The 72,089-nt window shown below is 31.6% G+C and overlaps 4 protein-coding genes and 1 long non-coding RNA gene across 7 annotated transcripts in view; 2 read left to right on the forward strand and 3 right to left on the reverse strand.

Moving 5' to 3' along the window:
• Nucleotides 1–5,157, reverse strand: part of LOC111718403 (uncharacterized) — a 15,044-nt gene extending 9,887 nt beyond the window's left edge. Inside the window, exon 1 of the mRNA XM_023493984.1 lies at nt 5,094–5,157. Coding sequence (XP_023349752.1) covers nt 5,094–5,149 — 56 coding nt within the window. The 5' untranslated portion in view covers nt 5,150–5,157. The remainder of the gene's footprint in view (nt 1–5,093) is intronic.
• A 13,764-nt stretch (nt 5,158–18,921) lies between these two features.
• LOC111718414 (protein henna) lies at nt 18,922–35,930 on the forward strand. The gene is made up of 14 exons (XM_023493995.1): nt 18,922–18,972; nt 19,198–19,317; nt 19,961–20,035; nt 23,946–24,035; nt 24,548–24,600; nt 25,648–26,427; nt 27,578–27,665; nt 28,469–28,581; nt 30,444–30,582; nt 31,339–31,395; nt 32,354–32,462; nt 32,767–32,887; nt 35,335–35,392; nt 35,479–35,930. The coding sequence occupies exons 1-14, from the start codon at nt 18,949–18,951 to the stop codon at nt 35,575–35,577; spliced, it is 1,926 nt and encodes a 641-aa protein (XP_023349763.1). The 5' UTR covers nt 18,922–18,948; the 3' UTR covers nt 35,578–35,930.
• Nucleotides 35,931–36,757: 827 nt separating this feature from the next.
• LOC111718452 (uncharacterized) lies at nt 36,758–50,165 on the reverse strand. 2 transcript variants are annotated; one of them, XM_023494055.1, is made up of 13 exons: nt 50,035–50,164; nt 49,124–49,204; nt 48,439–48,521; nt 45,028–45,096; nt 43,823–43,865; nt 42,853–42,934; nt 42,480–42,598; nt 41,633–41,758; nt 41,189–41,270; nt 40,170–40,237; nt 38,487–38,569; nt 37,480–37,519; nt 36,758–36,917 (listed from the first exon to the last, which is right to left on the reverse strand). In XM_023494055.1, exons 1-13 carry the CDS (start codon nt 50,131–50,133, stop codon nt 36,858–36,860), a joined length of 1,035 nt encoding a protein of 344 aa, XP_023349823.1. In that variant the 5' UTR covers nt 50,134–50,164; the 3' UTR covers nt 36,758–36,857. The 2 variants fall into 2 exon arrangements, with proteins under 2 accessions (XP_023349823.1, XP_023349830.1); XM_023494062.1 differs by lacking the exons at nt 36,758–36,917; nt 37,480–37,519 and adding an exon at nt 37,537–37,620 and having other exon boundaries at nt 50,035–50,165.
• Nucleotides 50,166–57,953: 7,788 nt separating this feature from the next.
• The window catches only part of LOC111694807 (potassium voltage-gated channel subfamily B member 2), a 23,896-nt gene continuing 9,760 nt past the window's right edge, over nt 57,954–72,089 (forward strand). For both annotated transcript variants that reach the window (XM_023463838.1, XM_023463846.1), the window contains exons 1-12: nt 57,954–58,132; nt 58,774–58,922; nt 59,744–59,849; nt 60,141–60,236; nt 62,150–62,244; nt 64,197–64,286; nt 65,550–65,634; nt 66,857–66,944; nt 67,533–67,587; nt 69,321–69,424; nt 70,354–70,450; nt 71,675–71,785. In XM_023463838.1, coding sequence (XP_023319606.1) covers nt 58,028–58,132; nt 58,774–58,922; nt 59,744–59,849; nt 60,141–60,236; nt 62,150–62,244; nt 64,197–64,286; nt 65,550–65,634; nt 66,857–66,944; nt 67,533–67,587; nt 69,321–69,424; nt 70,354–70,450; nt 71,675–71,785 — 1,181 coding nt within the window. In that variant the 5' untranslated portion in view covers nt 57,954–58,027. The remainder of the gene's footprint in view (nt 58,133–58,773; nt 58,923–59,743; nt 59,850–60,140; nt 60,237–62,149; nt 62,245–64,196; nt 64,287–65,549; nt 65,635–66,856; nt 66,945–67,532; nt 67,588–69,320; nt 69,425–70,353; nt 70,451–71,674; nt 71,786–72,089) is intronic.
• LOC111694823 (uncharacterized) lies at nt 70,464–71,656 on the reverse strand. The gene is made up of 3 exons (XR_002763721.1): nt 71,615–71,656; nt 71,347–71,386; nt 70,464–70,715 (listed from the first exon to the last, which is right to left on the reverse strand). It is a non-coding gene; the product is annotated as an uncharacterized LOC111694823 (long non-coding RNA).

Consider the following 72,089-nt stretch of genomic DNA (forward strand, 5'->3'; position numbering starts at 1 on the left):
TTAATATTCTTTGCTTGTCTGCAGGGGTGTCTGTCCGTTTGTATCCAATATAACTTCAAAACGGCTAGACCGATCGGGCCCAAATTTTGTGTAGGACTTCACATGTCCCAAGGGAAATTTTATAGATTATCAAAATTTTAAAGAAATCGCCTTTAAGAAAATTCTATTTTGGTCTTATGTTGAAAATCTACGGAATTTATTCTATAAAATAAGATTGTTAATATTTATCAATGTATTCTTACTGTTTGGATAAAAAATTAAATCACCACATAGAACCAAATTCGATTTAAAAGAATTATCGTCTCCGACAGTTTCAGATACTTAATAACAGCTAACCAGGCTTGTTAATAAGGAGTATATTCAAAGCTGCCAGTAGCAAAATCTGGATCCAGCTAGGGAAAAAACCTCCATTCTCCAGGTTAATGTAGCGTTAAAAGATGAATGCAGGCCTTCAATGTTGATTGTAGTTTTTTTCTTATCCATTTGTGTGCAGGGGTATACCCTCCATATACATTCCTGGCTAAGGTTTCTCTAGTTTGCCATATTTTTCTTACCCCTTTACGTATATATATGTCGTAGACCTTAGCTATTTCAAACTGTAAAATATGTAGGATCAAATAATCTAAGTTTGAAATATCAAAGGTTTGAACCATCAGGTTGCAAAATGTAGGGATAGAAAATTTGATTTAGTGACAAAGACTCAACTCCTTTAAGTTACTTTAATTTCGAAGATACAAACATGTTTCGATGTTAACTGCAATAAATTAATAAATTAATGAACAACATCACTTATTGCCTGTGTTGATTAGGGCACCATGTTAAATCATTGTTTTTGAAATGGAAAATATATTTTTTCCATTTATAGATTGTTATTTTTCCAGAATAAAAATTTTAAGTGTTCTCAAGACTAAAAACAATTTTTAAAGACTATATTGCTACGCGTTTTATAAAAACATAAATTTTGAATACTTGAGTATTTCTTTATTCTCTAAAATGAAAACAAACAAAGGACTTTATTGTCTGATAAATAAAAAGTGTTTGAAATTTTGAGGTTTTCCATTTGATAGAACCATCTTAACAATATTGATTACAATATAGGAGTTGCAGCATGTTTCAATATCTAGCTATTTTGTGAAATCTCTATACTGCAATATTGTTTACAATATAGGAGTTGCAGCATGCTTTAATATTTAAATATATTTTCAATAAATGTGGAACTAACATCTACATAGGTTTGGTCCATCACCATCACCGAATTTTAAATTTAGCTTTTTTGTTGAATCTCTACACTGCAATATTGTTTAATGTTTACAATATAGGAGTTGCAACATGTTTTAATATCTAGCTATTTTGTTGAATCTCTTCACTGCAATATTGTTTACAATATAGGAGTTGCAGCATGTTTTAAAGTTAGCTCAGTTTTTGTCCAACTTTCTTGATTTTAATCAAACCTGTCTCAAGCTCTAATCCAATAGTTTCTTATTATGTTAGTAGACCAACACAGCATAAAAACTTTGGACCATGGATTGCAGCGAAAAGGAAAAATCGTTTCGCGAAAATTTCGCATTTTTCGCATTTTTTTTGCTCGCAAAAAATGCGAAAGTTTTCTTTTTTTCGTGAAATTTTGCTTTAATTTTCGCGAAATAGAAAATGCAAAAAATAACGAGAAAATTTTGAAAAACGGAAATTATGGGAAAAACACGAAAATTTTGCGAAAAAATACGGAAAGATAGGAAATCTTTGCTAACTCAAGAAATGGAGAGATATAATTTTAACAAAATAACTGCGGAGCATGTAAAGATAAGATATGGCCATGGGCTAACACAAGGTTCTAAAACTGAAGAATTCTTCTGACGAAAAAACCAAATTGTGTTTTTTTATTTCTGGTTCAAAATGCGGTAATTTTACCATGTCTTATATACTGGAGAATATGTTTACAGATATTCGAATACAGTAACCCCCCCGCGCCCAGGGGAGCCCCTCAGATTAAAGTCACCTTTGACATCGACGCGAACGGCATCCTAAACGTTTCTGCATGCGACAAATTCGACTGGGAAGCAGAGTAAGATCACTATCACGAACGACAAGGGTAGGCTGAGCAAGGAGGAGACATATTTTTAATTAAATATATATTTTTTACACATCAAAATCTTTTTTTAAAGAGATTTTTTGTCCCTTGGACATCGATCGGGCCTATGGGCTTCTTAGGACTGAGAAAAATAGAGTGTAGGAATTTTTCTGAAATACTGGAATGAGGCCTGGGGCTCTGGGTGACATACAGAGAGGAACACATCACACTACATGCTCCCTATCGTTTGTAAGCCCCCAGGTACCTATAGCTAGCAACCATGGACTCTCCCTGCTTGTCCACCATTCCTCTCTTCATCATCATTCACTTGGATCAATCCATATAAAGCTTCTTTCTTGTTGAGCAGAAAGGACGCACCCTTTCGCTGCGAGAGTTGTTGACAGCCGCCCCTCTGTCCTCCTACATCCGTCAGGTCGTCATAAATGCTTAACCAGATGTCGGCTTCACTCTTCAGATGTATTTGAAACCACAGGTTTGTGTGGAGTACAGGAATCGTACCCGTGAATACCAGTCTGGACACCAATCCAGTTACTGGCTGTGGACATGTGTGCTTAACTAATTTAACGAGAATTGGTGTCACACACTCTCCACCCCACCCCACTAAAACTTCAAAGTCATACATAAACATATTCATTGGTTCTGCTGCAAGTACTTAGATTTTAAAAGGATTTAGCTGAGGAATGTACAGGGTGTCCCAAAAAACATGGGAATTCAGTGACGAATTCGATATCGTCTTTTCAAATAATTCTTTGATTTAGTATAGTGATACCTACTGAGAAAGCTGTAATCTGTAAGAGTTTCGTCTGCTATGTTTACATTTTGTTTGTTTATATTTTGACTGCATACGGTTGTACTTAGTAAAACAAGAAAATTACAGTATGCAAACAGAGTAAACTTGTCCGTATTCACTGTTCATCTTGCGGAGACATTATAGACACATCTTTACAGTCTTTTACCCTTTTCATTAAATAAACTCTAGCAGACATGATAATATTATGGCTTTTGAAATTAGGTATTACAATGCTAATTCATAACAAAGACGATATCGAATTCGTCACTGAATTCCCATGTTTTTTGGGACACCCTGTATATAATTTTCCAATATTGCATGGGGAGCTCGTGAAATATTTTACAAAATAATTTATCAACTCATAGAAATCTGGAACTTTGAAATTGCAATTGTAGGAGAATTAAATCCCGGAAAATTCTTGATACTGTATTGAAATATAAAGGTCATATCACCTTTTAAGTAAAAGATTTTGTATTGATGCTAACTACGGTAGTCAACTGGACAATGTGTAATTTAAAGTCGACTTTTGTAGAAATTATTTTTTTTAGACTAGATGTGTAAATAAATATGTCGAATGAACGCTGCTTAGGTTTTAATTTCAAGTCGTCTTCGTTCCTGCAAGGGGAAAGGATTAACTTCAGATTTTGTTATACTATTCTTGTTAAAAGATTTAGCTTACCATGGTTGAATTTGATAATTAAATGTGAAGAATTTGGTACATGAAGACTAATTTAATATTCTAATTTGCTTAAAAATGAGATAATTGGAATTCATTCTTATTCTGCTGGGGGAGGGAGTTAGGGGGGGGGGGTGGTTGTGTTATGAGAATGCAGAAATTTAACATTTATATATACATAAAATGTTCTTTGCCCGGTTTAATAAATTCTCAGTTGAGCGGCTTGATTGTTATATAGAAAACTCCATGCAAAGCTTGCTGCCATCTCTAACAGATTTTAAAACAATATTCATCACTAAGGATCAAAAGAGAACATTGTAAAAACAGCTCTCGAAGCTATCTCTGCTGCAGTAGTTTTACATATATTTAATGTACTAATGTTTTAGTATAATAACTGTTGTGACTTATCATAAATGCAGTACGTAAAGAAGCAACTCTCTAAGTATATTTTAAAATAGACTACTAAATTCTCTTTTTGAAAATTACATTACAATGTGATATAAACCGAATTGCTATTCATGTAAAACAAATTAGATATGTTTTAATATGCTTTGATATTTGTTGTGTACATGTCAGAAAATTACTTTAAAGTCTAGTTATTCTAATCAATGTATAAATTATTTTGCATATGATAAAATCGCACCCTGATCTCTAATAGTTCTCCTTAAATCTATTTAATTGAAATGTGTTGTTATCATTATTGAAATTAGGTGGAAAAAATAATTAAAACAGCCAAGAGCTGTTTTCCACCTAATTGCTTTATATTTGTACTGTTAATATAATCATCAATTTGTAATTGTAAACTCGTTCTGTACACAGATACATGTATTTTAGCAATAAACGTTATCTATCTATCTCTATCTTTCCAAATATATGATATAATTGATTGATTTGAAGAATAAAAAGGCAGGATATATATGATAGTAATCAGATATATGTTTTACGTTGTATATTTGCTGGGAAAGATTAAATAATCTTCTTAAAAGATTTGATCAACAATTTTAAATTGAATATTGAAAGTAATCTTTGACTCTTTGAGTGATTTCAAGTTATCAAACTGATTACAGTATAAAATGATAAAATTATTTGAGTTCTAAATGATTTACAGCAGGTAGAATGAAATACTAAGTATCCTTTATTTTATTTCTAGACAGAGTTTTTTAAAATATTCCAAGGTGGGCTTATCTAGTCGGGTTCGCAGTGTTTCGCTACTTATCAAAGGAATTGAGTATTTTCCAGTACAGGTTGCAATGATGTCGGGATTAGAAAATTTGAGTTTATGGCAAAGACTCAATTCCTTTTGTCTCATATACTTATACTTTCTGTTATTATTTTGCATAATAAGTTAAAGTTAAGATCGAATCTAAGTTATATATTTTTATACATTTTATAGATATATTTTTCATTTTTTTAATTTATTTTTCATTTTTTTCATCCCCTTAAAATCTCAAATATATGAACTACAAATGGCCAAAAGTATCATTTATATAATTTCATGAATTCTGTTTTATATTCTAGATTGAGAGTTTTATACTTACTTAGTTTCAACCAGCTGTATTGTACTGATGCTGTCTGTCTCGTTAAGTCCAAACATATCAGCTTCTGAAAAACAGGAAAACCAGGTTCCTTCTCTTAATAATATTTTTTTTGTTATTCAAGAAAGAAATTGAGTCTTTGCCACAAACTCAAATTTTCTAATCGCTAAATCTATGGAACATGATGTTGTAGACTTTTGATATTTCAAACTAGGATAATTTGATGTAACAGAATGTATAGTTTGAAATATCTAAGGTCTACAACATTGGTTTCCAAAAATAAAGAAATTAGAAAACCAGAGTTTGTGTCAAAGACTCAATTCCTTTATGAAAAAAGTAAATAAGAATCAGAAATCAGTTTATTTATACAAAGTGATATCAGTAAAATCATTACTTCAATAAAGGAACTGAGTTTTTGCCACAAACTCTGACTTTCTAACCCCTCTATATTTGCAACCCGATGTCGTAAACGTTTGATATTTCAAACTATGATTTCTGTTACATCAAATTGTCTAAGTTTGAAATATCAATGGTTTATACCATCAGGTTGCAAAGAAGTAAGGTTTAGAGAAAATGCGTTTGTGGCAAAAACTCAATTCCTTTGTTGGCTCGTTCAGTAAAAAATTGTTTCTTTTTAGAAAAATAAGAATTGTTTTTCAAAAGTTTGTCTAAAAAAAAAACGTTCGACATAAAAAAACCTTCTTATTTTTAAAAGGTCTTTTGAAAAAATAGCTTGTTAAGTAAAAAACTAGCTTTTTTCACATTCGTTTCAACAAACGATTTAGAAATTGTGAGATGGGTCTGTGTATACTGCACAATTGCTGTGTTTCCGTGGACTATTAACTTTATAGTTCTAGAGTCTATCAGTCGTCTTTATTTTCCATAGTTTAACAAGTCTATACCATTAGTCATTACTTAGTCATCAGAAATATCTATGTAATTCCCTTTTTAAATCCAACAATATTAAATTTGTTTAATATTTCCCAAGAACCATATTAGGTCCCACAAGTTTGGGCCCTATCGGTGTTTCATATCTGACAAACAAGCCATCCAACCGAAAACCGGTATACGCGATTTTATCAATAGAATTAATTAAGATGACTTTCGATTTCAATTTAAATTCTTATCAAGCTGTTAAAAAAATTTTCTTCATTGTATTGATATAATCGCCTACCACCGTATTCACACAATTTATAGATACTAGCTGAAGGGCCCGGCGTTGCCCGTGGAAAACAAAAATTAAAAAAAAAATTAAAATTTTTTTTAGCCTAAAACACCCCGGCCAACCCTGAATGTCCAAAAAATTTCAACCCAATCGATTCAGCCGTTTGGCCGGCTATAGCAACATTTGTATATACAAATGTCTTGTTTTATTACATGGATATTTTTCTCTTTTTCTCTTTTCTATAGTACACATGTTCATTTCTTAATTATATTTCATGATTTGATTAAGTTATTCTAGGATAGACAGCTCAATAAATAATATTGCCGACAGAAAGGAAAAAAACAAAGTGAAATATTCAGACATAGCTGGACATTTTTTGTTTTATATCCAGCTGAGCCTAGGAATTAACCAGCTCAACTAGATATTCAGTAAAGAGCTCCCGGGCCTTAAATAGGGTTAAATTAATTCGGTGAAACTAGACGAAAAGAAGTAATCAAGTTGAACGATATAAAAGAGAAAGATGCGGTGATTTCTCTACCAAAATAAATTGTAACTTTGGTTCTTCTGCTTTGATTGGAGGAGTAAAATACCTAGCACACGGTGTCAAAAATACCTAGCACTCGGTGTCACAAATACCTTGCACATATTGTCACAAACACCGAGCATATGGGGTCACAAATACCTAGCACATGGTGTCACAAATACCTAGCACATGGTGTCACAAATACCTAGCACATGGGGTCACAAATACCTAGCACATGGTGTCACAAACCTCACATGGTGTCACAAATACCTAGCAAATAGTTTCATAAATACCTGGCACATGGTGTCACAAATACCTAGCACATGGTGTCACAAATACCTAGCACATGGGGTCACAAATACCTAGCACATGGTGTCACAAATACCTAGCACATGGTGTCACAAATACCTGGCACATGGGGTCACAAATACCTAGCACATGGTGTCACAAATACCTAGCACATGGTGTCAAAAATACCTAGCACTCGGTGTCACAAATACCTAGCACATGGTGTCACAAATACCTAGCCCATGGTGTTACAAATACCTTGCACATGGTGTCACAAATACCTTGCACATATTGTCACAAATACCGAGCACATGGGGTCACAAATATCTAGCACATGGTGTCACAAATAACTTGCACATATTGTCACAAATACCTAGCACATGGTGTCACAAATACCTGAGCACATGGTGTCACAAATACCTAGCACATGGTGTCACAAATACCTAGCACATGGTGTCACAAAAACCTTCCACATATTGTCACAAATACCTAGCACATGGTGTCAAAAATACCTAGCACATGGTGTCACAAATACCTAGCACATGGTGTTACAAATACCTAGCACATGGTGTCACAAAAACCTAGAAAATGGTGTCACAAGGAACATGAGAATTAAAAAACGGCTTTGAGATTGTCTTTGTTAAGAAATAGTATTGAAATATCAAATTTCAAAGTCTTAACAAAATTGCGTCCGCTTGAGTACATTTTATGTAAATAATTAAAGTCTAAGACTCTGAGTTGTGTTTTTATGACGTGTCTGTAAAATTTTGGCAAGATTGCCAAACATAGAACCTTTTTAATTTTCCTGTTTTCCTAAAAAAAACATGGTTTTAATTAGTGTTTTTTATTTTATTTAGTATAAACTGATCCCGGAACACTGGCGGAAAGCCGGAATGATATCGGAGAGGAACCCACTCTACGGCTAAATCATAACGGTAAAAATAGATTTTCACGGAATCTTACTGAGCTTGGCGGAACTTACTCTAATTTGTCGAATACTATATTTAATTTATATAGAGGGTGAATGTTGTGAACACGGATCACATAGGACTACAAAGGTTTAACCTAAACAAAAATTAAAGACCGTACAGTATACTTTTTAGCGAAGGGTGGTACATATTGTCTAAATTATAACCACGATAAAATTTTCAAACGCCATTGGTTATTTTTTGTCAAATTTTTCCAACTATAAAAATTTGTATTATTCCCTTAAACGATTTTTTTAAAGTCTAATTCTCTAATTCAGGAGTCGAGCTTCATTTACTCCAAAATATAAAAGGAATTCCGCAAAATTAAGTCCGCTATGTTTTTTCAAAGTTCCTATTTATCCAATGTGAACTTTTTTTAAAAACACCTTTATATAAATACTTTTCTCAATACGTCTCTAAGTAAAGATTCTATGTTTTAAAAATTGACATCCTTTGAGTTCAATGTAAGAACTACCGAAGATTTTAAATAAACTAATAGGTCGTTTTATTAATTCAGTACGAGCAGAACTGACACGCCTTCCGATTTCGCGGTTAACGGAGACAATTTCACTGCAACAAGCAGAGGAACCATGATCTCACAAGATACGATGAACAAGAAGAGACTGAAATCTTGTCTCTTTCCACTATCCTAGTTTATAAAGCCTCGATATTAACAAGGAGCCGTCAATGTTCCTTGTCATTAAAGATGTCAATTATGCTGCTCTTTATTTTATACAAAATTATGTAGCCTCAATATTAGCAAAGAACGGTCAATGTATCTCGTCATGAAGCTAACTTCAATTTTCTATATTATAAAAAAAGAAAACTCGCTCCCCAGCATATTTATGTATTTGTGGCATTTTATAACAAGAGATAACACAGATTATTTTTCATATCTCTAAATCATTATGCCCTTTTATTAAACCTAGATTTTGTAGCCTCATTTTTAACGAGGAACGGTCTAGGTTTCTTGTTATGATGCTAAAATCAATCTTCCCTGATAGAAAAATACTTCTCAAATATAATAATCTTTTCTTTTATCCAAAACTACGTAGCCTCAATATTAACGAGGAACGGTCAATGTTCCTCGTTATGAAGATAACAATAATTTTCTTTAATATAAAAATAGAAACTCGCTCCCGTGTATGTTGATGTGAAAGCATCCAGGATGTTAATTGTAGCATTTTCCAATAAGAGATAACACACACTGTGTTTTTAATATCTCCCAGTCTTATTTCACAAAAGTATGCTATCCTCTAATATATAATGTAGTTTTTCCTCTTGTACTGCTGCTCTCTCAATACTTGAATATAAATTTACCAGCAATCCAGACTTGAAAAAACGAAAAAAATGTATCTGTAAAATTTTAGATTTTGACCTTATCAATTTGTATTTGTATGTACACGATAATATCGCAAAAAAGTTTTGTGTTAAATCCATATTAACAATCTTGTAAACTATAATAACCTCGATACATAAATAAATATCTAGATCTGAAAAAAATTTCTTGTTTTCAGTAAAATTCAATAAAAAATATCCACTTAACTCTAGCATACGAAATAGTCCACGGATTTTAGCTTTTTTTAAAGCTATAACATAACCATACTAGATCAAAAATTATTTACAAAGACGATCTCTAAATTGTCACTCAAATCCCATGTTTATTGAGACACCTTGTACTAGATCAACAATGATTGTTTAGCTTTGATTAGAACTTCAACTAGTCTATAAACATTCCCCCCCTCCATGCAACACTTTCAAAGTGATCCTGATCAATAATCAGTTGGAAACTATATTAGAGGGAAGTGTACTGGAATCTGTACAATCAACTGTTGCATGCTCTGAACAAGTACAAGGATTTATCGGTCTTATGTATTCGGTCTACACAATAACTCTTTCCAGCCCCTCTATATGTGAACCCATTTGCAGTGGACCTGGCACATTTTATGCAAAAAGTATGTTTTGGCTGGGGGTTTAACTTCCATTTCCCCCCCTCCTATACGCTTCTCATTGTAGAATATAAAAAAAAAAAATTTAGAACATGTGATTAAGCATTGACAAAAAATGGATCAAATGACAAATGATATGTGATACATATACACCAACCATTATGTGCATCAACATCAACATTAACAACATAAGCACTTATTTTTATTTATTAACATAATACAAAATTTGTTAAGTTTAAGGAAGTAAAACTTAGTTCTTGTCTAAAATCAAAGTCCAAGGCGTTTCGACGCTTTAAACACAGCCCAGTCCTTAAAATAGATGCAACTTTTCATATTTGTATGGATTTCTGTAGTCCGTAGTTTGTTTATGTGGGATATACTAAGAACTACTGCCCGCCAGAGTTTATCTGTTCTTCAGCTCTCGGGTCTTCAACCTCCGAATACGGAGCCCGCGATAAATAAAATTTGAGAAAAGACTCAGGTCTAAGATGTTATTCAGACTAATTTAAGACTCTAGCTTTAGGATTTATGTTACAACTATTTTTCCACATAATTGGGTTTATTTAACCCAAGCTGGGAACTTTTGAATGGTGGATGTCGGGATTAAGGCTTGATCCACTCTTTTTCTTAATCTCGAGATTAAATAATGCGTGTTCTCCACTTGTTATTTATCTCCAGATTAATTAACCGATCGGGATTAAGGATATCCCATTCTAAAGTTTAATATTGTTTTTGGAGGATTTTTATGGTTGGAATTGGTGGATTTGAAGGATTTTATTAGAATAAAACTTAACTAATTCTCCTCTAAAACCAACCATGAGGTCGGTTTTATTATTTTTATTGGGCCTAACTACTTACGCTGAGTCTAAGAGCTGGCAGCTGTCAATCACGTGACACAAGCTGTCATCAGCTGATTTATAAGTTGGATTAGAATTGAGCCTTAAACCTGGGTCTAAGGAATTAAGACTCGAGCCGAAGCTTTTAAATCGCGGGCCTGGGAAACTTACCAAATCCGCTGAAAACAATTTAAAACGCATTTGTTATTTTTTTATTACAAACAGTGAAATCATTCATTTTAAAAAATATAGCTTGATATATATTTAAAGGAACAATTGAGAATAATAAGGAAAAAATTCTGATTTTTGTTAAAATAAATGAAGAGAATTATTACTCGTCGCAACTACTTTTCAAATTTGATGTCGTAGACCTGTGATATTTCAAGCTTTGAATTTTTTGAATTAGCGAATATCATTATTTTACAAAAAAAATGTACCATTCAAATATGAAGCAGCGAAATTCAGACTCTAGCATTTCTTCCAATTTGTAAATTGGCTTCGAACTTTATTTTACAAATATTAAAGTTTTTCTATTTTCAAAGAATTTTTATAAAAGAACAAATAATAATATTTCTTTGTTATACTCCACGAATCCATTTCTTTTAGAAATAAAAAATGAAACCATAGATTTTTTTAACCGTATAACTGATATTTTCCAGAAACTATTTGACATTTGTGTAGAAAAATGACATTACAATCCTTCACATTAAAACCACGTGCAACTAACTAGATGTAAGTTTGACCTGAATGAATGATTAAATGGACTGTATGCCGTATTTAAGCATTATCCTTTAAACTTTTGACTGATCAAAGATGACTGACTTTTCCCTATTTATGACATGCCTCTCCCCCCTTTCGGGGGTTGCAAGAAGACTTGCCCCTACGCCTGTATAATGTATATATCATATGCTCTTCAAGTAAATGGTCAACTTTTAGTGAAAAAAATTTATATTTTAAACTAATTTGTATGTTAAAACTTATTGTTTTACCTACTCTACTGATTAAAACTATTGCCCAGATTCCCAGGGGCTAGCTGGTACCGAGGTTCAGTTGAAATTACGCTTACAGTCCCTTTAAAGCTCAATTAACATATGATCTTTCAACCAAAAGCCATTGAAAAAAGGTGAAATTAAAATTACAAAACTGTGTATAGGGTTCGAAAGTGAAGGCTCATTGACATTACAATTCCACCTATAAATACAGAAAAATTGATAAAACAAAAAATAATCCTCTAACAATAATATTCATGGAACAATGACAATATATTTTGTATATTTGTATATTTGTATCAGGTTAATAAACACCGGTTATTAAGCCTCTAGGCTATACCATACTTTTACAACTCTGGTTAATAAGTAAACACGATGGGGGGGGGAGTGTAAAGGGTAGAGGGGGGATAATTGGGGAGGGGTAAGGGGAAAGGGGGAAATATGTGTAGACGAAGGTGGGGGGGGGGGGTTTGGGGGGGGGATAGGGAGGGAAAAGAAGAATTTATGAAGTATGTCAGAATGGGGTTAAGTGTAATGGGGGAGAGGGGGTAGGAGAGGGAAGGAAGGATTGAGAGGGAAAGAAGGATAGGGAGGATTGAGAGGGAAGGACGGGGGAAACAGGGGAAATTTAGGGTTAAAAAAGTACATAAAGTACAGTATTATATGAGTTTTTTACAAATAAGGCTTGTCTATGATATAGACAAAATGAAAACATACATTATTTTTAATTAATAAATAAGCATTTTATAATGATCAACTACATATAAATTATAAAAATTCGAATCCCTGGTGTTAAGATATTTTAGAGGCTTGGTAAGTAGTTAAACAAGATCTGAAACCTAAAATAACTTTGAATTAAGTTTATCAAGAGTTCTTTAATAAATCAAAACATACAAAACGACTTTGTAGTTTCTATGATATGAAAGTTTAATTTATTAATCATGAAACGATCTGAATATGTTCTGTAGTTTTTAAAAGTTTAATTAGTTTATCGTGAAACAGACTGAATATGTTCTGTAGTTGATGAAAGATTAATTAGGTTATCGTGAAACGGACTGAATATATTCCGGAGTTTAAAAAAGTTTAATTGGCACATATTAGGCTGAATATATCCCAGTTTAGCATGAAACAGACTAAATATATCCTGGTTTAGCGTGAAAGGCTGAATATATCCTAGTTTAGTGTGAAACAGGCTGAATATATCCTAGTTTAGCGTAATAAAACAGGCTGAATATATCCTAGTTTAGCGTGAAACAGGCTGAATATATCCTAGTTTAGCGTAATAAAACAGGCTGAATATATCCTAGTTTAGCGTGAAACAGGCTGAATATATCCTAGTTTAGCGTAATAAAACAGGCTGAATATATCCTAGTTTAGCGTGAAACAGGCTGAATATATCGTAGTTTAGCGTGAAACAGGCTGAATATATCCTGCGGATGGAAGATGAAGAAGATATGAAGAACAACATTATATTCCAGTTTTACCTCATTCCTCATCAGACACTCAGGTCTTCATTAACTATTTATTAACAATTCATTAAATATTCAATTTTTCTATGTTTAAAGAAACTGTAGACGTATTTCAAGGGACCAGTCATTCAAAGATTGTCATTTCTGATTAATCTTTTAACCAAATTTACTGATAATTGTTAGATTCTTGCAATTTACTTCATTTTCTGTTTCTGTTTCATAAATCTACATGTAAAATTACAGAGAACGGCAATTAATAATTATCATCAATCAGCTAGAAAAACTAGAATATCACATTCTTTGATTATTTAAAAAAGCTGTTACGGCGGGGCACTTGAAATTACAAAGACACTCCCAGTAAGTCTTTATATCAGTACAGTGGTACGCGATCAATACAATAAAGACGACTTTTTTATTTAAGTTTTAATTTGTTTACAAGTTTTTTGAATTAAAAGTTTACTAGTAATTAAAGAGAAGCTTATTAAATCTATATCTTTTCTTTGTTTCCATATTTATGTGTATCCATGCTGTTTAAGAGCTCTTGATATAAATAAAATCGAAATCGAAAGTCGTCTTCATTGTATTGATATAATCGCCTACCACTGTATAATAATACAGTAAGAACTACAAAATTGTGATAGAGGAAGACAACTTTTAAATCAATTTAAACCTTTAAAAAGTACGATGAACATAAGACACAGGAATTGTGCAGTGCAAACAGACCTAGTTTACCTAATACGTGTTTAATTAGTACAACACACTAAATTACTGCACATTTTTTATCAAATATTTTTTGTGAAAAAGAAAATTCTAAATATGGATCATTTTTTTGGTGAACTTTACCTGTTGAAACTAAAATTTTTGATGTTTTTTTCTTTGAAATAGAAACAGAAGCAAACATATAAAGCATATGTAAATAGTACATATCCTGTTAAAACGATGAAACAGAGAAGTTTTCTTAAAAAACCTAAAATATTAAAAATTAGAAATTTTATAGAAAGCTTAACGTTCTGTAAGTATGAATTAAATTGGATTTTTTTATTTTTATGAAACTCAGTGCCAGGTTAAAATCTTGGAAGTTGGATTGTAAATATAAATATTATTTATTAATTCAAACATTATTTACATACAGAGTTACCAACCAAGGTTTCGAGTTTAATGACGACCTTTAATCTTTAATTCATAAAATTCATGATTTGAAATCTTTAATTCATAAACTTAATGACTTGAAAAAGAATGCAGCTAATGTAAAGTTGCGGGGAACCAAAATTACAAAAGTTCAGTACAGTCATCTCAGAACTCGAAATTTAAAGGGAGTGTTCGCGAAAAATTAAAGGGGGTTTAGGCTTTCGGCGAAAAATAAGCGCTTTTCATCGCTACTAATCTTACTTCTATCTGTTGAGTCTATAATAAGTAGAAAATTGTTAAAAACGACTCATACTTAAGAACGTAGCGTCCATACAAAACCAGAAAGTTGCAACATTCAACTCGGATTGTAAAAAAAATCAATTTATTCCATTCAAATCATTCGGATATTACAACCAACAATCATCGATAATCTTTCGACGCATTTGCATATAGTTGATATTTCATAGTATTCTTTATTTTTTTGATCTGATAGTTACATATAAAAACATTTATTCCTGTTCCGAGGATTTTTGATAGTGAAGACGACATTTTCATATTTTCCAGGAATGTTCGAAAATCCAGCGTCAGAGAAATATTATTAAAAAAATCAAGTTAAGAATAAATTTATATGTAAAAACATGGAGTTCAAAGGGTTAATTGAGGAGCTTAAAAAATAAAATAAAAATATCTGTAAAGATTCAAACATTTTAAATTGAACAAGAAAAATTGTAGAAAAAGGAATAACAAGAGGAATATAAAGTCTTTGCCACAAACTCTGTTTTTCTTATCCCTTTGAAGTTTTCAAATATTTTTGATCAAATAGTTTAAGTTTGAAATAAAAAAAGTTTAGACAATTAGGTTTCTCTATGAATTTCATTTTCAATTACTGTTTAGTTTGTAGTTTGAGACTAGGAAGAGGAAACAATGGCACACCCAGGAGATAAAGTAAGTTAAATCTTAAATAAATTAATTTTTCACATCTTTCATCATACCTTGATTGCATTGTATCAAGACCATTTTTGTTGCTATCAATTATATAATTACCATGAATCATTTAACGAAATTTTGGAAAACAATTTTTACAACGATTGATAGTTTTTGTTTAAAGTAAAAAAATGTTCACCATAGAACAAAAGGAAACTTGTTTTTACATTATGATAAACTTGCTCAAGTGACCGTTGCCCAAGGAATCTCAAAATCACAAACAAATTTGAAGAATAAAAATTTCGATTATTTTAGCTTATGTCACCCCCTTACTCAAAAAGTGTTTTTTCTTCTGTTTTTCCATTGCTTCTTATAAACCAGAAATGCACAAGTCACTTTCGCAGAAAAATCGCAAATAAAAAAACTTCGATATCTAATCCATACTTGATCAAAGGTATCGTCATCTTTACATGGAGGTCATCTGAAATTAAGCGTACTGTCCCTTTAACAAAACATCTCAGATTCTAAAGTTGATCCAAAAGAAGAAGAGAAATCAAATATATCAAAACACGGACTAAAAAGAATGTTTGTGGTTCTATGAATTCTTTTTCAGTGTTAACAAAAATGAAAAGATCCAATTAAAATAAGTTAGTTTAAAATTATGTTATTTTAATGAACCGTTTCAAGCTGATTCACAATATTTAAAATATTGATTTATATATAGTATTTTAAACTATTTTTCAGTTTAAATATACATTTTAAATGTTTAAATATGTAACAAATGCCTTACTCCAATAGTACTTTGAGTCTGTATCAATCTAGGAACAACTCTCTACGTAATCTCAAGTATGTATCAATCCAGATACAACTCTGTTTGTATTTTTAAGTATGTATCAATCCAGATACAACTCTCTCTGTATTCTCAAGTATGTATCAATCCAGATACAACTCTCTCTGTATTCTCAATTATGTATCAATCCAGATACAACTCTCTCTGTATTCTTAAGTATGTATCAATCCAGATACAACTCTCTTTGTATTCTCAAGTATGTATCAATCCAGATACAACCCTCTGTATTCTCAAGTAAATATCAATCCAGATACAACTCTCTCTGTATTCTTAAGTATGTATGAATCCAGATACAACTCTCTCTGTATTCTTAAGTATGTATGAATCCAGATACAACTCTCTCTGTATTCTTAAGTGGGTATCAATCCAGATACAACTCGCTCTCGTACTCTATGCTCTCTACTGAGAACTAACTCTGACCGTATTCAAACAGAGTTCATATTCAACTAACTATATTTTAGGTTTAATGATACAGGTAAATATGTATTCGACGGATAGGTCTATTCAGTAATTAACAAGCATAGCTATATATATATAAGACATGTTAATCAGGGTTATTACTATATATTCAGGTAGGTTCAGGTTTCCATGATATGGGGGTTAAAACCATACTTATATGGAGGGGAGGGGGTAAGAGAGGGAAGGAAGGATACATATATAAATATATATTTATATATACATATGTAGATTATGACACCCTGTAGCAAATTTTACAGAACCTTCCTAATAATTAACTGGTCACTCTGTTTGTTGCCGCAGGAAACTCCAATTCTTCAAAATGAAACTGTATAATTTAGAATTGTTAAACTAACCAGTTTTTCTTCAAACATTTTATAGGTTTAGAACAGTTTTTGTTTCTGTTTTGCCTTGAATGAGGGGAGGAAGGCCAACCATAACAATTTATGATCCAAGCCACATTCTCCTCATATTCTCGTCCGAGCCACCTCGAAATCCTCGTCCTTCCAATATTTTTTAAGTGTTTAATTCTCACAGATAAAATTTTTTTTTTTAAGAATCGGGCCACGTTATGGCAAAAATGAAATATTTATAATTTTCATAAAGCGAAAAAAAATGTATCAATTGAGTGAAAGTTTTCAAGTTTAATGTGGCTCGGACGAGAAATTGTTGTGGCTGGCTATCCTCCCCTCCTTAAATAATATAAACAGGAAGAAAATATTATTATTATTATTACTCTCGATTATTAATGAGCCTGTTTAGGATTTATGACTAGATGATCCAAATACAAAGTTTTAAATGACATATTTCTTATTACGTTTTAAAAGACATATTATTTAATGCTTAAATTTCCTATCACAGATTTATAATTCAGATGTCTTCCTCCATGAAAAGAATGAACGTTCCCTTTGCACCCTTGTTTAACCTTTGGTAAAGGTTAGCTGAAGTAGATTTGGAATAGATTACATATTTTCTTGGTATTTAATTGCAGCTCTAGACTCTGATGAAATATCTAGCTTATCTTGCAATTTCTAAAGTTAAAATTTTATTTTACCAATATCTCTTTATTATTTTATTTTTTGCCAATATTTGTTTTATATTTTTTATATATGCCCCAAATACTTGTGTCACGCGCACCCATACTGCAGACTGCGCTTTGCGGTCACATTTTGTTTTAAATATATACACCTCAGCCCTCAGTCTGTCAATCATATCAGTCCCTCAAACATTATCTTTATATTTAAGCTTTTTGCTCATATAATATTATATATAAATAGGGTGTCTCTGAAAAAAGGTGCACTTAAGCTTTGCTTACGAATGAACATTTTTTATCTAATATTCCGTTCTAAACGGTCAGAATTAGGCCTTAATATTAAAAAATGTGCTTTGTCCCATTATATTCGGTTTTTTTACTTAGTGTTTCTGTTACGTAAAAATGCCCATAAACTGGGGGGGGGGGGTCGTCGTTAAAACTTTTTGCTTTAAAAAGTAATTTTAACTTTGAAAAAAGTCCATTTTGCTAAGATTTTCAAAAAAATCCTCAATTTTATCATTTGAAAATCTTTGGAAAAAGACCTACGACCCTTCCGCCCCCCCCCTGGGCAAATATATAAATGTATAGCTGGCCAAACGTCTGGACCAAAATGGCTGAATTATTGGTCAGGTGGTGACATGACAAACGATATTTGTTTCAATTCCACGGGTAACGCCTGGCCCTTTCAGCATGATTTATTACCAAGCGCCGGTAAAAGGGAGGAATAACTTTAAACTATGACATAATCCTTGGCAACGCCGAGCATTCAACATAGTGAAATCCATCATGTTTTCAAAAACCAATTAATTTGTTAGATGAGCTATTAAAAAAAAAACTTTTTTGAATCCTGTTTGACAGCCAATAAGTTTTATTTTCTCTGATTTTTATTAAAGTTTGTTCCCAAGATGTAAACTTTTTTCGTTTCGACGGGACGTGATGCATGTGTTTAATAATAAATGTTGGAAAGGAGTTTCATTTCAATTTTTTTCCTAAAATCTGTCCTTAGATAAAAAATTACTCTTCTCAGAATGAATGTTATTTTCCGGATGAAGGTATTGAGTCTTTGACCCCAATATCAAATATGCTCTTCCATATGTCTTTGCAACCTGATAGTGTAAGGTTTACAAATTTCAAAATTAGATTATTTTAGCTAACAGAAATCTTAGTTTGAAATATCTAAGGTCTACGACATTGGGTTGTAAAGATAGAGGACTTAAAAAATCAGAGTTTGTGTCAGATAATCAATTTCTGCACTTGTTAATGAATTGAGTTTCAGAAAGATGGCTGAAGCAGCTTATATTCAGGTTTATAAATTATTTGCATGACGAGGTTAACTTAGATTCTCAAACTTGACCTTAATTAAAGGAAATAAAAACAATTCTAACTATCTCTCTATCAATATATCTATCTATCTATCTATCTATCTATCTATTTATCTCTCTATCTATATATCTATCTATTTATCTATCTATCTATTTATATATCTATCTAAGTATCTATATATCTTTCTATATATCTTTCTATCCTAGGCTACCCTGATGTCAGGCAGGTTCCTGAAGGTTGGTGAGAAGCTGGAGAACAGCGTGTCCATCATCTTCTCTCTAGAGGAGGAGGTTGGGGCTCTGGCTAAGACTCTCAAGATATTTAAGGTAAATCCCGCTTCTCCCTTTCACTTACTATCCCTTCTCCCTTCCACTTACTATCCCTTCTCCCTTCCACTTACTATCCCTTCTCCCTTTCACCTACTATCCCTTCTCCCTTCCACTTACTATCCCTTCTCCCTTTCACTTACTATCCCTTCTCCCTTCCACTTACTATCCCTTCTCCCTTTCACTTACTATCCCTTCTCCCTTCTACTTACTATCCCTTCTCCCTTTCACTTACTATCCCTTCCAAAATATTCCTCTTTCCACTACTCTCCATTCCCCCTAAAATACTACCTTCTCCCCCTTTCACTATCCTAACCATAATACCTTCGCCCTACCCATTAACCTTCTATACCTAAACACCCCCTATTCCCCTTCCCTCATCTCTCAACTAAGAAAACATCCACTCACCCTACTCTCCATCCCAAACAAAATACCTCTTTATCCCCCCCTCCCCCCTTCTTTTTTAAGGTTAATTACACTAATTACTCCTGTGAAATAAAAGTATTTTTTTAAAATGTTTGTTATTACAAATATTATTAGATATAATCAAGAAAATTTTCAAAATATTGTTTCATTTAACTAAGTTCTTCAATGATAAATCTATCTCTTGCTGCAAAAAGTGCACAATCTCTTTATCTTTTAGAAGCATGCAGTGAACTTGGTTCATATTGAGAGCCGGTCATCTGTTCGTCTACCTGGATACGAGTTCATGGTTGAGGTAAATATAGTTCTGTACAAGGAATGGTTCACTGCATTTTAAAGAGAAATTAAATGGTTAAATTAAGTGTAAAAAACAAAAACAAAATATTTTATAAAAAAACACAAAAGTAGAGTTTGAAAAAAATTACTGTTTAAATATTTGACGGATTTATGTGATTTCAATCTATATAAGTCGTTGTATTAAGACATATATGTTTTCTTCTTATCCCTGGAGACTTGCAGAGGCGTAAATCCCACTTTAAATGGTATTTCAACGTTTTATGTTTGTTTGTATTATTAAACTAAACACAAACAAGTCAAAGCCGGATTTATTTCTAAATTACTTACAGGGTGTCCCACGAAACATGACAGTTGATGAAAAGCTTAGAATGTCTTTTTCCATTATTTGTTCAGTTGTTTAATACCTAAGATCAATAAAAAATATTATAATGGAGTCATGTTATATTAAAATTTATTTCAAAGTAAAATATAATTAAGCAATAGATTTGTTTGACTAAAAATAACTATTTATCAAATGACATGTTTCGTGGGACACCCTGTATATTAAAAACAACTGTAGGGTTTGTTCAAGATGAATTTGAACATTAAAAAAAATATCCATTCTTTCAAAAATGTAAAAAGTTGTATGATTGCATCACTGCATGTTATTGCATTAAAGTTCAGTATATGCCAACCCTGTCAATATAAATCTTTCGTTATGTGGAACACAAATTGTACAGAACACAGATAAGAAAAAAAGTTATAATTTTCTTTGTCATTGTACTCTTTAACCCATAATTATTGTACTCTTTAACCCAATGGTTATTGTACTCTTTAACCTAATGGTTTTTGTACTCTTTAAACCAATGGTTATTGTACTCTTTAACCTAATGGTTATCGTAATCTTTAACCTAATGTTTATCGTACTCTTTAACCCAATGGTTATCGTACACTTTAACCCATTATTATCTAACCTTTAACACAATGGTTAATGTACTTAAAACATGGTTATCGTACTCTTTAGTCCGTACTAAAACTGTCACATTTTTATGCCGTTTCTGTTATCTATGCTACAAGGTTTCTGTAATCTATGCTACATGGTTTCTGTAATCTATGCTACAAGGTTTCTGTAATATTACACGGTTTCTGTAATCTATGCTACAAGGTTTCTTTAATCTATGCTACATGGTTTCTGTAATCTATGCTACAAGGTTGCTGTAATCTATGCTACAAGGTTTCTTTAATCTATGCTACATGGTTTCTGTATTCTATGCTACAATGTTTCTGTAATATTACACGGTTTCTGTAATCTATGCTACAAGGTTTCTGTAATCTATGCTACAAGGTTTCTGTAATCTATGCTACAAGGTTGCTGTAATCTTTGCTACAAGGTTTCTTCAATCTAAGCTACATGGTTTCTGTAATCTATGCTACAAGGTTTCTGTAATATATGCTACAAGGTTTCTGTAATCTATGCTACAAGGATTTATTGGAGCTTCGTAATTTCTCTTAAACATTATACCTGTAAAATGTTGCTTTTGAAACCGTCTTTTTTGTATTTAATAAAACTGACAATTTAGCGAGTTTTTCTATTAACATTAATTAATCTACCCAAATAATTTAAATCTACATTTTTCCTTGGCACAATTTGTCTTATTATCCAGTTAGAATTTCTTAGTTAAAAATGACAATGCTATGTATCAGCTTTATCTTATTACCATCAATCAAAAATTAAAATTAAAATTAAAATTTTGAATATGTAAATTAGATAAATTTTATTTTAGAATTATATCCTATAAATCTCAGTATTATCTATAAGTAGTATTTCAAAGTAGGTTATGATAGAAATTTTATTCTAACTATGTCCATACCAAAATTGATCATGAGAGATCTAAAGGTTGCATGAGCTTGATGATAATTTTGCTAATTTATTCTTAAAAAAAAAAACATAAAGCTAAATACGGGTGTCCCAATAAACATAAGAATTCAGTGACGAATTCAATATCGTCTTTATGAATAATTCTTTGATTTAATATAGTGATACCTACTGAGAAAGCTGTAATCTGTAAGAGTTTCGTCTGCTATGCTCACATTTTGTTTGTTTATGTTTTGACATCAAACGCAAACAGAGTAAACTTGTCAGTCTTCACAATTCAACTTGCGGAGACATTATAGACACATCTTTTACAGTCTTTTACCCTTTTCCTAAAATAAACTCTAGCAGACATAATAATATTATGGGTTTTGAAATTAGGTATTACAATGCTGATTCATAACAAAGACGAAATCCAATTCGTCACTGAATTCCCATGTTTTTTGGGACACCCTGTATTAAGTGTTTAATATTTCCTAAGTATAAATATCTAGGGTACCAAAAAAGTATAATGAGTTAAAAACTTTCCATAACAGAGCTGAAACTTTGGAATGAGATATCCTTAATCCCCATTACTAAATCTGATAATCCAATGGACACACTTTTGATTTTCTTCTTAATCCTCTCTTATTAGATATCCCTAGCCCTACTGTATGAAAGTTACTTTTGATCACAATTACAGATACGATGCTATATCAATTGGACTAATATCCTTTATTGAACAAAAGTCAGCTGTTCACAAACGAGCTTTTAAAGCATTTAAACAAATATAAACTTAATCATGCATGAATATGAACTTATTAAAAACATATTTTATCACTTTTGAAGACTATAGTTATTTTGAACGTTATTCGTAATAAACATTAATCCAAAACTTAAGTTCATTCAATCAATCTTTATAGTTCTATTAATATGATACCATCAACACCAGAAATGCGCAAAAAAACCCGGGTTTTTAAAAATTAAAGAGCGTATATTTATGACACGCTGATTGGATGAATTTTAAACTTCTTTCTTGGATATCGAATGCGTATTAACCTAATCTCGGGTTTAGTATAACAAAGAGATCAAGCATTAAGCTTCAATGATTAATTATTAATTTAAAAAGAAAATAATTCTATATTGCCTGAGATTTTACATTCAATATTCAAAAGTCGTGATATATGATCGAGTATGATGTATTCGAATGATTTAGATAATATGCCTAATCGTTGTAATTTGTGTTCTTTATCTAAGGAAAAATATAATTTTAAGAATTAAAATCCATCCAGCAAACATTTTCATCTATATATATATATCCGTTTAGAAAATCTTGTCATTTAAAAGTAAAAAAAAGAAGAGATTAACGTTAAGCAGTGCAGAATTAGAACTTAAGAGATTAGATACAAGAAACCAGTTTTTTTAAAACTTGAAATAAGAAAAACAAATCATGATGTTATATAAGATTTGAATAAAATTATATTTATTTTTAACTTGTTTTAAGCAATACTTTTATTTAGGAGGAATCATACAAATAAGAAAATATTGTTGTCTTCATGCATTCTTTTTCCTGTAAAATGGAGAAAAGAATTAATTTTCTTTATTTGATTTTTAAACTAACCCTGAGCTGGGAACTCTTATATTTTGGACATCGAGTTCAATGTTTGATCTTGATCTATTGTTAATCTGGAGATTAATTGAATTTTTATTCGACATTCAGTCAGGGGTTTATTAAAGCTTTGATAAGAGGAGGAATGTCTAAAATGAAGATATTAAGCATTAATACTCTTATTAAAAGTGCCCAATGTGAATATGCACATTAAATCCTTTACAACAATATGTTTTAGTTGGAGACTCTTATTCCACAAAATTATAGTAAAGTAAAAAACATTATAGAGATTATTATAGAGATTATTATAGAGAATAGTATAGAGATTATTATAGAGATTGTTAAAGAGATTATTATAGAGATTATTATAGAGATTAGTATAGAGATTATTATTGATATTACTATAGAGATTATTATTGAGATTATTATAGAGATTATTATAGAGATTACAATTTGGATATTTTACAGTTAGATGTTGAGAGTGGAGATATAGAAGGTGCTCTCGAGGAAATAAAAAAGAATGCAACCTATTTCCAGATAATTACAAGGGACTATAAGGTAAAGGGACTATAAGTTAAAGGGACTGTAAGGTAAAGGGACTATAAGGTAAAGGACTATAAGGTAAATGGACTATAAGGTAAATGGACTATAAGGTAAAGGGACTATAAGGTAAATGGACTATAAGGTAAAGGACTATAAAGTAAAGGGACTAGGTAAAGGGACTATAAGGTAAATGAACTATAAGGTAAAGGGACTATAAGGTAAAGGGACTGTAAGGTAAAGGAACTATAAGGTAAAGGGACTATAAGGTAAATGGACTATAAGGTAAAGGGACCATATGGTAAATGGAATATAAGGTATTTCTAAAGGGGGTTATTGTAATATTTGTGTAACGGGGGACTGTGTGGTAGAAAGTTTATGAATAAATAATTTTATTTTAAATTGATAAAATATTGGACTCAGAGAAAATGTATTTTCTGCTGTATTTTGTCGGTTAAAGTAATTTAAAATTATTTGTTGAACAGAAATATAGAATAATACTAATAACTTGAAACTTTAATTATTTTTAGGATAATTCTGATGCTGTTCCCTGGTTTCCAGTTCATATTAAAGATCTAGACAAGTAACATTTTAACATTTTACTCTTATATGACAATGCGATAAACACTAAACAGTTACTCTGCTTGTAAAAAAAATCTTTAAAAAAACACAAAAATCAAAATGGCAAAATTTCTGTCATCATTTAATAGCATTTTATCAGAAGTCAAATCTTTGAGTTGTGATAAGTATTTCCAGCGGAATAAAAAATAGTTGTGTGAAAATTCCGCAATTTTTTTTCCACTGCACATTCTGCATTTTTGCGCATCTCATATGTAGAAAAAATTACGCAAATTTCCGCTTTTTGCGCAGAATTTCGGGATAATGTGTTTTGCTAAAGAATGCAGAATTTCTGCAAAAAAATTGCAAAAATATTGCACGAAAAAATGTGCAAAAAACTGTGCTCAAATAGCAAGGGGAAAATTATGATTTCCGAGGAAAACTGTACGCAGGAAAAGTTACTGATGCTGGATGACAACTATATGTATATAAGCAGAGATTTCCACGCTGGAAGTAAAAAGTTTGCAAATTTTTGATCCAGCTTCAACTCTAGTTTTGCGCGGAATATTTTTTCACAATTTTTTTGCGCGGAGTTGTGACCGTTTGCGCTTGGTTCCGCAAAGTTCATTTCTGGCAAAATTCGGAGTTCCGCTTTAAAGTTTGCGGAATAGGCATGCAAATTTGCGCATTTTGCCCGAAAGTCTGCTTTTGCTAGAAACCCCAACTGATCATTGATCACTCATTGATCAAAAACATAAGCAGACCTCTATGGATTTTAAAAATTTCTCTTCGATATTACCTCACCGTTGTCAACTCTTCAATGATAACTTTAATTAAGGCAAGCACTTTTTCTCAAATTTGCAATTGCCCTCATTATGGATGTCAAAATCAAACTTTTAACAATACTATACCTCTTTTTGATTTTCCGCTATACTTTTTTAGGAACGCTTAATTAAAAAATTAACGTCTTTTTCGGTCGATAACAGAACGTTCTGTTAATTTTCAAATATTTCTGTTCGTTAACGAACAGAAATTTTCAAGTTCCACCAGATTCTGACCTACTTTATTCTAGGTTTGCTAACCAGATTCTGACCTACTTTTCTAGGTTTGCTAACCAGATTCTTACCTACTTTTCTAGGTTTGCTAACCAGATTCTGACCTACTTTTCTAGATTTGCTAACCATATTCTGACCCACTTTTCTAGGTTTACTAACCAGATCCTAACCTACTATTTTAAGCTTTTTAACCAGATTCTGACCTACTTTTCTAGGTTTGCTGACCAGATCCTAACCTACTATTCTAGGTTTGCTAACCAGATTCTGACCTACTTTTCTAGGTTTGCTAACCAGGTTCTGACCTACTTTTCTAGGTTTGCTAACCAGATTCTGACCTACTATTCTAGGCTTTTTAACCAGATTCTGACCTACTATTCTAGGTTTGCTAACCAGATTCTGACCTACTATTCTAGGTTTGCTAACCAGATTCTGACCTACTATTCTAGGTTTGCTAACCAGATTCTCACCTGCTATTCTAGGTTTGCTAACCAGATCCTAACCTACTATTCTAGGTTTGCTAACCAGATTCTGACCTACTTTTCTAGGTTTGCTAACCAGATTCTGACCTACTTTTCTAGGTTTGCTAACCAGATTCTGACCTACTTTTCTAGGTTTGCTAACCAGATTCTTACCTACTATTCTAGGTTTCCTAACCAGATTCTGACCTACTATTCTAGGTTTGCTAACCAGATTCTTACTTACGGATCTGAGCTTGACTCCGACCACCCTGGGTTTACTGACCCTGTATACAGGGCGAGGAGGAAGGAATGCGCTGATATTGCGTTCAACTATAAACAGTAAGATTTTTATAACAATATGGATTTTAAAACATTATTTCCTTACATACGCAAACAAACAAAGTCAAACTAGCTGCGATCGATACCGAATTTTATTCGATATCAACCTATCATAATTATAACCCCTTACATTTTTCGCGAACTACTTTAAAACTATTTTAAAAACGATCTCCAGTCTAAGGCCGGATTTAAAGAATTTGAGCCGCGGCTCAAAAATGGTTTGTTCCACTTGAAATGGTATTCTGTGTTTCAGGCTTGAATTAATTAAAACCAGTTTTTGACGGATTTGAGACGTGGCTTAAATTCATTAAATTCGGACACTGGTGTTAAAAATATGTAATATTAATGTGCACTATAAAATTTAAAATTTGAACAAAATCCCATANAATCTTGCAAGGTTGTTGATATAGAAATTAATGACGACATTAAACTTAAATAAAGACAATTATAAGTTAAATTCAGCCTTGTCTTTCTTCCACAACTTTAGAAATAAGAAAAAACTCAAATGTCAGTTAACCCTAAACTATCACCGTGAAATTTTGTGACTTTTAATGAATAGTAATTTAAAGGATTTTTGTTAAAAAACATTTTTTTTTAATTTATAGGGTAGGGTACAGGGCGGAAAAAAAGTCCCGTCTGTGAAAAAACATTCTAATTTAGCCCATAACTTTTTTTGTGACTAAAGCTACAGATCAAAAACTATATTTTTAAAAAGCCCTTGAAAAATGCATGTAGAAACATGTGTCACACTTTACACCTTGAGACACCTTAGCCTTTATAGGGTTAAATTAGTGAAATGACCTGAATTTTAAAACTTGACATTACAGCGCTCAATTAAAAGACTAAAATTATCTTTTTTGTTAAAAAAATTAAAACTCGAAAATTTTATTTTTTATCCTGCATATTTAAATATTCTAAACAACAATTCCCTATTTTTGGGCCGGCTATCAGTGGAAACCAATATACAGCAGAATAAAATCCGTCCTCATTCATTGTTCCTCGACTTCAATTTTCTATAGGTGGGCTCAGCACCCATGGGGATTTTAAAAAACTGGAAATAAAAAGTTTCACTAATCCAGGGGGGGATGGGGGGCTGAGCCCCAAAAGCCTCCCCCCCCTGAATATGTCTCTGTAAATGTTTATATTTTAGTGGTAATCCTATACCAGATGTGGAGTACACGGAAGAGGAGAAAGCAACATGGAGGACTGTGTACACTAATCTTAAGAAACTGTACAAGGTACAGGGGGTCCCACGAAACATGACAGTTGGTAAATAGTTTTGAATGTCGTCTTCCATACAATGTATCAGATATTTAAGGCTGTTTGCAATTTATTTCGTTTAACAAATCATTTGCTCAAACATATTTTACTTTGAAGTTAATTTTACCATAATATGACTCCTGTAAAGCTTTGGTATTAAACAACTTAAAAAATTATGGAAGAAGACATTCCAAACTATTTACCAACTGTCATGTTTCGTGGGACACCCTGTATATATTGACTAAAGCCTGAAACCTATACTACCGGATATCCGGTTTCATGAATGAGGTTTTGCAGTTTTGAAAATACCAATATATTTATTTCTATAGGACACAATAGGGTAGCCAAGCACTGTGGGTAGTAGAGATTTTTTACAAAGAAAAGAAGTCTATTATAAAAATCGTATATTACAGTTAGGTTTTAGGAGAAATGACGCAAGCAATTATGTAGCCAATTTGAAGTTTGATACAGCACATACGTAGAGGATAAAATAATTTTAAAAAAAAATTCCATAGATTTTTGAGACTTATTTATTTTTTTGAATTTTGTTATACTATTAGACGTTTATAAATATGTGCATCTTGTTCATTGCAAATTTGTTAAACTGTTCTTAATAAGTCTCAAGTATTTTTGCAAGTTTTTGTTCAAATCGATCAGAATTTTCGGAGCACTAATACAACTTGAACTTTGCGTGTTACGAACATAACCACGTGTTTAATATGGTAAATTTAGACGCACGCGTGTTACAAGCATAACCACGCGCTTAATATGATAAATTTAGACGCACGCGTGTTACGAGCATAACCACGTGTTCCCGCTTCTTGAGGAGAACTGTGGCTATGGACCTGACAATATACCTCAGCTGCAACAAATATCAAACTTTCTTCCTTTTGCGTAAATGTAGCATGGCATGCCAAAACAACTATACGCCTGCGTAGCCTATCCCATAAAGCTTATGAGGAGTCTGTGTCTATAGCCTGTGGTTCTAACAACAAAAATCAAATTGATATTGATAGTTATTCAAGACGATTGGGAAAAATTAACAACTATAAAACTCCAATGAACGAACGGAACAAAAAATCAGCAATCCCTAGCCTTAATTTTATGCAAGCACAGTGGACATTGTAGAAAACTAGTCTCTTCAGGGTTGATCAATATTTCAAGTTAGGACGTTGCCGGAGCGACTTTTTGACCTCGTGGCTTCTCTACTAGCATAGATTTAAGGCACAAGCAGCAAATGTATCCGGTTCTTTAATAAGAGAAGTTACAGTTAAAAACATAAAATATTTCAATCGTGAAATTTACTTCAATGTTAGATATACAGGGTGTCCCACCAAACATGACAGTTGGTGAATAGTTTAAAATGTCTTCTTTCACAATTTGTTAAGTTGTTTGATATTAAAGAGAATGATAACAAATATTTCATGGCGTTCATATTATAGTAAAATTTATTTCAAAGTAAAATATATTTGAGTAAAATATTTTTAAATTTAAATTAACTGCAAAAAGTCTTTAATATCTATTACAGTATAATTAAAGAAGACATTCAAAACTATCTGTTATGTTTCGTGGGACACCCTGTATATGCAGAGCTGTGTGTTAATAAGAAAAGTCTGGTTAGCTAAAAGATTTATCAGCAACTAGAGGATTATGAATACCATTAATAACAACATTTTTTATTCCTCCCTTCTCATTTATCTTAATATTAAAGATTTGCGGGATTCACACAATTGCAAATCAGGGACTGTGTAAAGACATAATTTCAAGGAACCCTCCATTGAAAGATGACACGTTCGATTTATAAAGGTACTCTTAAAACACAGACAGCCGTAGTACGTTTGAATTTTCGAGCCGGGTCAACCTTTCCGGTCCCAGTTTGTGCTGTATTGCCCGGACATTGGGTAAATAAAGCAGACACTCAATAGGACTAGCCGGTGCTATACAAGGTTGACGCAGTCAGACATTAGGTTGAATTTACTTTTACAAAAGAGCTGCTTGTAAAGCTTTGTTAAGTAAGTATGTATTTGTGGGTTCTCTAAGTGACAATTAAGCATTTCTAATTTCAGAAACAATGGAAAAATTATTAAAATTAAACATTTTTTGAACTAGAAAATCCACTTTATCTTCTATATTATTATTTGATAAAGGTTTCAAGGGTGAATCGAGAATGCCCAATTTTTTACAAACACAACTCCTTAAATCAGGAAACTTTTCAAATATTTATTTTCTGAATATTCATGAACTTTACAATATGGAGAAATCTAAGGAGTAAACATTTTTTAATCATTTATTTTTTCTAAAAAGCACCTGACATAAAAAGAAGAAAAAAAAAACATTGTAAAAATGTTTAAACCGATTATTCTAATTAGAAGAATTTAAAGAAGGTTAACGGGAAAAGCTTGTTTTTCTATTTTGAATTCGACTTAACTCCACTTTTGCTGTTCGATTTCATATTGATCGGGTTTGGTTTCGGTACAAAAAAAAATTGAAATCGAGGAATGACGATTATAAACATGATACCCGTTCCTAGCCATAAACGGGGAATCAACATCAACAGTTATTTTAGTTAGTTGATACCAAGGTTGTATAATAAGGTTGCTTACTCTCTATGCACTGTAGGTAGGGTAAATGTCGTAGATAACGTCATATAAGGATTTGATTTGTCTATGCTTAGTTAAGAGACGACATTTCCCGTAAATTGGAGTGCTTAGAGAGTAAGCAACCTTGTTAGATAACCTTGGTTGATACATGAACAGTATTTTTAAAGGTGTAACAGGATTTCAACTGCGCCCTGTCGCCGGCCTGCTCTCTTCTAGAGATTTCTTGGCTGGACTTGCTTTCAGGAATTTGAAGAAAAATATTTATTTTTGCATACAGAAATTGAGCCTTAGCCAAACACTCTGATTTTCTAGTTCTTTTATCCTTGCAAACCAATGTCGTAGAACTCACGGATTTAATGCAAGGAAAGTTATTTCAGAGGAGTACGCATCTTTTGTACTGCAGTGTACTGTCACTGGGAGGTAATGTGAACATAAGACGGATGTCTAAGCCTGACATGGGATCCATTCTTTCACATAAATAATCAATGAAATATTCTGGTCATAGGAAACTACTATGTGATTTATCAAAATTATCAAAATTCAATGCTTTTAACCCCCTCCGATACTAAACAAACATTATGAATCTATTCTTGTTTACAAATTCCGCACAGGGAGAACTAGTTTCAATACGTCCGCAGAGTATACACTGCAATTAACTTTCCATGCATTACATTCTTTGTAGAACTAAGATATTCAAACTATGGTTTTAGTTGTCTCAAATAATCTAAAGGAATTGAGCCAATTTTCTATTCCAAATATATTTGCAACCTAATTTATAATAGATATTTCAAACTATAATCTTTGCTATATCAAAAAGCTAAGTTTGAAATATCAAAGGCTTGCACCATCAGGTTGCAAAGATAACGTAATTAGACAATTTGAGTTTGTGCAGGTAAAGACTTAATTCCTAATTATAATTTTACTAATAACTGAAAAAACTTTTTANAGAACTACGAAAACGGAAAAAACTTATTTTTTTTTCGATGGTGTTAAAAAGAAAAATATGAATTATTGAATTTAATTATTGTTTAAAAAATGTTTGTATTTTCAGGAGATAGGATTGGCATCACTCGGAGCCTCTGATGAATACATTGAAAAACTCGCCACCGTAAGATATTATTGCGTTCAATACAGTCGTTGGCTTATATATCAATACAATGAAGACAACTTTCGATTTACATTTTTGATGTCCAGGCCATGCTTTCAAACAGTATGCATGATAAACTTGAAATTTGAGAAGAACATAATTTCAAAACTCAAATTTATAAGTCGTCTTCATTCTATTGATGTAAGCGTCGGTCACTTAAATTTATTTATTATTGGTATTTAAAAAAATCAAATATTAATAAAGTGGATCAGCTATGAAACAAATATTAATAAAGTGGATCAGCTATGAATCAAATAGTAATAAAGTGGATCAGCTATGAAACAAATATTAATAAAGTGGATCAGCTATGAAACAAATATTAATAAAGTGGATCAGCTATGAATCAAATAGTAATAAAGTGGATAAGCTATGAAACAAATATTAATAAAGTGGATCAGCTATGAAACAAATATTAATAAAGTGGATAAGATATGAAACAAATATTAATAAAGTGGATAAGCTATGAAACAAATATTAATAAGCTATGAAACAAATATTAATAAAGTGGATCAGCTATGAAACAAATATTAATAAAGTGGATAAGATATGAAACAAATATTAATAAAGTGGATAAGCTATGAAACAAAAACCAATCTTTTTCTGCATGTTAATTGTAATTATCTAATATGATATTAATCTTTTTTCAAGATCCATTCCAAGCAAACTCCCTCCCCTCCCCCTCAAAATTAGAGTATTGTTTGTCCGATTCACAACGGTACCTGTAAATGAGTATATGAGCAACAAACACTGAGTAAGACATCACCTTTTTTTCTCTCATTTGTCAATTTAATATTTTCTCTCAGTCACATTAATCTGCGAGCAACTTATCCTCTTTTTTTGTCTTTTTTTCTCAAGCACAGATTTGAAGGGTACCGTTGTGAATCTTGCATGACTTGAGGGTTACTTAAGCTTGTTTTAGTGCTACTGGTTTACTGTTGAGTTTGGGATTTGCCGACAGGACGGAGAAATTAAAGCATACGGAGCTGGACTTCTCTCTTCATATGGAGAACTGGAATGGTGTCTCTCCGGTGAGTAGAGATGGACGCGTTCGGCGTTTTTTTCATTTCGTTTGTTCATCATGCATGAACATTTGTGGTAAATGCCCTATTCCATAAACTGCTTTCAGATTCATATCGTCCAGGTACAACTCGCAAAATATCCATAGTAAATAAACTTATCTCATTTATATCTTTGTAACCCGTAAATATACATTCTGTAGTTCATTGACCCTTGTTGCGGTCAACTTATTTACCTGTACCTTTTTATACCTAAATAAAGACAGTTCAAAGCCGCCATTTTGTTTTTACATTTTATGCATTTTCTATTCCACAGGAAAACCGGATCTGAGACCCTTCGAGCCTGCAGTGACAGGGGAGCAGAAATATCCTATAACAGATCACCAACCTGTTTACTACATCACTGAGAGCTTCGAAGATGCCAAGCAGAAAATGATGTAAGTTTATTATAAGATATAGATAGCTAAAGTGCCCGGCGTTGCCCGTGATTTTATAAAATATTCCCGCGTCGGACTCGGAACTAAATAATAAACTGTCGGATATACCATTTATCATATAAAACCCGGGAGTGACAAAAGAATATTTTTTGTATTTGTTACATCTATCTCTTAGTTACTTACATATTACATACTCACAGATTCTGCCATTTTATCACAGCTCTGGATACAATACATTTAGATTTATTATAAATGATTAAAACAATTGTTTAGCATAATTACATTATTATTATGAATTTGTATCTGCACTTTCATCTGTTCTCTACTTGTATCTGTATCTGTATCTGATCTGTATTTGTATCTGTATCTGTATCTGTATCTGTATCTGTATCTGTACCTGTACCTGTACCTGTACCTGTATCTGTATCTGTATTTGTATCTGTATCTGTATCTGTATCTGTATCTGTATCTGTATCTGAATCTGTATCTTTATCTGTATCTGTATCTGTATCTGTATCGTCCAAAACGAAAATAATTATATTCCGTGACATTGGACTCAGTAATCGATATAACTAATATCCATGCCACTATTATCCATTTTATTGGATTTCTATATTTCAAAGAATTAGAAATGTTCCTTTTTACTTCTATTCGTATCGACATTCACATCAAAAAGCAATTTTAAAGTAAAATATTTATTGATTTATTTTATGATCTTTTTTATAAATTGACTAAAGTAAATTTATGTTTTATATATATATATCAAAAGCTAAGGAATCGATTTGTTCCATTATTTTTCAAGGCTGATTTAACTTTGCAGTGTCGCAACAACTTGGCTTTTGGTTTTACTTTTGCTATTTCTTTAATTCTTTAATAAGCTGATTTAGAAAAACCGTTATACAGGGTTACCCACACAGGATGAGACTTTATTGACGACCTGAAACTCCTTAAATATAATGGTATGAATGTTGAAAATGATTCTCGACCTTAAACATTATTTTCTATTGGTAAAATAATGATTTGACAAAAAAATACAAGTTGCGTAGGACCATCTAAGCAAGCAAAAATATGAATTTCGTATACCGTCGTCTCTTAAGTTTCATTATTTGTGGGTAACCCTGCATTATATCCACGTTCTAAACTTCCAACTACGTTCCTGTGATCATTAACGGTATATCCAACTTGTTTTTAGCTAACACGATATCGTTCCTTATAAAAAGTACCCAGTCCCTTTTCTTACTACAATTCAGGGTTGCCCACAAATATAAGACCTCAGAGACGACTGTACGGAATGTATATCGTCTGTTTCCCTATATTTATTATTTCCCGCAAACTTGTTTTTTTTCTTTGGCAAACCATTACAACGCCATTACAAGATTATATGTAGGAAAAAAGACCTAATTTAACTTTGCAATCATCATACTATTGTTGACTTTAAAAGTCACTATAATAAAATAAAAGAGATCTAAATGGATATTTCTAACATTTATTTAATAAAACGAAAGTTTTGAAATATTTGCATTTAAAGCTGAGTTAAAATTGGTTGATTTAGAAATTAACAAAGGAATTAATGATGGATATTAGATGGCGCTTCATGGAAGTGTTGTAGAGCTTCAAGTTGGTGGAGCAGATCTGGGAACTGGGACGACAGGGCTTATCAATGGAACTAAGGCAATGCAACTCGAGATAGCGGAAACTTCGGTCAGAGCCGTGCACAAGTTTCCTAAGTAAGCTTCTCAAGAAGTTAATAGGGAGATCAGAGGTATAAGCACGCCTGCTGTTAGTTCAGGATCTGCATCATCAGCCTGAAGGAGTCATGGGGGGTGATGTAGAGCTTCATGTTGGTGGGGCAGATCAACAGGTGCGTTGCGCTGAGTATCTGCATCATCATCATGAAGGAGCCAGGGTTGAGATGGAGTTGTGAATGTCTTGAGTGTTTATAGCTGACTGAATACCGGGAGGTGTAGAGAGGTGAGGTGCGAAGGTTACATGTGTGGTGTGCTTCATGGAGGAAATGGATCCTGTGTACACACACATCTAGAGTATTAACATCGGCATTTGAGTCGGTGAAATCGTCTTCCTTATATTTCGAATTTATTTTAACAACTATAGGTTTCAGGTCGTCTTTACAGTGTCTTCTTGTGTGGGTAACCCTGAATGAATAAAATCAATATTTATTGAAAAGAATCTTGATCGACCGAACAAAAATATCATTATGTGGGAAAATGATGTTATTTAGAAAATTAAATAATTGAAGTGTCTCAGACTGAACAATAAGATTAAAGATAGGTTTTTGTCAATAGGTTTTTCAGAAAACAAAATAAAACTTCTTACTTTTTACAAATTAGGCTTTTAGGGCCCTTTGCAACCTTTCTCCAGTAACAACTTTATCTTTTTAGATTAGTATATTAATTTCCTTATATCTTTAAGCTCTTCTCTTTATTTAGAAATTTTGCTGCAACAATTCCAAGACCTTTCGGAGTTCGATATGATCCTTATACACAGGTAAAATAAATCTGAAAAATAAGAAGGTCCCTCAGGAAAAATGGAATCACATGACGCTTCATGCTAAATCCTCCATATTGTTTCAGACTATCCAGCTGTTGGACTCCAAGCGGCAGATCCAGAAACTAATCCAGAACATCAATGGAGAAATCAGAACTCTTATTGATGCGTTCGAGAAGTTCTAAACATCAAATAAACTCGGAGAGAAAATATTGCTATCGTAGAAAATTTATGACACTACTTAAATATTTTCAGATTTATCAAGTTGTTCAAAAAAAATCGAGCATTGTTTATTGTTACTTGACCAATTCAATTAATTCACATTGAGTTCTAAATCTAATTGTAAAAATTATGGCTTTTTCGGGCTAAAAATAGGAAAAATAAGTTTTTTCTTTGCTTCTCATTAAAAATCCCTTTATAAACATTTTAAAAATGCTAGCAATAAAGCTGACCATGGGAGACCTGAAATGTGCTATATGCATTCTTTATACGCATAAAGCTATATAACCTACAAATAAAGCCAATTTTTGCTTTTGCATTTATTTTTCTTGGATGTACATTTTCTTCTCAAAAGACGATCAAATTGTGTACAACTACTTTTTCGGGAAATTAAAAATATTACTTGACCTATTTCGTCTACAAAACATTCCTCGCTGCGCTTTGGATGTTTTGTAGACACAATTGGTCTTGGGAACCCTGTAAAGTAGTTGTAAATAATTAAAATGTGTTTCAATTCTTCATCATAATTAATGAAATTTGACAACGATGTATTCTCAATCAAAATTACTTTTCTATACTTTTATTGTAAACTAAGATTTCATATTTTTAATTTTATTAAATCAGAATCATTTATTAATTATTGATGTTAATGTTTGAAATATATTTTTTAATTTTCAATTTTTTTAAGGAACATATTTTCCTCCGAAGAAAATATCCAAACAAAAACATAAATTTTATTTTAATCGGAGAAAGAGAATCGTTGTAAACACCCTATAATGATGGGGTCTGAATCTATTTATAGACTTTGGGGGGGGGGGGCGTCCCACGTCCCCCCTGTAGAGAAAGGCTATAGAGAAAGGCTATAGAGTAAAGGTATAGGGTAAAAAAAGGATGTTTAGAGCCCAATGTTTCAAAGCAAGCTCATTTAAAACAATAGGTAGGGAGGGTTAAAAAATGCCAAAAAAGGGTTAGAAAATTTTTTTAATATTCATTTTACAACGGTTTTTCAAAAATGTAGTTTATAGATCTGTAGCTTTAGTCAAAAAAAAGTTTGGGCTCTTTTTTATCTCAGACTGGGCTTTTCACCCCAACGCTACCTACCCTATGCATTAAAAAAATCCTTAAAATTGCTATTCCGTAAAAGGCAAAAAAACTCGAGGGGTGGAGCGTCAAACGCCCCCCCCCCCAGCCTTTTAGGGTTAATGAAGAATGTTCTTCCAGACATATCCTATTAATTCATCAGCACTTAATCTTCATCCAGACTAATTTTTCCGTTCCCATCGTTTTCTGCAGACATCAACTCATCCTGTAATAAAAATACTTGAGGTTGAAATGACGACCATATTTATTCAAGAAATAAATTTGAATACAAAATATGATACAGTGAGAATTAGAAAACTTCGGAACAAAAACGCGGCTTGAAGACTCAAGTTATGACTTATATAGTTCAATGAACTTGAGACACTGCCGACAGCATAGTTGCGGAGTGTAAACAAACACATTTAATTTAATAAGTGATTTTTTAAGTTACAGGTAAAACTATTTGCTTGTAACAACATCAATAGACTTTAGGATTACTATAATGTCGTCTTCCTATTCCACAATTTTCTGGTTCTTACTGTAGAAACTTAAAAAACTTTGCAGTGTAAGGCTCTTTCTAAGCTTAATGTTTTTATGTACAAAGATCCTGGTGTAGGTTGTCATTAAATGGCTTTTCGGAAAAAAACACTGTGATTACTGAATTCTTAAAACGTAATTGGAACATTTACATATTTATAAACTTTAATCTATTTTTGTAACTTCTTTAAAGATTATGAAATTTTAAAAGTTACGAAACGTTTTCGTTTTATTTAAAAGAAAATTCTGACCTGAAGAGATTTTTGGCGGTAGAATTGAGACCTCCCTTCTCTAGATTTATAAAATAAAGGTATTTTTAGTTTACTTTTTGGTCGCTTTGCTTTGCATCCATCTTCTATTTCAAATTGTGGCTCTATCTGTCATCATCTTCTCTTCATACAATATAAAAGAAAGACAAGGAAGTATGCGGATTTAGTCATATTTTTTCCGCATTTCAAAATTTTACAAAAACCTTTGGACACAAATTTGTGTAATTTTTAGCGTCCATAGACCTTCCCTGTAGTCATGTGAGGTCTCACACAAAATTTGGGCCCAATTGGACGTTAATTGGAAACAAACAAACAAACATGTCTGAGGCTAATAAGTAAAACTTCAACAGTATAAAATGGAATTAATATCGTCTTCGTTCTCATACCACTTTGTTAGGATGTTGTAACCTTATAGTAATATGTATGCTAGCCTTATTCCCTCTACCTTTAGTTTACTTACACGTGATAGACTAGAAAACTTAAAAATTAATTTTAAGTCATATCCAATTTAAAATTTACAAATATCCCCTTTAAGTATGAATACAGGGATAGATCGTTTTCAACGATAGTTTCGTTTTAAAAACGAAGAAGAAAAAACGAACAACGAAACGGTCTTTATTTTTTTTAACTAAAAACTCAGAAGTCGTTTTTAGTTTCGTCGTTTCATCGTTTCATTTACGAAGCTGGGTCATTTTTATTTTTTTACCGTTGACGATCGTTAAAAACGACCCTCAGTTAACGACTGTTAACGATCGCAAAAGACTTTTTCTTGACAAAATATATTTTTGGTCGGAAAACCCTTAAACAACATTAAAAACTTATCTAAAAAAATGGAAATTAATTGTCATAAAACTTCGTTCGTTTCGATCGTTTGTTAAGTAAGACATCGTTTTATATAAAAAAGATCAATTGTTTTTAGATGAAAAAGAATTAATTTATTTTATCGTTTTAAAGCAACTTACATAGCTAAGAATGATTAAAGAAGTTACCTAGTGATGGTTTCCAGTGAAGGATTTGTTATTTCATTTTCTAAATGGTTGTAGAAGGTAGAATTCCCAGCTCTTAGCTCATCCTGATTTCATTTTTTAAAGGGATTGTTAAAAAATAAAGGTTCTGTCCCTCAGTACTAGAGCTAGGCAAAGTTCCGTTAATGAACGGCAAGCTTTTGAAAATTTGAAAATTAACGGAAGATTCTGTTAACAAAAGGCAAAAGCAGTTAATTTTGAAATCGTTAATTAATGGTTTATAAAAAAGAACGAATGGATATGATTCAAAATAAAGGCGTTGATTTTTCGACTTAAAATTGTAAAAATGTATTTCAATGTTTTATTAATTATTTTCAAATTTTCATAACTATTTTTACGTGAAATAATCTTTAACGGCAGACAAGCACCATAAACGATATCTTCCATTAACATCGTTTATAAAATACTATTAACCACTAACTGAACATTCAGTTCTTAGCTAAAGAACGAACGGCCACCAGAATTTTGATTGGCTGTTAAAGAACGGGTTGGAAAAAGTCTAAACGTGTACATCCCTACTCAGTACAGCCTTACAGGACCGTACATCTTAAAACATAGGCTTAGTTCCGCTAAAAAATAAAAAATAGCTTTATTTCTAAAAATATGAAAATTCACTTAATTTCAATGTGAACGAAAATGCAATTTTATAGTAAACTACTATGTTACTTCCCTCAACAAATTTCAGGCCTTTCGGTCCCATACAAACAAATATATATGAGCGAAGAGAGTATTAAATAGATAAAAAAAATATCAATATCTATTTTTTTAAAGTAGTATTCTTTGATCGCCTGTCTGTCTGTTCGCGGATTTAAAACAACATTTTTTCTCGCATTTTCTAAACTTTTACAAAAATAAAAAATGTTAGACAATACTTTTGTAATTTTAAGCATCCATAAACCTTCCCTGGGTTCATGTGAGGTCCCACACAAAATTTGGGCCCGGACAGTTCAGCCGTTTTGACGTTTGTTGGAAACAACTTATAAATTTCAATTTTCACAATTTTAAATCTGCTTATTTGACTAGACACTATTATAAAATAGTAAGGGGGAAAAACTCAAAACCATCATAATACTCAGGTTGCAAAGAATTGCAAAGAATTGCAAAGGCTTGCAAAGAAGTGCAAAGAGTTGCAAAGAATTATAAAGAAGTGCAAAGAGTTGCAAAGAATTATAAAGAATTGCAAAGGATTGCAAAAAATTGCAAAGAATTGCAAAGAATTGCAAAGAATTGCAAATGAAATTCAAAGAATTGCGAAGAAAGTTAGAGTCTTGATGTTTTCCGTTTCAATGTACAGGGTGTCCCAATAAACATGGGAACTAAGAGACGACTTTAAAGTCGTCTTTGATTTCGATAGGTAATAAAATGACAAAATGCGTATTATAATAAGATTGTATGTATTCTGAGCTCTTCAAAATGCGGTCTGTCTTCTTTATGTGTTTAAAATTGACGGAGACATCAAACATTTGAACAATTTAATACTTGGGAATATGGCAGATTTTTCTATAACTTCTTCAAATTTGATAATGCAAAATGATTTACAATATAATTATTTAACGGAGATACTCCTAAAACATAGAACAAAGACCGTATATAAGTCGTCACTTAATCCCATGTTTATCGGGTCACCTTGTATACAAATTGCATAACCTGCGGAGATTCTAAATCATGTTGGAAGGCTCTGTTATGGATAGCAAGCTGTAATTGTGTTTCAGGTACTAAAAGATCATTAAATATCACTTAAGATCATAAAGATCAATAAAGATCGTTAAAGATAATAAAAGTACGTTAAAGATCATTAAAAATCATTAAAGATTATAAAAGCCATTGAAGATAATTAAATATCGGTAAATATCATTAAAGATCAATTAAGATCATTAAAGATCAATTAAGATCATTAAAGATCATTTAAAATCATTAAAAATCATTAAGATCTTTTAAAAACCCTAAAGATCATTAAAAATTATTTAAATTTATGAGAGATCTTTAAAGATCATTAAAAGTAATTAAAAATCATTAAAGATCGCTAAAGATTATTAAAAATCTTTAAAGGTCATTGAAGATCATTAAAGATCAATAAAGATCATTAAAGAATATTGAAGAATATGTACAACCATTAAAGAACATTACAGACCATTAAGATCATTAAATGTCATTAAAGTTCATTATATATCATTAACTATCACTAAAGATCATCAAGGAACATCAGGAAGATCAGTAAAAAACATTAAAGATTATATTGTTTCATTCAAAATTCCATACTGGGACTTGGACCCGGATATTTTTCTACCTGACCCAGTTGTTTGGCTTCCATAATAGGACTGGGACATGGAAATATTCATATCTGATCCAGGTCCTTGGGTTCCATACTGGGGCTGGGACCTGTAGATAGTTTTACCTAATCCAGGTCCTTGGGTTCCATACTGGGGGCTGGAAACCGGAGATAATCATACCTGATCCAGTTCCTTGGGTTCCATACTGGGACTGGGACCTGTAGATAGTTTTACCTGATCCGGTTCCTTGGGTTCCATACTGGGGCTGGGACCTGTAGATAGTTTTACCTGATCGAGTTCCTTGTGTTCCATACTGGGACTGGGACCTGTGGATAGTTTTACCTGATCCAGTTCCTTGGGTTCCATACTGGGGCTGGGACCTGTAGATAGTTTTACCTGATCCAGTTCCTTGGGTTCCATACTGGGGCTGGGACCCGGAGATAGTTTTTACTTCGTCCCGGCTAACTATATTCAATTCCTGGAGATTATGGGACAACGTAATTTTGAGAACGCGGAGACAAATAAAAAGTCATTTTTAAATCAAATCAATATGAACACCAGATTTTGTGCTTACCAAAACTGTCCGTAAGAAAACTTTCGTTCAGTTCGCACAATATATTTATTTTTTCATGTTCATATTTTCCATTTTATAATTTTATGAAAATTCTTTTTTGTGAACATTAAAACAAAATAAACTGAATCAAAAACATGATTGAACGAACTGTCAAAACATTTCCCATGAAAGTTTTTCCAAAATAAAATTTTTCTATTATTTAGTTTCGAGACTTAAACCTATGATTATTTTAATATTATGTTTATTTCCAAATGGCGAAAACCTACCTTCTTCCAATAATAGTTGTATGTTGTTGCTAGAATTATAAAGATTAGGATGACCGCTAGTAAAGCAGAAATTACTTCAGAAGCTACAATCAAGGTCTCCAGTTCTTGGTGTATCATCAAGAACATCTTTAATAACAATTATAGCTATCTCTGTATTGTCAAGTACATCTTTTATAACAATTAAAACTATATCTTTATCATCAAGTACACCTTTAATAACAATAAGAGGTATATCTGTATCACCAAGTACACCTTTAATAACAATTAGAGGTATATCTTCATCATCAAGTACACCTTTAATAACAATAAAAGGTATATCTGTATCATCAAGTAAATCTTTTATAACAAATAGAGCTATGTCTTCATCATCAAGTACAGCTTTAATAACAATTAGAGGTATATCTGTATCACCAAGTACACCTTTAATAACAATTAGAGGTATATCTGTATCACCAAGTACACCTTTAATAACAATTAGAGGTATATCTTCATCATCAAGTACACCTTTAATAACAATAAGAGGTATATCTGTATCATCAAGTACATCTTTTATAACAAATAGAGCTATGTCTTCATCATCAAGTACACCTTNATCGTATATCTGTATCATCAAGTACATCTTTTATAACAAATAGAGCTATGTCTTCATCATCAAGTACACCTTTAATAACAATTAGAGGTATATCTTTATCATCGAGTACACCTTTAATAACAATTATAGAGGTATATCTTAATCATCAAGTTAGACAATTAATAAGAGCTATCTGTTTTAGATGCATCATAAACGTCAAATTTTAATGGCCAGACAGTTTCCTTTGAGACTGTGGAAGCATTTTATTGAAGTTACCTGCTGGGTGTTTGGTTTAGCCTTGCTTGTAATTGATTGTCCTGTACTGTACTGCAGATAGTGAATGTTTATCCCTGACAGTACAGTATTAGATAAGCAGTAGAGACTGTAGTAAACCTCTAAAAAGAAATTTATTTATCAAAGATGTTAAATAAGGTTGCTTACTCTCGATGCGCTCCAATGTTCGCGAAAAGTCGTTTCCTAAGCATAGATAGATAAAATCACCATATGCCATTACTGAGTATAGAGGCGAGAGTGACGTCATATAAATATTTTATCTATCTATGCCATGAGGAGACAACATTTTAGCAAAACTCGAAATTAGTTAAAAAAATTACAACTTTACACAAAAATAAGTTCATGAAGTTCAAACCTGATTCATTGTTTACACCCCTGGATTCATCTTTATTCGTTTCTTCACAGTATACAAGAGGACCTATTTCATCCAAAGAAACCTAACAAAAATTCAAAAAAATTGAGTTTTTGCAATTGACTCAAATTTTCTAATCCCTATATCTTTGGAAAAAGATGGTGTGAACAATTGACATTTCAAACTTTGATTTGTTGATCCAATAGAATTCATAGTTTAAAATATCAAACTGCTGCCACAATGGGTTGACAAGATATAGGGATTAATAAAAATTGAGTTTGTGGCAAAAACTCAGTTCCAACACAGTGAGTCCCGTTATACATGCGTATTTAAAGTAATCTAGTATTTTATCAGAAATGCATGAATATCTTTAATTCAAAATAACATAATTAGAACTACATTTGAAAAATATAGTAGTGCTATTAAGATATCATTGTGCTATAATCTGCTATTAAGTTTAATTTTGTTCCCGGATTTTCTTTAAAATCAATAACAGGGTGTCCCACGAAACATGACAGTTGGTAAATAATTTGGAATGTCTTCTTCCCTAATACTGAAGACTTTTTGCATTTATAGATAGACTTTTGGTATTTTTTTCCTTCAGTAAAATCTTTTACTAAAATAAATTTTACTTTGAAATCAATTCTACTATAATATGACAACCATTAAATATTCTTATAATTCTCTTTGGTATTAAACAACTTAAGGAATTATGGAAGAAGACATTTCAAATTATTTGTCATGTTTCGTGGGACACCCTGTAAGTCAAGCTGGAATTAACTATAAAACTCTGTAAAACAAAATAAAAGTGTTATTTGTAGTTAATATAAAGAAATACTGGTCTGAAAAGTATCTAACTATATTTCAAATGTCGTAAAGTTAGATGGATGAACGTTAAAATATTTTTTAAGCTAACTACTTATTATCTAATCTAAAAAGACTTAATCCGAATTCTTTTACTGTTTATAATTACCTTTGTCGGTTCCAAGCATTGACAATGCACCCCGGATTGAAATCTGAAAAATTCGGAGGTTTTTTAAAGTAAAGTAAATCGTTGCAAAGAAGTAAAATATAAAATTTATAAAATTTTAAAGAATTTCAATATGTTCTAATTCATTTTTGAATTTGAATTTTTTACAAAATTTTTAAACATTGAAATGATTCTGTGGCTGTACATCTGCTTTCTATTCTTCTTTTGTATTTTCTAGTTTATAATGATTTGCACTGACATGCATTTATTTTTTTATTTCTAATATATATTTATAGAAATTAAAATTCGATAATGTTTGATATTAAAAAAAATATTTCTTTTTTAATGGAAAAAAATAGATTACTTATGGTCTTAAACATGAAATACAAATATTGGATTAATTTTTTTATTCTTACAATATCAAAACATTTAAAACTTTATTAAATACAAAATATATAAATCATAGCTCCGTATATCCAATTAGGGATTTCCATTGCATATTAAACAGTAAATCTCTAGTATTTTTTTCCGAGAAACCATGTAGTATGACATATTTTTAGTTTTTTGTTAAAGATAACAATTATGCATTACTGAATTCTAATGTTTTAGAGAGCGATTACAAAAATAAAGATGAATAATTATTTTGAAAATTGTTTTCTTTTGCCAATCTTGTTGATCACTGTTCAATTAAAGATTCGGGTACAACAATAGATTTCACTGATTCAAGGGGGGGGGGGACTGAGCCCCTATAGCCCCCCCCTCTGGTTCAGAATTCAGCAATCTTTCTTCTACAGTAAAGCAAAGGCAATGTTTAAATCATATATTACGTTAATAGGTTGAAAGCAAAGTTTAAATCATATATTATGTTAATAGGTTGAAAGCAAGGTTTAAATCATATATTACGTTAATAGGTTGAAAGCAAAGTTTAAATCATATATTACGTTAATAGGTTGAAAGCAAAGTTTAAATCATATATTATCTGCATACGCCCCTGGACCCTTTAGTTTAAAGCATTGCTTGATCTCCTCTTTTTCTTAATCTCCAGATTAAATAATGCTTGTTTTCCTCTTTTTATTGATCTCCAGATTTTAAACCAATTTACCTAGCTATAGCTACAAGGTTAAACACTTCCGGTTTCCTTTCAAACCAATTTACCTAGCTATAGCTACAAGGTTAAACACTTCCGGTTTCCTTTTAAACCAATTTACCTAGCTATAGCTACAAGGTTAAACACTTCCGGTTTCTCTGCACAGTAATCGGCACAATCCTTCTCCGTACTAAATAACAATATATCTTGTAAAATCATGTTAAAAGTACAATGTACCTAATTTAAGTAGAGCGCTTTACGGTGTGCCCATGCAAGGAGTATGTAATAGAAGGGAGATACAACTGACGCAGCTCGCCCTACCATGTGATTATACATGCTTTGCAGACGGCACTTTATTTGAATAAGAAATATTTGTCTAATGTATAATTACCGCGTATACAATAACCTATTCTGAACATTGCTATTCATGTAAAACTAATTAGATATGTTTTAATATGCTTTGATAACTGTTGTGTACATGTATGAAAATTACTTAAAACTCTAGTTATTCGAATTTATGTATAAACTATTTTGCATATGATAAATTCGCACCCTGATCTCTAATCGTTCTCCTTAAATCTATTTAATTGAAATATTTTTTTATTATTACTAATATTAGGTGGAAAAAATAATCAAACAGCCAAGAGCTATTTTCCACCTAATTGCTTTATACTTGTACTGTTAATATAATTATCAATTTTGTGATTTTAAACTCTATCTGTATACAGATACATTTATTTTAGCAATAAACTTTATCTTATCTTATCTTATCTTATACAAATGGAGTACCGTCTGCAAAGTATGTATGATCATTGATCATATGGTAGGGCGGGCCGCGTCAGTTGTATCTCCCTTCTATTTAATACTCCTTGGGTGTACCCTTTCACTATCTCTTAAAAGTAGGGTTTCCAGCACAAGTTGATGCCCTGTAATTTCCGAGCAATTCCGTCACAATTTCGCACAATTCCGCGCAATACGAAAACACTTGCGCGCAATTCCGATATACATTCTTTTCATTTACTTCCTTGTCTAATGTCTCAAATGTTTCAAAGAACTGCAATCACAAAATTTTCTACTTTGTGATCTTTTTGGATTTAGGCCATGTTTGGGCCGCTATATTTATGTATGTTTACGATTAACCTTTGAATCGAGAATAAAGGGTGACCCAAAAAAACGGGATGAGCGTTTTTCAGCCCTAATATTCTTTATAAATGACTTGAAAAGTGCTGTAGAATAAAGTTTTGTATTTTAGAAGGGAATATATTTATAGCTTTTTGTCGTCTGATCCTTCCATTTCGTGTAAAACTTTGTCGAAGATTCCAAAAGTTGCGGATTTACAACATCAATATGCATTAATATATTTGACTAGCTCGGGAACCAAGCTTTGTTTGTTTAAATGAGTCGACCTACTCAGATTAGAATTTTTAAACCAATTTAAGATGATTCCAATGATTCTCCTGATTTATCCAATCAAAATTTGAGGCAAAACGGTCCAGGAGTTAAATTGGGCAATAAATTCATGTGCAATGTATGTTAGAGGAATAAAAAAAATTGGGTGAAACTCTTAAGTAGGTGAAATTTAGGCGAAACGTGAGTTGGGTGAATAGAAATTTGGGTTAAACGTAGTATTGGATGAAACGTGAATTGGGTGAAACGTTATTGGGTGAAACGTTATTTGGTGAAACGTTATTTGACCTAAAATTGGGTGAAACGGGATTGGGTGATCTGTTACCACACTTTCCAAAACCTCTCAGTTTATGTTTACTGTGAACAACTAATAATTTGTATTCTACTTTTCAAACTTATATAAGAGAAAAAATAAAAATGCTTAGAAATTATATTAATAAATGCATAATGTACCATGTTGGGTTAGGGTTGGGGATGGAAAATAGCCAGATTCTTTGCACAAAAACTTTTGGAAGGTTTCACGACAATATGAACGACAACATTTGAAAACTTTATTTTGCAGAAGTTTGAAAAAAAGTCGAAATCCCTGTAATAAATCTAAATAATTAAAAATTCGACTGAATTTTATTAACATAAGGGCGGCGATATAAAAATAGAAATGGAGAGAAAAGTTTATAACTAGCTTTTCAACTATATATATACTATAGCAGCGTCTCAGAATATAAATACTATAGAATGTTCTGAGAACAGCGTTCATATTAAATTTCAAACTAATTTTAACTTTTTAAATTATGTATTTTTGTAAAATCTCAGCTTTGTTTTTAATAAAAAACGAACCGAAAACATTTAAATTATTTTGTTTAAAAATCTAATACCTTTTCTTACCGAAACAAATATCGATTATTATCGGGCACAAATGGATTAATTATACAATTAGAGATGGGCATCTACTTTACAAGTAGATGGGCATCTACTATACAAGTAGAGATGGGCATCTACTATACAAGTAGAGATGGGCATCTACTATACAAGTAGATGGGCATCTACTATATAAGTAGATGGGCATCTACTACACAAGTAGAGATGGACATCTATTATACAAGTAATGATGGGCATCTACTATTCAAGTAGAGATGGACATCTACCATACAAGTAGAGATGGGCATCTACTATACAATTAGAGATGGGCATCTACTTTACAAGTAGATGGGCATCTACTATACAAGTAGATGGGCATCTACTATGCAAGTAGAGATGGGCATCTACTATACAAGTAGAGATGGGCATCTACTATACAAGTAGATGGGCATCTACTATACAAGTAGATGGGCATCTACTACACAAGTAGAGATGGACATCTATTATACAAGTAGAGATGGGCATCTACTATACAAGTAGAGATGGGCATCTATTATTCAAGTAGAGATTGGCATCTACTATTCAAGTAGAGATGGGCATCTACTATTCAAGTAGAGATGGGCATCTACTAATCATGTAGAGATGGGCATCTACTTTACAAGTAGAGATGGGCATCTACTTTACAAGTAGATGGGCATCTACTACACAAGTAGAGATGGACATCTACTTTACAAGTAGAGATGGGCGGCAACTATACAAGTAGATGGGCATCTACTATTCAAGTATAGATGGGCATCTACTATACAAGTAGATGGACATCTACTATTCAAGTAGAGATGGGCATCCTCTATTCAAGTAGAGATGGGCATCTACTATACAAGTAGAGATGGGCATCTATTATACAAGTAGAGATGGGCATCTACTATACAAGTAGAGATCGATATCTACTATACAAGTAGAGATGGGCATTGAAAAATAACAAAAACAAACTGCATTTAAAATCGTTTGAACCAACTTAAAAAAAAAACATAGTTTTATTTTACTAAACAAACTCCCCTATCTCAACTCTAATTGCAAAATCAAACGGGGGGGGGGGACCCTCCCATCTGTATTTGACAAAAAATAGCCCAGTCGGGAAAGGGTTAGATAAAATCATGTCATTTGCTATATTTATCCACTGATGTCGACAAAGAAATGTTCCCTTTTCCTGTTTTTTTTTTTTTTTACATAAAATCTTCTTTCAATTAAAATAAAAGAATTATATTACTTTTTTGAAGAGTTGAATATCGTGTGATGTGTTGTCAAGTTTTCCAGGAACATGGATGAGATACAGCCAGGAGTTTCAAGAACCTACATTTTACAACATTGATATACAGGGACTACAGGGACTACAGGGACTACAGGGACTACAAGGACTAAAGGGACTACATGGACTACAGGGACTACAGAGGCTACAGGGACTACAGGGACTACAGGGACAACAGGGACTACAGGGACTACAGGGACTACTTGGACTACAGGGACTACAGAGACAAGTTTATCCATGAGGAAGTTATCATCGTTATTCTATCTCTGTAGCTCTGTAGCGCAAATCCACAAATATTTCAGGAGATAATCGTCAAGTAAAAGTATTAATTATTTAGCTAGAAATAAGAGCTTATATTATTCATTCACATACAGGGTACTGTAGTAAATTAGACATGTTAGCTTCGTAATATATTGATAAGAATTTGCGTTTTCGACTAATTTAAAATTAATTAGTTTCCAATTTTTCCTCTGCACCAACAGTTATTAATTTCAAGAAAGCTTTACGAAACAAAATTTTAAAATATTCACATTACAAATATTTTTTTTTATTTAGGATCATGTTTTACTATGTAATTTAGGATTCAGACAGTACCTGAGATTTTGAAGAAAATCAAAGGTTGTCTTCCTTAGGATTTAAAAAGTACCTGAAATTTTGAAGAAAAGCAGAGGTCGTCTTCCTTAAGTTTCGGATCTTCTTTTCTCTCATCTAACAAAGCGACAGATACCTAAACATAATAATCATTTACAGTCGAACTACACTAATATTTTTGCAAAATTTCGTTTTTTGCGATGATGAATTATGAGATATAAAGCCGAATTTCGTGAAAAAATACACAAAAATCTCTTTAAAAATTACTAACTTTTGCGACGATTTCCCTCTTTTGCCGGAAATTCAACTGGAATACAAAAAGCAATGAAATGAAAATTTTCAAGTTGAAAGACGACAATTTATGTATCAATTATTTTTTCGGGGTCATTTAACCATATAGAGGCTAGGGATATGAATCTTTCTAACGCCCCCCCCCCCTAGAAATGGTCTTAGAGAATAGGTATAGGGTTGAAATGCATGTTCATAGCCCAAATATTCAAGGCCAGCTGATTGATAAAAAATGGTAGTATGAAACCCTAGATTTAACCGCTATTCAAGAGGTTTACACGCAGAGCTCTCTACTCTATGAACAGTCATTGGTTTAAAGAGTAAAATTGTAAATCAGGCATTGACTACTTTGTATGGAAGGTCACTTGAAATTACTTGTACAGTCCCTTGAAGATATTATCGTAATGATTTTGATGCATGGGAGTAATTGTTTGTTTATGAAATATAACAAAAACACACAAAATTAAGTTTTTCAGGAGAAAATATTTAAAAACTTCCCAAAATATAGGTTGTGGGATTATTTCCCCCCAATTCTAAAAAAATTTAAAAGATAGAAATCAAAAGAAAAAGGAGAGTTACTTATTTATTGTTTACATTATTTTTGATTTTTTTTTGTGAAATAAGTTTTTATTTGACAAAATGTCATTGTTCCTTTGAATTATGTAAGATTACATTTACCCCATAGTATTGGTGAATAAATGTTTTCTCTGTGTACAAATGTACTGCTTTCCCCCCTGTACATAAAACGAGGAGGAGAAACAAGAACTTGTACATCATTAGGTGGGTTAGATAATACTGCAATTCAACAAGTGTATTGTAGGAAGTATTGATCTCTATATAAAACTATAAAGTATATGATGGGATAAATCAATGACATTATCTGTATGTTTAAGGATATCTACTCGATATAAAGCAATATTTATCTATACTTATTTTGACTCAAAATCTTAACTAAATGAATATTGAAAAAATATGCCGGTTTAAGTAAGTTTTAAATAGATATATGCAATCATCAAGATCAAAAAGTTCTATAAAGAATTTAACTTTATAAGTTTTATAGAAGTTTTTAAAAATATGCAAAAATAATCATTTCTGACACCCCTAGGCTTAGTCCGCCAATATACCTCACCAAAACGTCGTTCAAGTATCTTTCTAAATATCCCAGGGAAAGATTTTACAGGTTCTTTCCTTTTTTTTTTAGACAACTTTTTTTGTTCACAATATAAAGGGTTGGGAATTTTCACACATTTTCGTTGTCAGGAACCCCTGGACCGATTTTTCGTTGTCAGATCATAACTCAGGAACCCCTGGACCGATTTGCTCAAATTTTGATTGGGGAACTCGGGAGACGGACGGGAATGTTGTTAGCATTGATATTTTGTTCTACGTTCAGTGAGCCGATTTTTATTGCGAAAAATTAGTTTCCCGGTAAAAATCTGGTAAACGGAGGTAGTTACTATGAGTAACCTGTGCAATGCTGGGTTACCAAGCTAGTATCAAATGTGCGTGCAGACTCTGACATGCTTTTATTTTCAAAATAGTTACCGGGAGTTTATAAAATTTCGCTTAGATTTGCATCTAATAAAAAACACTAAAATCATTGTATGCTCCAAGGTTGCATTATTTAGATTTTTACCATGAATGAAAAGTAGAAATGTAAGAAATTCAAAAAGACAATTTTTAAAGCTGTTATTTTTTTGAGTGTTGAATATGAACGGTAGGATATTGGATAGGATAAAGAGAGTTTATGATTTAAATATTTGCCAATATTTCTTTAAAACCATGGGAAAACTCTTTTTCATAAATATTATTTTAGCAAAAAAAACATGAATTTACTATGATAATATTGAAATTAAAGTCTTCATGCTTAAAACAAGAAATATTCGTAAGACGACATTTATTCTCGTTGTTGTGTAAAATTATTTTCAATTTTCTATTTATGGCACCTTCAAAAAAACGGAGGGATGAGAGGGAGGGGGGGGGCTTTTTAAAATAAAACTTGATAGTATTTAAAAATATAATAAAAAAGTTTAAACGTATAACTCATAACTTGTAATTCGAAAAAAGCTTAACAATCAAAACTTAAATAAAAAGGTCGTCTTCATAGTATTGATATAATTGCCGAGCAGAGTATGTTACTTCTGATGGGTATTACATTACACACATGTAAGGTTATAACAAACTTACAACCTAAGAAACTGTTAAAAGGGAAGCGTATCAAGGAATAATAATGCTGTTTCAGGCTATAAGAGAACAGGGGTGTGTACTGCTTATAAACCCTTTACTGGCAAACAGGGACCTAGGGACCCCCCTTTCTCAGAAAATATTAGTTGCGCCCATGGTTGAAACATGTACCTTGTTTGTTTGTCTGCAGTCTTAACTCTTAAGTGTTGATGTAAAAATGCTCATCTAAATGAATATACAATTTTTTATCTCTAAAGGTTCTATTAATCATTAATTTCTGGATAGTGGGTGTAATTATGTGATTTCCACATTTTGCTCATTATTCAATAATAATACACTCATAAATCGGCTCCATCATCGACAACCTGCAGCTGTGCACAGTGTACAACATCCTCAATATACATGTAGGGTTGTAAATATACATGTAGGTTGTTAATATTCAGGTAGGGTTGTAAATATACAGGTAGGAAATATACAGGTAGGGTTGTAAATATACATGCAGGGTTGTAAATATACAGGTAGGGTTGCAAATATACAGGTAGGGTTGTAAATATACAGGTAGGGTTGTAAATATACAGGTATGGGTTTACAGGTAGGGTTGTAAATATTCAGGTAGGGTTGTAAATATGGAGGTAGGGCTGTAAATATACAGATAGGGTTGTAAATATACATGCAGGGTTGTAAATATACAGGTAGGGTTGTAAATATACAGGTAGGGTTGTAAATATACAGGTAGGGTTGAAAATATACAGGTATGGGTTTTCAGGTAGGGTTGAAAATATACAGGTTGGGTTGTAAATATGCAGGTAGGGTTGTAAATATACAGGTAGGGTTGTAAATATACGGGTAGGGTTGTGAATATACAGGTAGGGTTGTACATATACAGGTAGGGTTGTAAATATACAGGTAGGGTTGTAAATATGTAGGTAGGGTTGTAAATAAACGGGTAGGGTTGTTAATATACAGGTAGGGTTGTAAATACACAGGTAGGGTTGCAAATATACAGGTAGGGTTGTAAATATACAGGCAGGGTTGTAAATGTACAGGTAGGGTTGTAAATATACAAGTAAGCTTGTAAATATACAGATAGGGTTTTAAATATACAGGTAGGGTTGTAAATATAAAGGTAGGGTTGTAAATATACAGGTAGTGTTGTTAACCCTTCCTGCTGGGGGGGGGGGTCAATTTGACCCCCCCCCTGTAGTTTTTTTTACATCAAAAACGATCGAAAAAACGACAACAAATGATATCATTCGTTTTAAACTTTTAAAAACGAAAAACAAAACAATGATACAATCATAGATAAATAAATAAACATAGATAGCTTATGTACGCAAAATCACCAAGAATTGTACAGTCCGCGAACTCATACTTCTAGGGGTCCAAGTGTACTTCAATGATAAGCGGGGTGGTTTGGTGTTTTAATGGATTTCATAATAGAGTGTAAAATAACACCGGGAATGGAACTATTTGAACAACAATATTTTATTGAGCAATGAAATTGACGAGAACTGAGAAGGACTAAACTAACATAAATTTCTCTCTACAGAACTCATGTACACCACAAGTACTCAATGACATAAGAACATCCAATGTTCACAACCAACCTAGTTAATCTATATAATAGGAATATCTTTAAAACATCTCTTACATTTATATCTTCCAAAATGAAAAATGTCGTGTTATGCGCAATCTATCTTTATCTATGGATACAATCGTATTTTTGACAAACGACTTTTTCGTTTTTAATCTAAAAAAACGATCTTTTTCAAAAACAAAACTTTTTATTAAAAGTCACAAAATTTCACGGTTATTGTGTCAAACATGAGAATGCTGGGACAGAAAAACTAGGGGGAGGGGGGGGTTGTCAAACGACCCCCCCTCCCCAGCCTGTCTAGGGTTATCAAAACGAAACGATCGTTTTTCAAAAAGTAAAAACGGATTATTCCATAATTTACATTTTACAGGTTGTCCCAAAAAACATGATCATTTGTGAATAGTTTTAAATTAATTCTTTCATGATTTGCAGAGTTCTTTGAAACCAAAATGAAACATAAAAAAATATCACACGGCATTCATAACATAGTAAATTAAGTTTAAAGTAAAATAGGATGTTATACAATATGTTAGCCAGTAATGTGTATCTTTCTGTGATACAACTGAAGCAAGTTCTAAGCTTTGCATGATAGATTTCTTTCCCATTGATGTAAAAATGATTTTATCACAGTTCTTTTTATTAAGTTTGTTTTATCTAATTTTGATTTCCATTGCGAATGATTGTTTTGTAAATCTATCTGATCTTAGTAAAATGTTAGTTAATCGAAACAAATGAAATATTTTATTTTATCTATTATGATCATGCACAGAAAGTTCCGGTTTTACAAGAACTATTAAATACAAGAATGAATAATTTATATGTTGAAGGACTCGATGATAACGTAATAACTGAAATGATAAATATGTCATGTAATGAGTGATAAATAATGATCAATTTCGCCTATGTTTGCATTATTTTGCATAAATTTCCTTTAGTAAAACAATATATTATAAATCTTTATAAAATATATTTGTGTAAGAATAAGCCATTCAAAATTATTTACTAACTGTCATGTTTTTGCTATTATTTTATATATAATTAAAGAAACAGTAATTTCAAGAAATATTTTTTGAAACATTTAATTTACAACGATATACAGTTACCGATTTACAACGATTTCAGCTTGGTGAACTGAAAGAGGAGTTTAACCCCTCGTGGGAATACAAGCCATGCACAACGATACCGGTTTTTTACTCGACCAGATGTGAGGACTGGACTGCCATGGAAGATACCTCTCAAGAGAGCTTTCAGGGGTCACAACTCCCCATTTTGCATATGGGGTGCAGTTATGGGTAAATTCCTTAATTCCCCTATGTGGGAAACAGTATAAAATGAAGGAACACAGAGAGAAATCCCCTATACCCTTCTTCCTACAAACCTCTTTATCTCTCTCCTACCTGCTCCACAACTCGATGTTAAAAGAACTATTTGGAAAGGCCTTAAAGTGTAAAAACAAGAAACAAGAAGCAAGAAGAAAAAATATATTGAACAGAAAAAAGTGGAAGATAAGAAGATAAACTAGAAAGAAGAAGAAAACTATAAACAGGAAAAATGAGAAGGGGATTTGACCTTTGCACTATCTTTTTTTTTTCACCGATAGTGATTAAAGACAAATACACAGGATGGCAGACGTCCCATCCCCCCTCTATGTCCTACTCGACATAAAAAACTGGAAAATGTGTAAAACGCCCCCCTCACCCCTCTCCCCCTCCATCAAGAAAATTTTATTGAAAGTGTGTTAGCTAGGAATACAGGAGCTGACACAGTATCATGACTGAAGCAAAATTAAAAACAAACAAGGGGGAGAGTAACCTTGCCACTCTCAATATATAGAATATAGATACGGGGCTCCAAAAAATAGTTCTGCCTCTGCAATTTGGCTAGCTGCGGAAAACATCCAAAAAATTAATTTATTTTTATTTTCAAAATTAGCCCAAGTATGATTGAAGGATGGACAAGGAATGGAAGATCAAGAAGAAAGAATGAAAAACAAGAAATATAGAAGTCTCAAAATGTTTCCATCTTATATCATATTAAAATTTAAATATATTGTAAAATTTAATTAAAATAAATTATTAAAGTTAAAAAACAGTTGCCGAAAAACTGTGGTGTACATTTCTCAAAAAAATTAATTAAATTTATAAAAAATCAATTAAATTTATAAAAAATCAATTAAATATTTGCTTTTCCGTTTGTTAGTTTAATTTCATCCCAAGAAAACGTCAAAACAACTGAACTTACATAATCCCAGGGAAGGTTAATGGCAAGCCAAAATCGAAAACCTTTCCTCATAAAACGATTTTCAGCGATTTATGAAAATAATCAGTTTTAATTGAAAAAGATAAGTTTAATGTTTATCAAAACAAATAATGTAAAACTTTATTGTAAAAACTATTTTTTCTTTAATATTTTGTCATGTGTTTTTATAATGTGGTGTACATGTAACTGCAAGCATAAATTATTCATTAATTAATTGGTTAATGTCAAATCAAATATTAGTGTACGTAGTACGAATATGAAATATGTGATGATAGACTTGTAAATGTACAGTTTGCTGCCAAAAAAGAAACACGATTTTGTACCTTTTAGCACTCTTATTTTAATTTGACACTATCAACTTAAAATTTTCAATATCTTTTTTGGAACTATTATGTTTAAACTATATATATTTAAACTGTATATTTAAAACTAAATATTTGAAAGCCCTTGAAAAATCGATGTAAGTACGTCATAATATATTACTGAAATTATTTAAAAAAAAAAAATTCCGAACTTGTTATTGACATTGACTTTTAAATGAAGTTAGTGGCATATTTTTTCTCTTCAATGAGCTGGCCTTTAAAGATTGGACTATGTATAGTTAAACCCTAAATAAGCCATACATCGAAAGAATTCATCAAATGTTTTTCTGATAAAAGAAAGTAGCAGATATTTAGTTTTTTTTAATAAAATGATTATATGGAGCACTTTTAAACTGTTCCTGCATATTCATGGCTATTTATTCATTTTCGCAAATACTGAGATTTACGTAAATGTAAAAATCCATTAAAAATTGTCAAGACGAAATTGGACAAATTCTTTCGATGTATGGCTCATTCAGGGTTTAACTGTACATGCTTTGCAATCCTATATATTTTACTCTCAGGCCTTTTTCTAAGGAGCCACGTAGGACATGGGACGCTCCCAGGATATAAATATATTAGACCCTCTAGCCTGAACAGGGTTAAAGAGGATGTCCCATTCCCCATGTTACCCTTTAACATTTTATCTGCGTAATCATGTGGAAGGTATTTTCGTTTTATAACTTCCTTCCTTGTTTGTGCTGCATAACATGATCAATTTCCACGTTTCTGGACATGTGAGTGACTGTAAACGGCTATAAACGAGGCTAAGGACAGAAGAATGCATTGGGTTGGTTTAGAATTATGAATTATTTATTTATTTGTGAACAATTTCGTTCTATTTAGTCCGCAGTAGTTGATTAGACAGTCAACCTTAAACAGAATTCAATCCTATTCTAAATCTGATTATTAATCTTTTTTTGAAGTCCCAATTCTTTATTTTAGTTTAAGAAGCATTTTTAACATTGAACAATAAATCCCCACTTTTTAAAACTATTAAACTAAAACTATGATTAAGGAAAGAGTGATCTAACAATTTGTTTGTTTTACAGAAAGATCTTAAAGTACCAAATAAGCATATGAGCAACAAGCGACAATATTTGAAAATTATTTAAAAAATTATTAAATAATCGTTAGTCGCGATTTTAAGATGAAGGTTTTCGCCAAGTTATTGAAAATTCACATTAAAAAGCTTGCTTATGCATATTTATTGCATCTTCATATTTAAACTCATAAATAATTTTTTAGGGAGGGGAGAGGAGGGGGAGAACTTTCCGCAAGCTAATTTATCTCTGATCCTTCATCTGGGGTTGTCTCATCTTGACTCTAATACAATCTTATCCTATCCTAATATAATATCAACTTGATTCTGATACAATCTTATCCTAACCTAATATAATCTCAACTTAATTCTGATACAACCTTATCTTATCATAATATAATATCAACTTAATTCTGATACAATCTTAGCCTAACCTAATATAATATCAACTTGATTCTGATACAACCTTATCCTATCCTAATATAATATCAACTTAATTCTGATACAACCTTCTAATCCTATCTCAATATAATCTTAACTTAATTCTGATACAATCTTATCCCAACCTAATAATATAATATCAACTTAATTCTGATACAATCTTATTCTTTCCTAATATAATCTCAACTTAATTCTGATAAATCTTATCCTATCCTAATATAATATCAACTTAATTCTTATACAATCTTATTCTATCCTAAAATAATCTCAACTTAATTCTGATACAATCTTATCCTATCCTAATATAATATCAACTTAATTCTGATACAATCTTATTCTATCCTAATATAATCTCAACTTAATTCTGATACAACCTTCTTATCCTATCTCAATATAATCTTAACTTAATTCTGATACAATATTATCCCAACCTGATACTATAATATCAACTTAATTCTGATACAATCTTATCCNCAGACCAATACTTTTTGAGTTATGTAAAAAAAAACTATAGGGGGGGTCAAATTGTTCCCCCCCCCCAGCAGGAATAGGGTTAAAAAAAATCCTAACTTTCTTATATTCTAATTTTTCCTAGCAGGAATAAGGTTTGAAATTAATTATATGAGTTACTGATAAAACTATTTGCAGTGTAACACTAACTTGAATGTCGTCTTCCTTATCAAAATCGACTGTAAGTTCAAATTTCAGAAGAAAAAATAAAATTTATAAATTCAAAATAAGATGAAAATGAACCATAGTATGTAAATCTGTGAAAAAAGAATCAATATGAGGGAGAAATTGATGAGAACGGATGAATTCCGAAAACTAAGCGTGGATAAAAAATCCCTTGAATTGTTTATGCTTTTGAAAGAAAACAACCGACTTTTACAGGTATAAACCATGATTTGAATTTCTTTGAAAACACACATTTGATTTTGAGATGAATTTTGTCTTCGTTTGTTTTTGTATGATCCCATCATACAAACGATCAGAGATGGAATTTAAAGAATTTGAGCCGCGGTTTAAATCCGCCAAAACCCGGTTTAAATTAAGCGCCGGTTTAAATCTTGAAACATTTGATGCAATTTTAAGAGGAACCAACCATATTTAAACCGCGGCTTAAATTTAAACCGCCGCTCAAATTCTTTAAATTCGGCCACTGAATAACATTCTAATAGAATACAATCTGTATAAATCTCTCGAAAAAATAATTTTCTTTCATAAAAAAGGGGTACAATCTGTTTTTATTTTAATTTTTAATAATGATTAAAAAGATGTAGAAAAAGATTATTATAATTTTCGCACCAAAAAACAAACAAACAATTTTTACAATCACTACAGAGATGAGGATTTTATATTTAAACTTTGATTTCTAACTAGATTTTTTTTGCGTCAAAGAATAGTTTCCCGCTTCTCTTTGTTTACATATTTATGCACCTCTGCCGTATACAAGCTTGCAAGTTATCAAAATTGAAATATAAAGTTGTCAGTGTTGTATTGATATAAACGCCGACCTATGCGCCTGATATTAGGAAACTGCTGAGAATTTTAACGCTAGCTTGAGAAGTGTTAGTCCCTCTACAGTATCAGTTAGTTCTATAAACAGTCGGCATCATCACCACGTGAAGAAAATAAACAATAACCAGCTCAAACCTCCAATTTACAAGAAGAATAGCTTCAGGTCAGCTTATTAAAGGGGACTGTAAGGGTGATTTCAATTGACCCTCCATGCAAACATGGCCGATTTACAACGGTACCCTTGAAGCTTTAATGTGACAATAAAAGTGTTAATTTCTATGAGTTACTCCATTGCTTGTTAAAAATGTTAAATACGCAAGTCAATTTTGAAGAGAAACCGCAAATAAAAATCAACAGTTTTAAGAAATAAAAACATTGATATACAATTCAAAAGTAATTTTGGCAAAATTCTCATCGATTCAATTTTTGAATCACTGTGTAACAACCAACGAGGTTATAGTATAATCTCTTAATATCCCTGATCAGTAAACTGTCCTAGGTGTACACTCAGGCTAGACAGCGGCCCAGGTAGTTAACTATCATCCCCCTGGTGACAATTGAAATTTCGGGTGTATGATAATTTCCTACCTGTGTGCTCAGTTAGCTGTACTGTACACTTGCAACTGTTTACTAATACTGATATACTATAGGTTAGGTCAGATATAATAAACAAACATGCAGTACGCTCTTGATATAGTTCATGGCCTATACAATTAGTAAAGGATTAGCGTACGTCATCACTCTATACACTATAACCTCGTTGAGTTTAATCCAGGGATTGAGGATAGAAGGGAGATATAACTGACGCGGTTTGCCCTACCATATGATTATACAATTACCGCGTAAACAATAACCTATTCTAAATATTTCATATACAAATAGAGTACCCGTCTGCAAAGCATGTATAATCATATGGTAGGGCGAACCGCGTCAGTTACATTTCCCTTCTATTCCTTACTCCCTGGTTTAATCTAATTATTTTAGTTTACATAAAGAGAAGCTGAATGAAACCTCAGAGAATATTCCAGCCTGGAAAACCTTTTTGAATATTAATTCAGATAAACATGATCCCTGGATCAATCTTATTCTGGTAATCTTCAAATTAATTAAATTGACTTATTTTTTTACCTTTTTTATTTTTTTGGAATTGTTTGTTAATTCTTTAATGACACTTTAAAATCTGCATACTTATTTTCAACAGATGTTAGTCAAAAATTAAAATACCTATCAAAATCAACTTATTTTCACTTCTGAGTGTAAAGCAAGAATGACCTATTACATAGCTGAACTTTTATGAAACAGAAGGTCGTCTTCTAAAGAAATTTTGTGGATTTTCAAAAGCCATTTTTTAATTAAAAAAATATTTTATTTCTTGATTTAGGATCTTTGCGGAGAGGATTACTTTGACAGAGTTAGGTCCTTGGCTAAAAGTAAAGCTGAAACTGCAATTATTAATGTGGGGGGACAACGACATGAGGTATTTATTTTTCAATAAACGACAAAAAAATGATAAAAAATATTCACTTTAATTCATAAAATAAATGGGATTAAAGTTCAAAACTGTTTTTAAGAATTTAAGAAATTTATTTCAATATGCAGGTATTTAAACTTTATCTATATGAGGAAATNACTTTTGTACTTCTCTGTAAGTATGCTATTAAAAGTATTGTCTTTGTATATGACAAGGTTTTATGGTTGATAATAAATTATTCACATTAACACAAATTGTAGCTTTTATACATTGTAAAACAATATGTCTATCAACTGTATAAATGGTCAATATTCTTTCAATTGGAAAAATACAACTTGCCTTGTTTTACCTTCACCAGCCTAAATCTTTATTGAGACCATCTTCAATTCATTTTTTTAGATTTTGGAAGAAAACTGTGGAAGTTTTACAAATAAATTTTAGATTTTTTTGCACAGACTCTTTTAAAGCGAGTATGCGCTGTTTTCTGTATACACACTTACATTTTGAAAATTTTGAAATTATTTTTGAATATTTGAATTTGCTTGATACAAATCTATTATATTTGATACGTTTTTGTAAAGCCCTTCGGCTCTACTTGAAAATCTGCCCAAAAATGGCAAATTTGCAAAAATCCAAATATTTATTGAGAAATCTAGTTATTAAGCAAAACGGTGCAAAAAAATAATTGCACAAATTGCAACAAATTATACATTTTTAAAAAGACCAGCGAATTAAAATCTTCTAAAACATGTTCACAATTTTTAAAAACCAAAATGTGTATTCAAGAAAAACTGAAAATGTGCAAATTCTCTTCAGAGGCGTCTGTTTAAAAATCTGTGCAAGATTTCTTTGAAAAATTGTGCATTCTGGTTGCTTTAGTTATAGGCTTTCCAAAGAGCTAAAAATGTTGAAATCTAGTGACTGGAAGTAGGTCTAAATATCGATTTAGTCTGGTATAATGCATTTAGGCAGTATGCCTGAGGAATTTAAGCCTAAAGTGATGGGCATGTGTTACTTAGAAAAGTCAGAAAATTTGAGCTTCCGAGCTCAAATACTTTTTGAGTTATTGCAAATTATATCAAATTGACCCCCGCCCTTGTTTAAATTGGGTTAATTGGTCAAGGGCTTTTCAAAATTGTTTGATTTGTCATAGTTCTTTGTTTTCGCAAACTCAAATTTGCAAAGAAATTTCTGTGGAGCCCAAGGGCTTTTCAAAAAAGTACATGCCATGAATACGTATCTTAAAGGAACTCACAGGATATTTTTTTGGCAGAGGAAACGTCATTAGAAATATGGTTTTTATTATTGTTTAATATCAATATTTAATATCTCAGCCTTACATTTAACCCTGTAGATGCATAGTTTGTGTTTTTAATATAAAAGAAATTAAAATACGGAAACCGTTAATGTTATCATGTCGTAAACGGTTTGTATTTGAAATGAAAATTTAAAAAGCTAAAAATAATTATGAAGGTCCACTTTACTCGGGCATCATTTCATATTCAAATATGATATAGTCTTAATTTAGAAAACTGGAAAATCATGAATATTTGTTTTTCTCTGTTTATCCTTGATTTGATTAATAGTTTTTTTTTTATTTCTATCAAATTATATTTTGTTAAATTAATTATAATTAAACAGGATATTGATGGTGAACCCAGGGAACAGATTAGGGTTTGTAAATCGACCAAAACCACAGTAAACCACTTCACTATTAATAAATAATAAGAAATTGATAATTGAAAAGTATATTTTTTACTAGGTATTCAGATAAAGGTTAAGCTTAAAGTATTTCTTTTTATAAAAATAAAATCATGTTCAAAAAAGGATTGCCAAAAAAAAATATTGGGGGGGGGGGGGGAATGACGATGTGTGTTTAAGAAAATGCAAACCTTATAATGTACTGTAACTTTTTTTAGGTAACTTATTCTACATTGGCCAAACTTCCTGATACTAGATTAGCAAAACTTCGGAGAGCTAAAACTCAACAAGAACTTAATTCTCTGTGTGATAGGTCTCTTTTAGTTTTACACAATTCTTGCTCTGCGAGTCTGCACCAGGGAGTATGAAATAGAAGGGAGATATAACTGACGTGGATCGCCCTACCATATGATTATACATGCTTTGCAGACGGGTACTCCATTTGTATAAGAAATATTCAGAATAGGCTATTGTATACGCAGTAAATGTACATCAGACAAATATTTCTTATTCAAATAAAGTACCCGTCTGCAAAGCATGTATAATCATATGGTAGGGCGAACCGCGTCAGTTATATCTCCCTTCTATTCTTTAATCCCTGGTCTGCACACTCTAAATTAAGAAATCACTTATTTTGCGGTAAACGTTCTTATAGTGTAAGAACATGGCTTGTTTATTTTGGAAATCCACAGCAAAAAATATGCAAGATTTGTTTGTTATTTTTTATAATATACGAAGAGAAAATACTCACAGATAGAGCATCAATTAATAATTAAAATAGAGGATGGACGCGATGCAACTTAAAACCCCGGTTTTATTAATATATTTATTTATGTTCCATATCAAACAAATTTGGGATAAACGATTTAGCAATTAGCCATTAAATACCATTAACTATACCTTTTCACCTACTTTTTTCACAGTTTCAAAGATTGATAAATCTTGTAAATTTTTGCAGAAGTTTCGCAAACTTTTTAAAAGTCAATAACTTTTCAAGCAAATAACTGGTCCTCATTGAACTTAATTAAATATGTAGAACCACTTGTTTTATTAATTTTGTTCTTTTTAATTATTTAAATGTTTCATTATAATAAACCATATTGTTAGTGTACTCAAATGACTTTTTTCAATTAAACTTAATTTCATTTTAAACGTTTTTTGTTTTATTTGACTTTTTCGAAGGTTTACATTGATAACCAAAAGGCCCATGAAAACCTTCAAAGATATGGCCATAGATAAAGATAGATTGCGCATAAGACGACATTTTTCATCTTGAAAGATATAAATGTACAGCGTTGTTTTAAAGATATTCCTATTTTATAGATTAGGTCGGTTGTGAACATTGGCTGTTCTTATGTCATTGAGTACTTGTGGTGTACATGAGTTCTGTAGAGAGAAATTTAGTCCTTCTCATGTCCTTTTTCAGTTCTCGTCAATATGACATATTGCTCAGTGAAATATTGTTGTTCAAATAGTTCCATTCCCGGAGTTATTTTACATTCTATAAAACACCAAACCACCCCTGCTTATTATTGAAGTACAACTCAGGAATTCTTTAACCGATTTGCCTCAAATTTTGTTTCGGGAACTCGGTAGAACCACGGACATGTTTTTTTCTAAAAGTTCTAATTTGAGTATTTAGGCTTTTTAAGGGAAACAAATCTCCAGATAAAGCTGGGTTCCCACATTAGAATCTATGTATATAAAGTAGTCTGTTTGTCTCTTTGTTTGTTTGTATGTACGATTATAACTCATGAATCCGTTAACGTGCAACTAATTAGCCTTAATTTTGATTGGATAAGTCGTAATAACTAGAAAATGTATCTATAGTTTCGGTTGAAAAATCCAGGCAAGGCTGGGTTCTCGAGCACCCATCTTTGATTTCTACTTTTAATTGTGGCTCTCTCTTTGTACGATATAAAAAATAACAAACAAAAAAAAACGTGGATTTAAAACTATTTTTTCGCGTATTTTCAAAATTTTACAAAAATCAAAAACTTTTAGACACAAATTTGAGCCTGATCGGTTCAGCGAATTTGACGTGTATTGGAAACAAACGGACAGACAAAAAGAAAAACATTAAGACACCCAAGCAAAGTATACATATAGAAGGCTAAAGAAAGAAGACTTTAATTTCGCTTTATACTGGCTATAACTGCAGGTTCAATAAATATTTTCAATTTGTTTACGTTTAAATTAAAGAACAGAAAACCTTCCCAAAATTCATTCAAACAATATTTTGTATTTTATATCTATTCTTTATAGATATGACGGGAACAATGAGTACTTTTTTGACCGAGATCCTCGTAGTGTGGCAGCAATCATCAATTTTTATAGAATAGGAAAACTTCACAGGTGGAGTTTATAGAATAGGAAAACTACACAGGTGGAGTTTATATAATAGGAAAACTACACAGGTGGAGTTTATAGAATAGGAAAACTTCACAGGTGGAGTTAATAGAATAGGAAAACTACACAGGTGGAGTTTATAGAATAGGAAAACTACACAGGTGGAGTTTATAGAATAGGAAAACTACACAGGTGGAGTTTATAGAATAGGAAATAGAATAGGAAAACTACACAGGTGGAGTTTATAGAATAGGAAAACTACACAGGGTGTCCCACGAAACAGGATAGTTGGTGAATAGTTTTAAATGTCTTCTTCCATAACTTGTTTAGTTGTTTGATACCATAGCCAATGACAAACAAATATTTTATGGTAGTCCTATTATAGTAAAATTGATTTCAAAGTAAAATGAACTTTACTAAAAGAGTTTTTTAACGAAATAAACTGCAAACAGTCTTTTACACTAATACAGCATATGGAAGAAGACACTAAAACTGTCATGTTTCGTGGGACACCCTGTAATTTCAAGGTACCCTGCATTGCCAGAGTGGCATGTACGATTTGAAACGAAACCCTTAAAACCTTTGTCTGATCAAAATTGCATCCTATTACCATTTTTTAAAAATTTGAAATCTGTTTCTTTTTATTTGTTAATTTTCTGCTAAATTGACTTGTTTTACTTTAGTTTAACCAAAACCTTTAAAAAACATCAAAAGAATTAAAAAATGTCTTCTTGAATATTTTTAATTGGGTTTTTATACTTGTATACAGTTAAACCCTAAATGAGCCAAACATCGAAAGAATTTTATCAAATGTCGACTTTTTTAAGTAAATCTCAGTATTTAAGGAAATAAATGAATAGCCATCAACATGCAGGAATAGTTTTAAAAAGCTCCTATAATAATTTAATTAAAAATCTAAATATCTGGAGCATTCCATTTTCAGAAAGTGAAGAATACGACATTTGATGAATTCTTTCGATGTATGGCTTATTTAAAGTTTAACTGTACCTAAATCTCAGTAACTGTAAAAAATATTCATGCAATATGCGGGAACAGTTTAGAGAGCTCATTATAATTGTTCGATCAAACAATGTAATTAATATAAATAAATATTGTCAAAAGAATAACCATAGAAAAATAAAAAAGATTAAAAAACTATATTTGCAGCATTCCATTATTGGTAGGTTAAGAATACAACATTTTATAAATTATTTTTATATGTCTGGAGTTCTTGGTTAAACTGTAATTAACCAACTGTATGTACTTCAGATCACAGGAAACCTGTCCAATAGCTTTCAGTGAAGAATTAACATTTTGGGGGATCAGTGAACTCTTTGTGGAACCATGTTGTCAGGTAGAGGTCGTCTTTGATTTGTTTTCCTTTTATTTGTATTTTTTATATTTCATAAATTAATAATTACTTCATACTTACTCCTTACTTACAGGCAAAGGTCGTCTTTCTTTTTAAATGTATAGGTCGTCTTTTATCCGTTTAAGGTAGAGGTCGTTTTTATCTATTTAAAGGTAGAGGTTTTCTATTAATTGTTTAAGGTAGAGGTCGTTTTATCTGTTTAAAGTAGAGGTCTTCTTTTATCTGTTTAAGCTTTAGAGGTCGTCTTTTATCAATTTAAGAAAGAGGTCTTCTTTATCTGTTTAAGGTAGAGGTCGTCTATTATCTGTTTGAGGTAGAGGTCGTCTGCATTCTATTTCAGGTAGAGGTCATCTTTATATTTTTAAGGTAGAGGTCGTCTTTTTCTTATCAGGGAAGAGGTCATCTTCTATCCTTTTAAAGTAGAGGCAGTCTTTTATTGGTTTAAGGTAAAGGTCGTTTATTATCTGTTTAAGGTAGAGGTCTTCTTTATCTGTTTAGGTAGAGGTCTTCTATTATCTGTTTAGGTAGAGGTCGTATTTATCTATTTAAGGTAGAGGTCGTCTATTATCTGTTTAAGGTAGAGGTCGTCTATTATGTGGGAGAGGTCTTCTTTATCTGTTTAAGAAAGAGGTAATCTATTATCTGTTTAGGTAGAGGTAGTATTAATCTATTTAAGGTAGAAGTAGTCTATTATCTGTTTAAGGTAGAGGTCTTCTATTTTCTGTTTAGGTAGATGTTGTATTTATCTATTCAAGGTAGAGGTCGTCTATTATCTGTTTAAGGTATGGGTCGTCTTTGACCTGTTAAAGGTAGAGGTTGTCTTTTATCTGATTAAGGTAGAGGTCGTATATTATCTGTTTAAAGTAGAGGTCGTCTTTATCTGTTTAAGGTAGAGGCAGTCTTTTCTCTGTTTAAGGAAAAGGTCGCCTTTTATCGTTTTAAGTTACAAAACAGGTGAATGTAACGAACAATCACTTTGAACTGTTTAAACTTTCAATGGAATATGGATAAAAGTAAATCGTGGTTTGAACTTAATCAAAATAGGACAGGCTTCAGACGTTTTTGGTCTATATATAATTCAATAGGATAAGGACAGAACTGTAAAATACGCGTGTCGGGCCGGTACAAATTTATAGAAGGTGTACACAGTACTCAATATCCTTGATTGTAGTGAGTAATGACTATTTAAAAGTTATAAATGCAGGAGGCGTATTATGACAGAAAAGATCTGATGAAGCAAGCTAGTAAAAGAGAAGAAGACGACTTTTTTATATTTCCAAATACATGCTTAGGTAATATAATATTTAATCTTTTTAACGCAGAGGGGAAAGTCTAATTAGTGAGTAATCTATTTTACAGCGTTAATCCCTTTAGAACTTATACGCAATCTGCCATAAAAGTCACGGACAGTTACTGATATATCAAATTTACAAATTTATATTACGAGGATCTGGAAAGTGGATTAGAGTCGTCCCAATTAAAAATCCCGAACTCAGGTTGTCTAATTGCTGATGCGGGATTTTTAGATTTTTACCAAAAAAATAAAACCACTGTAATAGATTATTATTTCATGATAATTAAGAACAGTTTAGAAAATAGTTGTAAATGAACAAATAAATCTATTTTTAAACTTCATATCGTTATATCCCAAAATTCAAACCCTTTCTGGAAAATTTTTGCTCTATCTTTCCGTTTTTTACCCAGCACGTTTAAAACAAAATCCGAGATGAATTTTTGTATGAAAATCAGATCAGGGATCGACCGAATTTAATGAATTTAAACTTCCTACCGCTCAAATTTGAATCCTTCCTGAAACTTTAACCCTGAATCGGCAGTAAGTAGTTAAGCAACGTAGTTCAAATTTATTAAAATTGTATTAGGCCGAACTAAGCAATGGTGGTGGTATCTGTTTGAATATCCAAATCTTACACTCAGGTACTTTTGATCAAATTGTAAATGGTTGTTGTTGCTTGTTTATTGTGATAATGATATTTCAACCCTATCCCTACTAGGGTTATCCCCTTTTCTAAATCTCATGTTTTATGTCCAAATATGACAAATAATACAACATTAAAGAGCTCTTATACACTACTTTTAAAATTTTCAAAGAAAATTGCTAATTTGCAAAATCCAGTTATAAAGTAAAAATGTTTGCAAAAGAAAAAATGTCCAAAAACTGATAAAATATACATTTTTGAAAACCCTTGACCATGCCGTTTCAAATATGCAAAATTAATCGGAAAGTTTTAAATAACTTGATGTGTAATTAAGTAAAACTAAAAATGTGCAAATTTGTTTCGACGGGTTGCATGCACAAAATTGGAAAAAATATCTTTTCAAAAATCGGCAATCCGTTTCCTTTTGTCATAGGCTTTCCAAAAAGCTAAAAATTATCAAAATCTGACAACTGAAAGTGGGTAAATCTAAGATTTAGTAGTCATTCAGGCAGTGTGCCTGAGGACTAAGGCACACTGCGAACCTAAATAACAGTGTTATAAAAAGTTGTTTTTTTGATAATTTTTTTTTTACCATGTCTTCATTATTTATAGTCCTAGCCAGGAAAAGCTGTCTAAATGTCGTCTTTGTTTACTTATTTTTAAATGTAGTCGAGGTTTTTTCAAATGTCTATTTCTAATATCTCTAAAATATTTTAGCTTTTTTACAGTGCTATCAGTACAAAATAAAAATACAAATAATTATAAAAAAAGCTCAATACAGACGGTTTCCAGAACATTAAAATGAACAAAGAGATGAAACGCTCTTATATTTTTAGATATCGAATAGTTGCATTGGTATATCTTAGATCTCAAATACTTGCATTGGTATCTTTTAGATCTCGATTAGTTGCATTGGTATCTTTTAGATCTCGAATAGTTGCGTTGGTATCTTTTAGATCTCGAATAGTTGCATTGGTATCTTTTAGATCTCGAATAGTTGCATTGGTACATTTTAGATCTCGAATAGTTAAATTGGTATCTTTTAGATCTCGAATAGTTGCATTGGTATCTTTTAGATCTCGAATTGTTGCATTGGTATCTTTTGGATCTCGAATAGTTGCATTGGTATCTTTTAGATCTCGAATAGTTGCATTGATATTTTTTAGATCTCGATTAGTTGCATTGGTATCTTTTAGATCTCGAATAGTTGCGGTGGTATCTTTTAGATCTCGAATAGTTGCATTAGTATATTTTAGATCTCGAATAGTTGCATTGGTACATTTTAGATCTCGAATAGTTAAATTGGTATCTTTTAGATCTCGAATAGTTGCATTGGTATCTTTTAGATCTCGAATAGTTGCACTAGTATATTTTAGATCTCGAATAGTTGCATTAGTATATTTTAGATCTCGAATAGTTGTATTAGTATATTTTAGATCTCGAAAAGTTGCATTGGTATCTTATGGTCTCGAATAGTTGCATTGATATATTTTAGATCTCGAATAGTTGCATTAGTATCTTTTAGATCTCGAATAGTTGCATTGGTATATTTTAGATCTCGAATAGTTGCATTAGTATATTTTAGATATCTAATAGTTGCATTGGTATATTTTAGATCTTGAATAGTTGCATTAATATATTATCTCGAATAGTTGCATTAGTATCTTTTAGATCTTAAATAGTTGCATTGGTATATTTTAGATCTCGAATAGTTGCATTGGTATATTTTAGATCTCGAATAGTTGCATTGGTATCTTTTTTCTTCGTTCTGTTGTCGACAGTTGTTCTTGTTGTTTCCACACTTCTAGAGGATAGTAATAGAGATGACCCAAACTGTAAGTTTTTTATTATTATCCTTATATTGTTGTTATTATTACTATTTTTTAAATCATCATAATTATTGTTATTATCAATACTATTATAGTCATGATTTTTATCGTCATTATTATCATTATTATTAATTTTTCTATTATCAGCATAAATAATATTATTATGAACATACCATTTTTATTTTATATTTATTCACAAATCAACTTGAACAAAGTTGAAACATTGAGCGTCTGTGTAATATAGCAATTCAAATTCCACGATTACAATATTTTTAGATTGCCATTCCACGATTGAAAAATTTCACTTTTTCATACCACGTTTGAAATATTTTAAATTTGAAGTTATAAGCTTGAAATATTTTTAGATAGCAATTCCACGGTTAAAATATTTAAATTGCAATTCCACGATTACAATATTTTAGATTGCAATTCCATGATTAAAATATTTTTATGTAGAAATTCCAAGATTAGAATAGTAATAAATTGCCATTCCACGACTAAAACATTTTTAAATTGCCATTCCACGATTAAAATATTTTCAGTTAGCAATTAAACGATTAAATTATTTTTTATATAGCAATTCCACGATTGAAATACTTTCAGATAGCAGTTACACGATTAATGTATTTCTATATAGCAATTCCACGATTGAAATACTTTCAGATAGCAATTACATGATTAAAGTATTTTTATATAGCAATTCCACGATTGAAAAACTTGCAGATAGCAATTAAACGGTTAAAGTATTTTTATATAGCAATTCTGCAATTGAAATATTTTCAGATAGCAATTACACAATAAAAATAATCTTAAATTGCAATTCTACGCTTGAATTAGTTTTTAGAAACCAATTATACGATTGAAATAATTTTAGATAGCAATTCTACACTTAAAATAATTTTTAGAAAGCAATTATACCATTAAAATATTTTCAGATACCAATTATACGATTGAAATCCTGGAAGCAATTTACATGACCTGGTTTACTATAGAGTTCCTGGGACGCTTCCTATCCTGTCCAGATCATTACAGGTCACAAGTTTTTTTTTCGTTAAAAGGACTTACGAAGTAATCTAAAATGTCCCAAGTACAACGAGATACTTTTTAAATCTTTATTCGAGTGCCAATAATTGCACTCTGCGACCGACGGGTTTCCCGACGCTCTAGCACCCTCGTACGTGAAACGATAAGTAAAGGATATTTACCTAGAAATCTTTAGAAAATTCGTTTTGAGTTAGGCATGCAACCAGATAACATCGGGGGCACTTGTAATACGTATACAATCTCTTTAATCATTCTGAAATCAAACCTCTTTAGAAACAGTTTTTAAAAACTATGTATTAATAAATATTCAATATCATACTTGGTCATCTTACTACTTATAGTAAGATGCCCAAGTGCTACTAGAGGACCACATACAGCTAAGAGAAAAGCTTTAGCCTCGTCTGCAATTTTTGTTTTGGTGTTTATTATTTATTATGGTGTTTAATGTGACTCAATACAAGGCCCCTAGCGTGGGTAGGTTTTGAAACCAAGATCTTTGGTCTTTTGCGCCTACAATAAAACAAGACATTCATATATATGTTACATATAGCCGGCCAAACGGCTGGACCGAATGGGCTGCAACATTTTTTTTGGACAATTATCGATGGCCGGGGTCTGTTTTTTTTCTCTAACTGGTTGAATAAATAATGAATTCCTGTGAATTACATTTTACTGATTTAATGTTTTAAGACGGATCTTTTGAACCCCTTTTGGATATATTATTCCAGTCTTACTTGTGCAATTTTTGTTGGATTTGTTATCAATAAAGCTCTTAGCTCGTCATTTTAAAAAAATGTTTGAATTTTTTTTTTGAAGTTCGTACTATATTTAGGGGCATGTATTCTGCACACATACTGAATTCTAATGTAGAAAAATCTACTCACCGGGCCACCCTACCCAATACCCCTCCGTAGTTCTACCATCCTGATTTAAATATGAAAAAAAACATTATTGTTTTTGTCCAAACTAAAAACTGTAGTTTTGTATAGAAAAGAGTTCTTTTCATGGTATATGTATATTTTTAAAATTTTCCACCCCCCCAGGCCCTCAGAAAAAATATAATTATTTTCCCTTTAAATTAAATCCAGCAAAACTTTTGGAAACTATTCTGAATACATACTTACTGCTTTTAATTTCTATTTTGCGTTGTACCTTGTACCATGTGAATTTGTATTCCAGAAACTGCTGAGTGCTGACATTTTTATATTTTAGATTTATACAAAGTTTTATGAATATAATTGATCTGCTGGCAATATTACCTTACTATCTTTCTCCTCTTCTCAACTCTCTTGACAGTGTTAAAACTGTTGGTCAAGTTCTCAGGTAGAAACTATAACAGAATGTTCGTAATATCTAACTACAGTTATTTGCAGCCTTACATTGGAATAACGACATTTTATAAATTCTAACGATGTCTCCGAAGTTCTATGTTAAACTGTCCAAAAATCATTTCTATATTTTGAACATTTTATCTGGACTTTTAACAGATTGTTTGGGATATCTCAAAGTAACAAAATACTAGATCAGTTTAAAGGTTGGATTTAATGAATAGTGAAAAGTAGCTAAACTACAGTACGTAGTTGGCGATTATATCATTAGAATGAGGACGACTTATATACTTAAGGGT

The sequence above is a fragment of the Eurytemora carolleeae genome, unplaced genomic scaffold (genome assembly GCF_000591075.1).
Source record: "Eurytemora carolleeae unplaced genomic scaffold, Eaff_2.0 scaffold22, whole genome shotgun sequence".
Lineage (NCBI taxonomy): Eukaryota > Metazoa > Arthropoda > Copepoda > Calanoida > Temoridae > Eurytemora > Eurytemora carolleeae.

Bases quoted from the DNA above. Each gene is read 5' to 3' on its own strand.
- LOC111718414 (XM_023493995.1), top strand. From the start codon at position 18,949: ATGGCTGAAGCAGCTTATATTCAG. The intron at 20,036-23,945 runs GTAAATATAGTT...GATATTTTACAG, and splicing joins GATACGAGTTCATGGTTGAG to TTAGATGTTGAGAGTGGAGA. The intron at 32,888-35,334 runs GTAAGTTTATTA...CTCTTTATTTAG, and splicing joins GATGCCAAGCAGAAAATGAT to AAATTTTGCTGCAACAATTC.
- LOC111718452 (XM_023494055.1), bottom strand. From the start codon at position 50,133: ATGATGTACAAGTTCTTGTTTCTCCTCCTCGTTTTATGTACAGGGGGG. The intron at 49,205-50,034 runs GTAAATGTAATC...TATTATGTTTAG, and splicing joins TTATTCACCAATACTATGGG to GTATCTGTCGCTTTGTTAGA. The intron at 40,238-41,188 runs GTAAAACTATCT...ATGATCTTTTAG, and splicing joins AACCCAAGGAACTGGATCAG to TACCTGAAACACAATTACAG.